The 60,687-nt window shown below is 36.7% G+C and overlaps 6 protein-coding genes across 10 annotated transcripts; 4 read left to right on the forward strand and 2 right to left on the reverse strand.

Moving 5' to 3' along the window:
• Nucleotides 1–2,148: 2,148 nt before the first annotated feature.
• On the forward strand, nucleotides 2,149–6,459 carry LOC120632712 (conserved oligomeric Golgi complex subunit 5). The gene is made up of 2 exons (XM_039902688.1): nucleotides 2,149–4,325; nucleotides 6,193–6,459. Exons 1-2 carry the CDS (start codon nucleotides 2,276–2,278, stop codon nucleotides 6,381–6,383), a joined length of 2,241 nt encoding a protein of 746 aa, XP_039758622.1. The 5' UTR covers nucleotides 2,149–2,275; the 3' UTR covers nucleotides 6,384–6,459.
• Nucleotides 6,460–6,783: 324 nt separating this feature from the next.
• On the reverse strand, nucleotides 6,784–26,077 carry LOC120632531 (lon protease homolog, mitochondrial). Of its 2 annotated transcripts, none has more exons than XM_039902355.1 (16): nucleotides 25,769–26,077; nucleotides 24,679–24,882; nucleotides 23,865–24,126; nucleotides 22,835–23,069; nucleotides 21,547–21,676; nucleotides 21,029–21,169; nucleotides 20,040–20,203; nucleotides 18,825–19,054; nucleotides 17,359–17,551; nucleotides 16,042–16,229; nucleotides 15,330–15,505; nucleotides 14,149–14,314; nucleotides 12,682–12,868; nucleotides 11,623–11,812; nucleotides 10,390–10,539; nucleotides 6,784–6,904 (listed from the first exon to the last, which is right to left on the reverse strand). In XM_039902355.1, exons 1-16 carry the CDS (start codon nucleotides 25,976–25,978, stop codon nucleotides 6,863–6,865), a joined length of 2,868 nt encoding a protein of 955 aa, XP_039758289.1. In that variant the 5' UTR covers nucleotides 25,979–26,077; the 3' UTR covers nucleotides 6,784–6,862. The 2 variants fall into 2 exon arrangements, with proteins under 2 accessions (XP_039758289.1, XP_039758288.1); XM_039902354.1 differs by having other exon boundaries at nucleotides 22,835–23,123.
• A 342-nt stretch (nucleotides 26,078–26,419) lies between these two features.
• Nucleotides 26,420–34,710, forward strand: LOC120632532 (probable tRNA (guanine(26)-N(2))-dimethyltransferase). 4 transcript variants are annotated; one of them, XM_039902358.1, is made up of 10 exons: nucleotides 26,420–26,453; nucleotides 26,644–26,892; nucleotides 27,808–27,995; nucleotides 28,640–28,868; nucleotides 29,520–29,668; nucleotides 31,805–31,973; nucleotides 32,874–33,094; nucleotides 33,604–33,741; nucleotides 33,848–34,015; nucleotides 34,536–34,710. In XM_039902358.1, exons 2-10 carry the CDS (start codon nucleotides 26,650–26,652, stop codon nucleotides 34,684–34,686), a joined length of 1,656 nt encoding a protein of 551 aa, XP_039758292.1. In that variant the 5' UTR covers nucleotides 26,420–26,453; nucleotides 26,644–26,649; the 3' UTR covers nucleotides 34,687–34,710. The 4 variants fall into 4 exon arrangements, with proteins under 4 accessions (XP_039758292.1, XP_039758291.1, XP_039758290.1 ...); XM_039902357.1 differs by having other exon boundaries at nucleotides 26,431–26,553; XM_039902356.1 differs by lacking the exon at nucleotides 26,420–26,453 and adding an exon at nucleotides 26,464–26,553 and having other exon boundaries at nucleotides 26,638–26,892.
• Nucleotides 34,711–36,558: 1,848 nt separating this feature from the next.
• Nucleotides 36,559–58,232, forward strand: LOC120632918 (glycosylated lysosomal membrane protein B-like). Its single transcript, XM_039902957.1, has 7 exons — nucleotides 36,559–36,911; nucleotides 46,088–46,333; nucleotides 49,005–49,193; nucleotides 50,741–50,971; nucleotides 52,921–53,054; nucleotides 54,444–54,581; nucleotides 55,559–58,232. The coding sequence occupies exons 1-7, from the start codon at nucleotides 36,849–36,851 to the stop codon at nucleotides 55,740–55,742; spliced, it is 1,185 nt and encodes a 394-aa protein (XP_039758891.1). The 5' UTR covers nucleotides 36,559–36,848; the 3' UTR covers nucleotides 55,743–58,232.
• On the forward strand, nucleotides 40,604–41,795 carry LOC120632919. The gene is made up of 2 exons (XM_039902958.1): nucleotides 40,604–40,865; nucleotides 41,142–41,795. Exons 1-2 carry the CDS (start codon nucleotides 40,853–40,855, stop codon nucleotides 41,540–41,542), a joined length of 414 nt encoding a protein of 137 aa, XP_039758892.1. The 5' UTR covers nucleotides 40,604–40,852; the 3' UTR covers nucleotides 41,543–41,795.
• LOC120632917 (piggyBac transposable element-derived protein 4-like) lies at nucleotides 41,943–45,435 on the reverse strand. The gene is made up of 2 exons (XM_039902955.1): nucleotides 44,311–45,435; nucleotides 41,943–43,606 (listed from the first exon to the last, which is right to left on the reverse strand). Exon 2 carries the CDS (start codon nucleotides 43,592–43,594, stop codon nucleotides 42,170–42,172), a length of 1,425 nt encoding a protein of 474 aa, XP_039758889.1. The 5' UTR covers nucleotides 43,595–43,606; nucleotides 44,311–45,435; the 3' UTR covers nucleotides 41,943–42,169.
• Nucleotides 58,233–60,687: the final 2,455 nt, after the last annotated feature.

The following is a 60,687-nucleotide window of genomic DNA, read 5'->3' on the forward strand; positions in this document are numbered from 1 at the left end:
TTTATTCTAATTATTTTTATCTACTACAAGGTATTTTTACATAATTTTAAAATACGTATTTCATATTAAACAGAATATGTACAATGAATTCAAACGAAGTTTTATACAAACATTTAATTTCTGATTTTGACAGTTTTCTTTAGTTTTAAGTTCAATAGTTTTGTGTACCTTAGTTTAGAATTTTAGATGATATGTGTAATATTAATTTTAATTAAAAAAATGATTTAATTGAAAGCTGCTAACGCGTCAGCCAGAAAACTTTTGCCATGATATATTTAGACGGTTATTATTGTTTATTTTTATAATTTTTCACTATGTATTTTACATAACCTATGTAATTAATAATTATTATTAATTTTGTATTTGCTTTACGTTGAGAAGTCCTTTTAACAAACAGAGTTTGATAATGCACAATTTGTTGAAATAGTAGATAATATTTATAAAATATATATCTGTAAAAAAGCACTTTCATCTGTGCTAATTGAATTAAATAAAATTGGCAAAAAAAAAAACTTTCTTTTTCTGGTAGCCTACATTTAGGTACCTATCTTTTATAGAAATCAATCTGATGGCTCTGTTGGAAATGTTATGTCGGCTACATAAAAAAACTAGACAGCTTCAAAACGAATGCTTCAACCTGGGATATGCCAATTTTGTTCAGATTATTAGTCCACAATAGATTTGGCACGGCACTACGGAGTATATAATATACTCAAATAACATGTTGTAAAGGGCAAGGTTGTTCTACAAAATATTATCTAGATAGTAAAATGAATCTTTGTAAGGATAAATTATCTATGCCTTGGAATGAAAATTGAATATCACCGAATAATTTCTAAATCCTTTTGGAAATAAGATTCGTTATTATGGCTTATTTTTGAAATGGTCGTTCTACGGACTTTTTTGATCTATGTAGTACGTACTATGAAGTCAGCCAGACATGCTTTACAAATACCATTATATAATGTTGAAATAATATTACTGAATAAAAAATGCTTACTATACTTAGTATGGAACTCTGAAACTTCCAATTACTAAAATTGGAAGTTTCAGAGTTTATCGATTACAAAAAAAAACAAATCCTTTTTTAAATTTAGTAGTATACATACGAGTAAAAGCAAACAGCAAAGCCATCACATTAAAAATAGAGGTAACTTTTCAAGTTACATTGGTTTGGAGATCGTTATTAGCGCCCAAAAGTTAAAAAAAATTATTATGTCTCATGAAAGGGATCCATTAGAACATCCGCTGTTTTAATAACCTATGTTATATTTGCGAGAGAAGCTTGTCGGTAACATAAACCGCAGGTATATTATCAAAATTAAGCTTAATTTGCTATACTCCGCGAAAAGCAGGAGAATCTGTGTGGTGTAATTTATAATTTCTTCAATCCTTATACTCCACACCAAACAGATCTTCGGCAATATACCGCACGTTTCGCTCCGAAACCGGAGCATCCTCAGGAGATGTTGACTTAACAATGAATAATTGTAATTGTAAACAATTATTCATTGTAAAGACAACATCTCCTCCGAAGATCTGTTTGGTGTGGAGTATAAGGATTGAAGAAATTATAAATTACACCACACCGATTCTCCTGCTTTTCGCGGAGTATAGCAAATTAAGCTTAATTTTGATAATATATCATGGATTTCCGCAAAGTAACGCCTGCTTCTATCCAATATAAACCGCGGGTATAAATCAAGAAGTGGCAAGCGATAGTCTACTATTTTTTATCACATCTGACACACAGTTGATCAAAACTAATCTCAATTGAAGCCCGCACTCTCTTTTTATTAATTTAATTCAGTTAGTCCATGGATGGACTCTTTCGGCGCGTTAGAAAAAGACGAGTTAATTTTCGCGAATAAAACGATTCAACACAGGGTGAAAACAACAAAAAAAGAGAATTATATTATTATATTGTTTAAAGTGTTATTTATTTTAATGGTTCTACTTCTATTTATATACTACTAATTACTTTAATTTACCCAAACAAAAATCTCTTAAAAATGATTTAAATACTTTTAGCTTTGATGGGTAAATGTTTATAGAAGTATGGTAATCCTGCAAAAAGCCTTGAAGCCAGAAAATATAAAAAATACTGTCATATGTCACATTCCCTTGACAAGTTACATTATATGAGTTGATGACGGCGATTTGAGATTTCTTGTTTTTGTAATGTTCTTTTTTCCAATACAATCGATTTTGCAGAAGAAACATTAATGATTTCGGTAATCTTTTAAATTTAGTAATTTATGTTCAATATTAAAAGATGGATTCAAAAGATGTTTGCATTGAAATCGAGAACGATGAATTTTATAGTAAGTTCTTGGTGGAATCCGTGAAACCGCTTGTCGGCGAAAACATATCCGTGACCGAACAGGTAAACAAGCTCACCCAAGGGATCGAGAAGCTCTCCAAAAGTCTTGAATCTCAAGTCCTGGCCAAACACAATGATTTACTGTCTCAGGCAAGTAATATTTCCGATTTAGAGGCAATGCTGGAATCTGTTCGTTCTCAAGTCCAAGGGCTGCTCCGCGGCGCTGAAAAACTCAAAGATCGTGTACATAAACCCTACGACGAGCTAAAAAACCAAACTATGATGCTGGAGAGAGTGCAAACAACTTGTAACCTCCTTAGACACTCATCTAAAATACTCGCGTTGTGGAATAAACTTAATTCAGTCAAAGATAACCCTACAAAGGAAGCTATGATACTTTTCGAGTTAAATGAACTTATAAGCGACTATGATTTCAAAGGAATAACTTTACTTGACGATGTGTTAACACAAGTCGAACAACAGCGGAAACAATTATTAAAAAACTCCACAGATCTATTACAATCTAGCTTATTGAATGGTGATAAGGTAAAACTTCTACAGTGTTTCAAAGTGTTTCACAATCTCCAGTGTACAGAAGAACAAATCAAATGCACAGTTGACAGCATTTTAAAGGATTTGAGAAAGGAAATAAATACTGCACTCAATGTAGAAATGGTGTCCATAGAAGTTAAGAAATCGAGTTCTGGACGAATTGCTCCTGGTAAAGCAAATATAATGAATGCTCAAGATTTTAAGATCAAACTCTGGGACAATATTGATAAACTGTTCAAAAATGAAATGTACAATAGTTGCATGAAAATAGTCATGCTTCAAAATGTTGTGAACGAATTGCATGCCATAGGCAATTTTAGGAATATAGCAAAAAGATTCTGGGATGAATTATCACTAATCTTCAGCAATGAACTGGAAAAAAGTCCATCAACAGTGAGTCAATCTGTCGAAATAGATTTCCCAAAACTATTAAAATGTTTTAATGATTTGCTATCACGCTTAAAATGTAAGAATTTAGAAATGAACCGTTCCTCATTAACCAAATGGGAGAATTCATTTTTGTCAAAGTCTTTGGCCAAGCTTCTAGAACCTGTAAGAAGTATGTGGCATTTGAACCAAGTGCCGACAATGGATCAAGTAGACAATGCTATTAGGGTTATTGCTGAAGCTCTAAGTATTTCATTGGCAGATAAAAACTTGAGTATAAGCTTAGCTTATAGTGTGGCAAAGAGCATTAAGCAGATGAACGTAGAAGCTGAACAGCGTTTATGTATGGACAGTGATGTAGCACAGATTATAGAAGCACCAACCAGCTCGCAGCAGAAGAATGCAGATCTGTGCAATGCACTATACTACTTCACATCACAAATAAAAAGAGTTCTCGCAAACATGAACTCAATGCTACCTCCGGAAAGCATACAAATAGTTCAGAACAGTTTGAAAGACATATCTAGCTTACCTGTCCTTAATCTCTTCGCAGAATCAATAAAGAATTCCCTATACCTTATTTTAATGACAATGCATGATGAACCAGATCTAATAAGAGCTGAAGACCCAAATAGTAAAGTAATATCTTGTTCTCCCTATATGAAAGAGTTACAACAGTTTGTATCAAGGTGCAAAGATATATATTTGTCATTATTTAACGAGAAACAGGCATTGAATGAATGCTGTATAGACATATCAAAGTCTTGTATAGAAAGATTTATGCAGCATGTTTGTAATGTCCGTCCTATCAGTGTATACGGAAGGGCGAAACTTCAAGCTGATTGCAAACATTTGGAAACTTCTTTTGCCCCTTTAGTAAATGATATAACAGAATTAGGTGACCATTATCGTCAGCTGAAAGCGTTAACTTTACTTTTGGAGAAGAAGCCACAGGATATTGCAAAAAGTCAACACGAAGGAGCATTGTTACCTTATTCTTTAGTCATGATGTACCTCTTTTCTTATGGAGGTCAGCAGTTGTTGGCACCCCACGTATGTGCAGGTTTGTATAGCATTTTTATTTTTAACTTCTAAGGCAATAAGATGTTTACCTGTAAAATAAGACCATCATCATTAATACTTAATGTAACAAATTTTTAAATAATGCTACTTTATCGATATAATTCTGTCTGAGCGGCCACGGTCATGTGACATAGATGTTTGTTGCTTTACAAAAATTTACCACTTCTCTCTGCTAGGGAATACTCTCTTGCTAAAAACCACTTGCAGCAGATTTGATTAATCAGTCATTTATATGGGTTACCTTTCATGTAATAGATTTGGAGACTGTTGACAGAAGTGAGCAGAATCAAATTGCTAAACGAACAAATATATTTATCAACTTCACCTCTATTGAATATATTCAGAGGCACTAATGAGGTGGGAGGGGCTTAGATAGATAAGAAAGCGTAGGGGGTAGGGGTACGAAAGGTATAATTTGGCTAATTTTTCACTTAACAATTATTCATTGTAAAGTCAACATCTTCTGAGAATGCTCCGGTTTAGAAGCGAAACGTGCGTAGAGGGTACATTGCCGAGGATCTGTTTGGTGTGGAGTATACGGATTGAAGTAATTATAAATTACACCATACAGATTCTGCTGCTGTTCGCGGAGTATAGCAAATTAAGCTTAATTTTCATAATATTTTATGGATTTCCGCAAAGCAAGGCCTGCTTTTATCCAATTGACAGAAGTGAGTACTAAATTGTTCAATGTATCAGTATAACACTTAATTTCTCGGTTCATTGGTCGGTAACTTGTCAGAGCCGCCTCCTGACAGACCTGATCAGAGAATGATCAGAAATTATAAATTCCCAAATTGCTGACCTTGACCAGACTGACTAAAATTCCCAAATAGCCCCGCCGCTATTTGAACCTGTTACCTAAACTCATAAGACAACAACGCTCACCAATCCTCTAGGGAGGTTGTATGCATTTTATCCTATATAACCTCTTATTGCGACTGAGGAGCGAAAGCAGTGATAGCGCGTTGGGTAGACGACATCACTTGCCGGGGGCCGAGTTCGAATCCCAGCAGGCACCCCTAACTTTTCTAATTTACGAGCGTTTTAAGTAATTAACATTTCACTTGCTTCAACGGTGAAGGAAAACATCGTGAGGAAACCTGCATGCCTGAGAGATCCACATAATGATCTCAAAGGTGTGTGTGGAGTCCACCAATCCGCACTGGGATAGCGTGGTGGACTACGGCCTTAAGTCTTTCTCATTGTGGGCGGAGACCCGTGCTCTGTAGTGGGCCGGTAAAGGGGTGATGTCAAGATGATGATGTACCTCTTACTCTACATACTTACAAAGTTGAAAAAAGGACAAAAAAATTGTCCTTTTTTCAAACAGCAACATTTACATTTACAAAATAAGTATTAAAGGGGGATACAGTAAATGCGGGCAAGAGCTATTTGAATAAAATTATAAATATGACGGCGGCGGCAAGTAATCTGTAAACAACACGTGCAACCGCTCTCGCCACCTGGCGCATTGTTCATTATCCCCACTCACCTACTACTCAAGTCGTTATGATCCGTATATAAAGACCGAAACTACAGTGTCGAGGGAATCTTGGCTCTGGCGTAGCACGGTGCACATGATGTACCCTGCTAATAGCTTATCCTAGACCCTTTGGATAATTAATTTGTGGAAAACGAATTAATTATTATTCTCAACTATAAATTAGAATTAGTAGCCACAATTTATAGTTGATAACCATCTCGCATAATTACTATCTTGATTGAAGTAGTGGTTAGTTATTATTAACTAAGACTATTTTCCTGACTTATCCGCTTCTTTTATTTATCATGTCCGACCCCCCCCTGCAGACAAATATGATTTTTAATCCATCGTCACTTTTCAGGTTGGAACATCCAAAAATTGATACAGTGGCTCGACAGTCACAAATCTGAACGGGACAGACTGGAGTTTGTCGCAGGTGCTTTACAGCGATACCAGAACCATGTGCGTCAGAACCAAATAACATGTTACGATGAGGTTTACCCCGTGCTGTTGCAGCTACTTGATGAGGGCAGGAAGTCTTTGAAGAAGTAGTTTACATTTGACATAGTAAATTATTATTTATTCTTGTTTGTAATTATATATAGAACATTCCATGTGTAAATAAAATGTATAGGATAGAATAGCCTTTTATTACACAGTTTGAGTACTGAAAATACCTGCAATTTAGTGGTTAAAACAAAATCCCCTCAAAGTGAGTGTAGCTTGTGTTATGGGTACTAAGATAGTTGATGAACTAAATACTTATTAAAATACAGATAAATGCCCAGACACTGAAAACATTTATGTTCATCACGCAAACATTTTCCAGTTGTGGGAATCGAACCCACGGCGTTGGACTCGGAAAGCAGGGTCGTCGCCCACTGCGCCAATCGGCCGCCAATAATGGATTGATAAGGATGAAGTATTCCTAGACTATTGAATAAAACATCTATTAATTGTGCTATTATTTGTATTTATTAAAATAAAATTTGTTGAAACACAACTTAAACCTTGTCTTGAAGTCGCCAATCCTAGTTGAGCGAAGCGCTTTTGACGCCAACGAAGTCTCCAAACTATCGAAAAAAATTTAGTTTTAGTGCACTTATCCATTCTTATCTATTAGGTTCGTAAAATATTAAATAGTGTGTGTTTTTTTTTTAACGATAACGCTGTACACATATTATTGCTTATTTTAATAGTACTAGACAGAATTTGTAATTCCAACACATAATTTGTGTGTGTGTCTTATGAATAAATAAATAAATAATGCACAGTTTTTTTCCCAACTCTATGCAAAAAATTTAGTTGATTGGTTGATTAGTTAAGGCGTAAGGAAGGACAAACAAAATAAAAAACACACTCGCATTTATAATGTTAGTAAAGATGGGCGGGACCCATGGTAAGACCGCCTTTTGTATCATATTTTTTAAATTTCCTCTTGTTGTGTCCATTGTTTTAATTTCTTTTTGTGGTATACCAAATAAAATAGAAAATAAATAAGACCGTTGGCAATTGGACTCCCAAGGTTCTGGTCACAGGGCGCAGAAGAGTGTCGAGCTAAGGAATCCCCACAAAATACCGTCGCAGTGGTAAGTGCATTGGTGTTATAAGTCCGAGGTGACGGATTCAATTCCATGCGGGTGCAAAATAGGAATTAACAACTTCTCAACTTTTTACGGATATACTGGTCAGGACATACGGATTTAATATGACTGACATATCTCTAACTTGTCAGCTGTTACCATCTTAAGACAACAATCCAGGACTAACTTGTAGTGGCTTAAAAATAGGTATAGATATGAATAAAAAATTAAAAACTGCTTTCAATATTGTGTATTTACATTTACATATTAAAAATAATAATATGTAAATGTAGATGTAATAAGGATAAATATTTTTCAAAATCAAATTATTAAGCACTATTCCACATAATCTTTAGGGAAAAAGTGTTTTTTTTTTTGTTACAACTTAAAATTATCTTTAATTTCTGTTAAATTTAATTCTAAGTTGTGTATACATACTTTGGGGGTTGTAGCTTAGAACAAAACTTGTTATTACTTATATTTAGATCTACTTTTAGTTTACCTGTAGTAGTACCTATTTTGTGTACCCTAATAATAATAAACAATAATCCGCCATTTTATGGCGGCGGCCATCTTGGACCGATTTTCATAAAACATCGAGCTAAAAACATTCCAGACTAATTCACCTTTCAAACAAATCATAATCAGTGCATCCGTTCGGGAAATACGATGCCACAGACACAAACACGCACACAGACACGACAAACTGAAACACTCCGTAGTTTTTGCGTCGGGGGTTGAAAACAAAAACATGGCGTGTCACTTAAATGCGACACTTGACTCTTCGAAAGAAGAAGACGAAACATTGCGTAACTTTGCAGTCGCTTTCCAAATTTAGCAAACAATCTTTATTTTACTTTCAGTGTAAAGTATGTTTTAAAATAATAAAAACACCTACATAAAGATAAAATCTCATTTTATTGTGTTGATCCTATTTATTTTATTGCACGCGCTTGTTTTTGATATTTTTAAACATACTAAAAAAGAGGTTTACGTTATAGGACAAGTGACCAAAAATGGAAAGTAATATATACACAATCAGATGCAGGTTGGCTTTAACCGCAGGCAACGCAATTAGCAACTAAAGTAAGGTTAAAATTAAAACTAAAATGATATACTTATAAAACAATTGTTTAATAATAATAAAATAATCATACAAATACCATACCAAAAATATAATAACAAACAATTATATAACTACGGGAATCTAGGGCAGTTTAAAACTATAATAAAGCTCATCTCATACAGTAACACCTACTTTTATTACTCAACAGACTAATAATTTTATTTTATTATTTTTATTATTATTCTTTATGACAATAAAGCATTTTTTCATTTTCATTTTTTTTTAATTAATAGATAGTTTAGGCTTTCAAAGTAGCTGTTTTTAATACTAGGTATTTTATCCTTGGGTCTATTTGGAAACCGGGAAAATAATTCACACGAACGATATCGCAAGGGTATGTCAATGGTTTAATAAATCATTGTACATGTTCTCAGAAAAATCATTTTTTTTTTAAATTTATATTTCTTTAGCGGCGTTAGGAAAAAAATCATGGGAGTGAAACACGATGTAACGAAATGCGCGCGCACATGGTTACTCGATTTTAATAATATATAAAGGTAGTCGCGAAACCGAGTGAGAGGGGAATATATCGTCCGCCAGCTCACTTTTAACAATGCGCGCGCACACAAAAACAAAACCCGTCACCCTGAAGGTAGATAGTCGACATTTTAGAAAAAATCGAAAATGCACACTTTCAATTGTCACAGTCTGGGGGTCATTCCGGTGATTGTACAAAAATCTCAAATTTTAATGTTCAGTGAAACTTGGTGGTCCGATAAAGAGATAAGTAGATAATGCGTTACAATAAAACTTTCAATGTATTAAATTTCCTTTTTTCTATTGCTAATGTCGTTTGCTCTACAAACGTAGAATAGGCTTAAGAGATTTTTTTTTTAAAGATTTTTATCTTGTTACGCCAAAGAAGTATAACTTCTAACGCGTGTACATAAGTACACACACTTTTTTTAAGTAAAGAAAGTAGTCTTCTTTATTTTTAGTCAATAACTTTCCTACTTATGTCTAAATAAGGAGAATAACAAACTATAATACAAGTAGGTACAAATGCAATATACAGACTATAATACATCTATAGAAAAAAAATGTTCAATTCACACTGACACACTCTGCAAGAACCACACAATGCAAATTACAGTACTTAAAAAAGTTCCAAAACACTCGCTCCCACGGACTTCGTTGAGTATCGTGCAAATGACATCATTCACATTTTCAGCATGACTTTACTCGTTGCGTATGGCTCTCGTGGAAGTATGATATATATGTAAGGACGTAAGAACATTTTTCCGTACGCAAGTTTGTGTTATGAATTTTCCAAAAAAAATACTTACGTCCATAAAACTAAATACCAACTCATTACACAGTCTAAATCTACAAAACGTTTACATCTACAAGTCAGAGTTCATAACATAAGATATTGACTCAACACCTATTCGACTCAAATTAAAGCATTGATATGACAAAAAAAAAAAACAAAATTCATTTTTTTCAAAGCCTTGTATAAGCACTTTTGATACGTCAAGTCCGTTTGTAGTGACTCTACCACCTATTCGGAGAAGAGGTCTGCACTAAACTCAGTAGTTTTCAAACATTAACATTTTACAATTATTATTCCGTTTGGCGAGAGAGAAAATAAAAAGGCGTTACTTATTTCGGCATTGTCTTGATCGTCATTAGTGAAAACGGGCATAAGCGAACAAGCGAATTTCACGAAATCATATGCTTGTTCCCTCGCGGGAGTCGCCTCTGGTTGAACAGACCTTTCAACCTTCAGAAAGATCGAAGACGCATCTGTGAGCGCTAGATTTAGTCTATGGTATTGTAAAGTATATAATAATTTTTACTCTGTGGTATTGTTTTTAGTCTGTGATCTACAATAACATGCTCAATTGACCTGGTCGTGATCGAACGCGATCTTGAACACGTCCTCATATTCGTTGACGAAGTGCACATCGATGCCTTCACGGATGAAGGACGGCAAGTCGTCGAAGTCTCTTCTGTTCTCTTCTGGAAGGATCACGCAGGTCACACCCACACGTTTCGCCTGCAAATGAAAAAATATTATATAGACCACACCATTCAGCAGTGTTAAAGATATTCGGAATTCTCAGCCTCCCATCAAAGCCTCAATGGGCAAAAGCCTGTCTACAGTTTTAAGAACATACACATTCTAATGTTCTAAGCGTTCACCATAAAATGTGAAAATGGGAAAACTTTTGTGAGCTAGCACCATTCCGCGGGTGCTGAGACGTGCGCGGGGCGTTTCTACTGTTTGGATACAACGCATTGCATACAATAATGGCTGAATGAGGATTCTGTATGTTCTTAATTCAATGGCCCTGTCATTGGATACCTATTATTATTATTCCACTTACCCATCTTTCGTCGAAAATGAACATAAGAGTGTGTTAGGAAATAAGGAATTACAGCACTTTATCTATGATAAACTCGATGATTATGTTAAATATATTACAAACCGTAGTTTGTATACTCATTGATAGTATATTCACAGTGTTTGAAAATAAAATAATGTCCTTTACTAGGCTGTCAAAGAAAAGTATATTATCTATGGCGGTCCGAGTGAGAACAGATTATGGAGGGTAGAGGTAAGGAGGATCATCTGTGTATATGAAAAAGTGTCGTCAAAATGTATTAAATTAGGATGGCGCCACATTTGCATCAAGGTAACTCTTAAAAGAAGCGCCAAACCAAATATTGTTAGAGTAGGCTTGAAAAATTAACATGGAAGTAAGGTTATATTTACCACAATATTTTGTACAACGTAAGTTGTTGAAATTCTCAATAATTAACTACTTTAGTCGATAATGACATTAAATTTTTTAACTCGGCATACTTCAATTCATCTACGATTGCTACATTCATACCATACCCTGTGCATCCACCAGCGCCATTATGGAGGATTTTTGAACTGTTATTTAGCGCATACAACTGGACACTTTTTCAACTTTTCTCCCATATAAGATGACTCTCCTTACCTCTACCCTCCATAGAACAGATGGATCCAGGGCGGGAAAGAAAAGTTAGCACGGATTTGAATTAATTAATAGAGAAAAGGGGATTAATTAAGTATGTAAAATAAAGGAAAATTAAAACTCGGTCGTCTCACCGCGATGATCTTCTCTTTGATCCCCCCCACGGGCAGCACGCGGCCCGTCAGCGACACCTCGCCCGTCATGGCCAGCTGCGCGCGCACCGGGCGCCGCAACGCCAGCGACAGCAGCGCGCTCGTCACCGTGACGCCGGCCGACGGGCCGTCCTTGGGCGTGGCGCCCTCCGGCACGTGCAGGTGCAAGTGGCTGCGGCAACAAATAACCGCCTCACCATCATCCCATCACCCCATCACCCGCCCACCACAGAGCACGGGTCCCCCGCCCACAATGAGAAGGGGTCAAGGCCGTAGTCCACCACTCTGGCCCAGTGGGTATTGGTAGACGAGAACATTATGTACAACTCTCAGGCTCTTAGGTTAACTCACGATGTTTTCCTTCACCGGTGAACCGAGCGATATTTTAATTACTTTTTAGACAGCCAGTTGGCGACCCTGTCTACTGAGTCCGAGGCCGTAAGTTCGATTCCCACAACTGGTGAATGTTTATGTGATGAACATGAATGTTTTTCAGAGTCTGGGTGTTTATATATATATTATAAGTATTTATGTGTATGATTTTCATAAAAAAAAATATTAATCTGCTATCTTAGTACCATACCCATAACACAAGCTACGCTTACGTCATCATTATAAGTATCTGTGGTGTATAATAAAGGATTTACATACACACAATATTAATAAATCTATGTGTGAGTGCGTGTGGTTGTGTGTGAATATATGTGTATGTGTGTGTTAATATATGTAGCTCGACAATATTAATTTATTCATGTATATATATTTTGACAACCTTCTTCGAGATACATCGAAATTGTTGTACTGGCCAAATACATGCAAACCGAATGTAATTAAAAATGATACGTATGAACGAACGACAGTCGCAATGACCTTGAGCTCGTGCATTTTACTCATTTGGTTTCGGCGGAAAATATCAGCGCCCAGGTTTACATTTATAGTTTTAAAAACATTAAAAGTATTTTATTGATCTAGAAGTGAGTAAAGTAAAATTGCAAAACAAATAAAAGTGTTTTGCTTCTTTATTGTATACATAAAGCTTACCTCGTGTTCAGGAAGTTGTTCTCAGGACTGTAATCTGAGAGGAAGTTCCTAGCGACTGTCAGGGCTATGCGGGCGGACTCCTTCATGACGTCACCGAGGTGCCCTGTCAGCTCCATGGAGCCGGCTGTTAGCTTCTCGTCTTTGAACGTGTTGCGGAGAGCCGTTTCAATATACAGTGTACTACCACCTGCGAAAAATAATCTGTTTACTTCTGCAAAGTGATCCACAAGAGAACAAAAGTCACTGACATAGTCCACTGATATGTTAATAATTGAAACTACTGGCCAGTGGCGTGCATGCACTGTATGCAAAGGGTATGCAGTTGATATAAAATGAAGGAAATCTCCAGTACGAGTTATATAAAACTTAAGGGCAGGCATTGTCAATCAATCAATCCTAACCGTATTCGGTCACAGCGACTGTTTCGGATTCCGGCTGAGAGCGCCGCTGGTGAGCCCTTGGATGACTCTCATAACCTGATTTTGTGCTAAACGTGCGGCTGCATTCGCTACACGTCAACACACCCGCAATGTAGTTATATGATAAGGCCGCTGGTTGTCGGGCCTTTAGCTCATCGCGTTTAGCATCAAGCGCCTTAAGTCGCCTCAACTCAAACTTCGTCACGTTCGTGTTTACTAAGCGCCGCCAATGTGTGCGGTCTTTCGTAAAGGTCTCCCATCTTGCCGGAACTATGGAACATTGCTTCATTTGACGCTTCAGCACATCTTTATACCGCAGACGCTGGCCGCCTTGTTTCCGCTTGCCGTCTTGCAGTTCGGAGTAGAAGATGCGATTTGCAACTCTCTCGTCAGACATCCGTGAGACATGCCCACACCACCGCAGCTGCCGCTGGCCCATTTAACGGCCCATTGGCCCAGTTTGCAGCGACCATGCTTTCTGAGTCAAAGGCCGATTCCCACTACTGGAAAATGTTTGTGTGATGAACATGAAAGTTTTTCAGTGTCTGGGTGTTTATATGTATATTATAAGTATTTTATGTATATTATTTATAAAAATATTCATCAGTCATCTTAGTACCGATAACACAAGCTACGCTTACTTTGGGGCTAAGTGGCGATGTGTGTATTTTCGTAGTATATTTATTTTTTATTATTAATTAAGAGTTAATAAATTGTTAAGTCAGGACAATTATATTTGTGTAAAGTGTTAGTCAAGTCTTAAGAATTGTTCATTGTAAAGTCAACATCTTAGGATGCTCCAGTTTCGGAGCGAAACGTGCGTAGATGATACGTTGACGAAGATCTGTTTGGTCTGGAGTATAAGGATTGAAGAAATTATAAATTATACTATCTATCTCTTTCTTGTAATGAGGCCCGCTTCAGCGGATGCACTTCGACCCTCCAGGATCTTTTGTGCTCAAATTAATAAATTATACTATACAGGTTATCCTGCTTCTCGCGGAGTACAGCAAGTTGAGCTTAATTTTCTTAATGAAATGAAACTCACCCATCGCCGTCCACGCCAACCCCATAACCACTCCTGGAGGGGTGATATCGTACATGCGGTCGTGTTTAAACGTGGGTTTCCCCACCAGTTCCGATAAATTGCTATCGTTTATGACCATCTTATCGGCTTCTTGCTTCACGATTTTATAGGCAACTTTTCGTGCGATCTGTGAAAAATGGAAAATTGAAATTTGACGGCCGATTCGCGCAGTTTGCAGCGACCCTGCTTTCTGAGCCCAGGGGTTTCAAAGCCCGTGGGTTCGATTCCCACTACTGGAAAATGTTTGTGCGATGAGCATGAATGTATTTCAGTGTATGGGTGTTTATATGTATATTGCTATTTATTTATGTATATTATTCAAAAAAAATATATGAATTTTAACACAAACTACGCTTGCTTTGGGGCTAGATGGCGATGTGTGTTTCTCCGTATTATATTTATTTTATTTGTTTTGCAAAAGCAAAGCCGGGACCGCTAGTTCACATCTATTATGGTTTTAGCCTCATTCAGATTCATCGACATGTTTTTTTTTTAATATTCCGCAGGGAAATGCGTTGACGCACAGTACTATTTCGGAAGTATAGAAACATTCGCGGCTTCCGAAAGAGGGTCTGTGGGACTCCTGGTATACCCAGACTACCGCCCACTTTCACCCCGCGGATACTGCCCTACAGTTTCTTTTAAAGTGCAACATCTTGTTTACATATTATCCCTATCCCTACTAATATTATAAATGTTTGTTTGTTACGCTTTCACCCAAAAACTACTATACCGATCCTCATGAAACTTTGTACACATATTCTTGGAAGTGTTAGAAGTAATATAGGATACTTTTTATCCCGACATTAAGCTCGGTTCCTTTGGGAGACGGGATGAAAGTGTTTGACGATTTTACACCATAACTCCGACAAATAATAACCGATTTAAATAATTATTTTTGTACTATAGAGGTTATAATATGTGTTTAATTTTGCCAAAACTTTGTGTAGATCTGATGAATGAGGTTGCAGATAGAGGACAGAACTCCTCAGCGGACAAGAGCAAACCACTCATTTAAGGCTTAGCGATACTGAAAACTTTAAATTTTTTAGAACTACAACTAAATTGAAAAACAAAATCAAACGCAGACGAAGTCGCTGGCAACAGCTAGTAGTATAATATTTAAGGTAATTTCCATGTACCTTTTCGATGTGCTTCTGCAGATTTCTAACACCGCTCTCTCTGCAGTAGGACTTGATGAGGGTGTGCAGACTTTCCGGAGTGAGTTCCATTTGCTCCTGGCTGAGGCCGCAGTTCTTCTGTGCGGTCGGCACTAAGTACTGTTGGGCGATCGCTAACTTCTCCTCAGCTACGTAACCTGAGTTGGCAAGGGTAATATTATTGGATTACTTTAATACGGAATTACATGATATATTATGAATGAAGCTTAATTTGCTATCGTCCGCTAAAAGCAGGAGAATCTGTATGGTGTAATTTAAAATTTCTTCAATCCTTATACACCACACCAAACAGGTCCTCAACAATGTACCCTCTACGCACGTTTCGCCCCGACACCGGAGCATCCTCAGGGGACGGGGACTACACAATAAAAATTGTTAAGGGTATTGATACTGATTTAAAAAAAAACGCATACGTTCGGTCAATATAATCGCTAGTATTTAGCTTTTTTTCAACAAGCAATTCAATTCTGCCCGAATCCTATATTCGGGCAGAATTGAATTGCTTGTTGAAAAAAAGCTTTGGTCTTTGTTATACTTAAGAACTTTTGGGTAATAATATTACCTTTATTATATTTTATATTTTACAGCTACGATATGATACTTTAAGGAAACTTGAATTTTACCATCTTTACAAAAACTTTTAATTAAAATCAAACAAATCCCACCGACTCACCAGACATATCTATGAGTTCCATCCTATCCCGCAGCGGTTCCGGGATTAAATCTACCACGTTGGCGGTGCAGATGAACAATACCCGGGATAAATCGACAGCTACGTCCAGGTAGTGGTCCAGGAAGTTTGCGTTCTGTTCCGGGTCCAGGAGTTCTAGCAGGGCTGATGAGGGATCTCCGTGGACGCCTCTAAATAATATTAATTTGATTATAAAGATTTCAATTGTATCGCAAACATAATTAATATTTATTTAAACGTTGTAACGTGTACAGTACCGGTTTCAATTTACATACATTGGTTATATTTATATATATATATATACTAAAGAGATGCCTACCATTGCCAGACCGGGTGATCAGTCCTCTGTCAGGACTATTCCACCCTATTCCCCATGTTTGAGACACAGGGTTACTGATGTCCCGGCAGCCTGAAACCTACCAGTCTCTTTTGTGAACCTCACGATATCCCCTATAAAGAGGTTTGCCGGGTTTCTTACATACATTGGTTAGTAGTTTGACATATTTTCCTTTCTTATGTAATCGTTCAACTAAGTACAGTACGATTCATACGTCAATGCGCCCCTGAAGTTTGCGCACGACGCTAACATCACGCAGACGCATTTAAGTTTGAATCGTACTGTATATTTTGGTGAACGATTAGATAACGTTCAAAACACCTTAGTTAACCAGAAAAAGCCGTGATTTATTAAAATACATTATGTGTTAAATTACTTGTCTGTCTTAAATATTTTTAAACCACGACGCAAAAACATTTGACGGGGCTGTCTGTGTGTGTGTGTGGGACTTGAATATGTCTGACAGAGTGTTCTTAGCTAAGTTTGATGTAAATCGGTGAATGACGGCTATCGCCATAAAATGGGAGATTACATATGTTTTCGCAACTCCCTTAGTATGATCATCAAATGAAAGGGCTAGACTAGTACAATGCTATACTCTATAACAAAATTCAAATCAACGATGGCCGCCACCACAAAATGGCTAAATACATTTTATTTTCACAACTCCCTCAATATGGGTTTAGGGAAGTTTTGACTATTAGAATAATGTACACTTATATTGAAAGTAGAGGGTCTTTCTAATTTTTAATTTATATAATATATAATCGAGTATTTTGTTTGTTGTGTACAAGAATAAATATTAATTCATTCATTAATTTACCTGAACAGGGAAGTGTTTGTAAAAGTTTTTTTTTTAATTCCACTAAAATTTAGCCCTTGACTGCAATCTCACCAAGCGAAGATGCAGTCTGAGATGGAAGCGAGCCAACCTGTTAGGGAGTACGGTGAAGCGAACTCACTTGCCGATCTTGTCGACTTCGTCGATGAGTACGAGCGGATTCTCGGTGCCGGTTTTCTTGAGGCACTGCACCAGTTTGCCGGGCATGGCGCCCACGTACGTGCGGCGGTGACCTTTGATCTCCGCCACGTCCGTCATACCGCCCACGGAGAACCTGAAGTACTGTCTGTTCAGCGCTCGAGCTATTGAGCGTGCTGAAACATAATGGAATAACATTTTTTTCTTCAGCATCACTTTCATAAGTTCTTTTTCACTTTCAGGAACCACTAACTTTTCAAAGCTATGTGCGTTTTATGCAATTGAAATAACACTTGCTTCAACTGTGAAGGAAAACATCGTGAGCAAAACTGCATGCCTTAGAGTTCTCTAGAATGTTCTCAAAGGCGTTCACCAATCCGCACTGGGGAAGCGTGGTTCACTACGGCCTAAACCCGTCTCATGTGTGGGAGACCCGCGCCTCGCAGTGGGCCGATAATGGGTTATTAAGATAGTTAGATAGATAGATAAACAAGAAATAAAGAAACAATAAAAATATATATATAAGATGCGCAAAGGTGGTCTTATCGCTTTAAGCGATCTCCTCCAGAAAACCCTTTATGGTAGAGAATTAGGTGAGATAATGATGACTAGCGGTCGCCCTCGTTAATTATGTCATTTTTTGCGGGAACCGTTGGTTTTCTGCAGAAATAAGCAGATCTGTTTAAAATTCTAAACGACGACGATGATAGCCCGATCGTAACCCGATACGTGGGAAAGCCATGTTTTATATTATTTAGAAATTCTGAATTTGCATCAGTTTGTCGTGCGACAAACGCTGGAGACAACTCCCAGGAATTAACCATTCTCGAGTGCTAATAAAGCCATTCAACAGAAGGGCAGCATCTGAGGCATTAGCCCTCAGTAGAAAAAAACCTATGCATCCTAGTGCCAGCGGTCTCGGGGCACTGTGGGCTTAACAGGCACATTTCTTCCAGAAAAGAAACTGCTGCTGTTCTTGGCGGCGACCAATGCTTGCTAGGAGATCAAGACAACGGCGTCACAATAGATCATAGCGATTTCGCAGTTTGCAGCGACCCTGCTTTCTAAGCCCAAGGCCGTGGGTCCGATTCCCACTACTGGAAAATGATTGTGATGAGCATAAATGTTTTTCAGTGCCTGGGTGTTTATATGTATTTTCTAAGTATTTATGTATATAATTCATAAAAATAAGTATTCATCAGGCATCTTAGTACCTATAACTAAAGCTACGCTTACTTTGGGTCTAGATGGTGATATATGTACTGTCGTAGTATATTTATTTATTATTTTATTATTTATAGCCGGTCGACAAGATACCGGGGACCAGGCAAACCTGAGCCGCAAGCAGAAGAAGAAAGACTCCTCAGAGTCCCAGAGAGTTTCAGGCCGTCCTAAGCTTTCTTCGTCCACCGAGAGAGTTTAATCATAAAATAATTTCAAAAACCTCACCTATACTAGTCTTGCCGACACCCGGAGGTCCGTGGAAGCATAGGATCTTGCCCTGCGTACTGCCCTTAAGTTGGGACACCGCTATAAACTCCAGGATCCTCTTCTTGATGTCTTCCATTCCGTAGTGATCCTCATCCAGGATAACTTGTGCGTCTTCCAGTTTCAGGTTCTCCTCGGATGTCACTCCCCAGGGGAGCGAGGTTAGCCAGTCGAGGTAACAACGGGTAACGCTGGGAAAATACAAGCATTTCAAATGTTTGAAGTATGTTTTAAGAATCCATTCGTTGTACCTACCTATCTGCACAGTTAAAATCATCCCTACTAATATTATAAATGACAATGTAAGTTTGTTTGTTACGCTTTCACGCAAAAACTACTTAACCGATCCTCATGAAACTTTGTACACATATTCTTGGAATTAGTTAGAAGTAATATAGGATACTTCTTATCCCGACATTAAGCTCGGTTCCTTTGGGAGAGGGGATGAAAGTGTTTGACGATTTTACACCATAACTCCGACAAATTATAACCAATTTAAATAATTATTTTTGTACTATCGAGGTTATAATATGAGTTTAATGTTGCCCAAATCTTTGTGTAGATCTGAATGTGGTTGCAGATAGAGGACAGAACTCCTCAGCGGACAGCAGACCCCTCATTCAAGGCTTAGCAATACTGAATACTTTAATTTTTTTGAGACTTACAACTAAATTGAATGCATGAAATCAAAAAACAAAATCAAACGCAGACGAAGTCGCGGGCAGCAGCTAGTAAGTAATAAAGTGCTTTCTAACAACATTGTTTACTATTTATTGACGTCACAAGACAGTTAACAGAGATACAGTCAATCAATGGCGTTTTTGTTCTCGTGAACTTTTACGCCTATTTTTATTTTATGATTTATAGAAAATGTATACACGTTATTTTATAGTTTTGTGAAGTCAAGTCAAAGTCAAAAATATCTTAATTCAGGTAGGCCCACAGGTGGCACTTTTTATGCGTACATGAGAATTACACGGTAGGAAGATGATGGCGATAACCATATTCGTAAACTTAAAACTAATGGTACGAGGGTTCCAATAGAAGATAATGAAAAGTCGAGTCAAATACTCTGTTACAAAGAATCCAAAACTTAATCCTAATATCGTAAAATAAAAGCTCGTTTGATTTCAAGCTTGATTTTTTTCCATCACTGTTATATGTATCATGACTTACTTGAACTCGGAACTGTGGCTCTCGAGGAAGTTTATTTTGTTCAGTTCTTCGTCAATAACGGTTTGCACGGCCGCCGGTACCTGTTTGTCGGCGAGACGCTCCCGGAACTTATCGCCTATCGCGTCTTTGTCGTCCTTTTCAAGACCTAGCTCTTTTTTTATCACCTAGAAAGAGAAAGAATCATAAATTAGTATCTTAATGACATAGGAGACCGACACGCGCATAGTACCTACGCTACGCGACGCGTACCTTATAAAGTGACAGTAGTCACAGGATTTTAATTTTGCATGTGTATCTGATTTCTTGTAGTAAAAACAATGGCAGTCGTTTACTTAAAAACCATTAGGTTTTCGGTTTAACAGATAAGTCTCAGAGACATAATGTTCCTGTGAAATCTGTGAAGTATTATTTCGGTTTTCATAAGTAATTTTTCCTCACCCACACTCGCTTTTCTCTTGATGAATAGAAACATTTTTAACATCGAGTCCTTCCATCCATCACAAAAAGAGTGATAGAAGCCATCGCGGAAAGAGAATCGAATGCAAGATGGAACAATTCAACCCAATACAGGCAATCGAAATTGTTTCTCAAGTCATTCGACAAGAAGAAGACTAAACAACTAATGTCACAGAGCAGAACCAATATAGCACTGGTAGCAGGCATAACCACAGGACATTGCCTGTTAAATAGACACCTAACGGTAATGAGAATTGCAGAAGATCGATCCTGTCCATAGTGTGGCGAGATGGAAACCAGTTTTCATTTCATAGCTGAGTGCCCCATGTACGCGATGGTATGGGAACTACAAGGTAAGGAAACCGCCGGGACACCAGTAAACCTGTGTCTCAAACATGGGGTTGAAATAGTCCTTACACAGGACTGATCACCCGTCTGGCAATGGCAGGCGTCCCCTAAATAATAATAATAACATCGAGTCCTTTTGTAAAAAGATTTATGGTTGAGCAATAAAGAGAAAAAAGAAATAAAACCTTTAGCTGCTCGTGTAGTATGTACTTTCGGTGCTGTTGCTTGACCTTTTCCTCCACTTCTTTGCCGATTTTCTGCTGCAGTTTGGACAGCTCGTACTCTTTCTTCAGCAGAGACAGTGACATCATCAGGCGCTTTGGTATCTGTGGAATCATTGATGATCTTGTCGTTAAGTAGTGCCATCTAGTAGGAAGCATTGCAGTTTCGAGCTAAGTAGATCGAAACTAAAATTTTTCCTACTAGATGGCGCTAATTTCGATTAAAGACTAATTTAAACAGTATAAACTAATTTCGGCATCGGCGGTAGGGGAGCCATAGCTTAGTGGTTAAAGCGGTCAGGCTGCGATTGTAAGAGAGTCACAGGTTCAAATCCTGTCGTATCCGAAATTTTTTATAAGCATTTTAAATTTATACATTGCTCTAACCAGGTTGCTTCTTAAATAGTTTTAAATGACAATGTAAGATGATGATAAAAAAAAGAACAGCCAGCAAGTGGTAATAATGAAGGTCAACAACTTACATCCATCTCCTCAAGCACGGCCTGCAGTTCAGCGGGCTCCGCGCCCGTCAGCGCCGCGCCCAGGTCGCTGAGGTACACCGGGTTGTCCACCACGCGCTGGCCCTGCGCCAGCATGTGGTGCAAGGATTCCCTGCAAACAAACAAACACACATATGCTATTGTCGTAATATACACACACGCACGCACTTTGAAAACACTTTTGACGCACGCACTTTGAAAACACTTTTGACGCACGCACTTTGAACGCACGCACTTTGAACGCACTTTTGACTTAAGTGCGAATAGTAGGCCCAACAATGCATAGCCGGACTTACCGCTATGCACGTATTTGCAGCTGAACAGATCTGCTTGAAATTTTCCCTAAATCATCTTAAATCTTGAGGTTGGGCATTGAATGCTACAGACTCCTTAGTTTTCTTTCAGGGCACGGGTCTTGAAATGAGAAGGGTTTAAGACCGTAGTCCACAACTGGTGGTTCCCGCAGGATTTTAAAAAACCGAAAAAAAAACTGTGAGTTAATGTCAATGCCACTAATAAAATTCAATTGATTGTTATACAAACATACTCATTTAAAGACTGCACAACTGACAAAGAAACACAAATTAACCATTTCTATATTTAAACGACATAGCCACAGTAAATATATATAAAGCGGTATGGAATCTACGAACATAGTGTTTTGTTTTCCTTATCCTAAGGTTGCTGGAAGAGATCGCCACTAAGCGATAAGGCCGCCTTTTGTATACTGCTTCTTTCTGTGTTTTTTTCATCCTTCTGTATTTTTTGTGTGCAAATAAAGAGTATAAATAAATAAAATAATAATACGTTCAAAACGGCACACTCACACAGTTGGAGGCACCGACGAGGCCCTAAAGCTAATATCACAGGATTTTAATCTAGGGTAAGCTTTTGGGCCTTATCTGTGTGTGCATCGGTTTCGTACTTTTGTTCGTAGTTTCGAAATTGCTTTAAAAAAAAATATATATTATATGCATATAAAAATTTTCGGAACCGACAGAATTTGAACGTGTTTTGTGCCACGCTCCATTCCGAATCAAATTTGGAACACATGTAGCTTGCACTCTATATATTACAATAATTCACTTCTTCCTTGATAAAATATTCCCATCTATAAATTTTACATGCTACACGAGTTGGCAATATTCATGATGTCTATTTATTTTTAAACTAAACCACACGGTTCCCACGGTATTTATAAAAAAACCCGTAATAAACGACGACGCGGGCATCAGCTAGTTACTAACTAAAACAGTCATACATAACTCACCTATACAAAGGATTCATATTAATAATATCCCGTATGGTCTTGATAACTTCTTGAGTCAACGCTTTCACCTCCTCATTCTGCTGGAACTTCTCATGCTGCATATTCTCAACTTTGACCATCATAACCTGGTCCGGTAATGTTTTTTTTGTCTCCTTCTCGCCGGTGGCCTCCTCCGTTTCGTTATTCTTCCGTCTCGTGTTGCGGTATTTCCTTCTTCGTCGTTCGGCATCTGATTCTTCGCGGGTAACGTTAAATTCCACGTTAAACACGGGAAACTTGAGCTTCATTTCTGAAATGAAACAATCATTTCAGAATTGAAGCTGCAAGATTTATGTAGAACGAAAAATGCAGTACTTGTTTTAGATACTACTATTCATATTGTAAATAATACTATACTTGATGTAGAGTTAGCTATAGCAAAATTGAACTTGTGAACCTAAGTATAGAACTCATATTCGTTCACACTTCTACAAACAGTGGTTTGTTTGTAAAATAAAAATCAGTAAACATTGCGCAATAAAAAAAAAGACTTAAAACAAAAATATTATACATACTAAAAAGTAAAGAATAAATGTTTTATACAAAATTTTTTAGTTTAAAAATAACTAGGTATAAATATTATTATATAATAGACTTAAAAGCGTACGCTGATGCTATAAAATATATTTTGCTCTTTGTCTTTCAAAGTGGTGACCTCCCTAGCTGCTATAGCGAAAAATATACAAAGTATTTAGTGATTTTAGTGTTTTACTTGGCACCAACTATAAAATATTGTAGAAAACATTTATATTTTTACCTATCCGCATTTGGTTTTTTTTTTTGTAAAACAATATCTTTATTAAATTAGTACGTGAAGCAATCCTAATTTAATTCAGTACAGCAATAGATGGTATTCTAGAGATGGACAAAGAGTGCTTTAAATTTGAATTAGTAACAGTACAACACACACATACATCTTAGTAGGTATACTAAGATATATGTGGGCGAGGCTTTATTGTTGTGATACAAAAGTTACAGAATACATATTTACCTGCAGGCCCAGTTTCAATCTCATCCTCAACAAACTGCCCAGTAATCTTAATTCTCCGGTGCGCCATCACAACTAATCTCAACCTGTAATCCATATCCTGCATTTCATGTATTTGTGCGAACACACCAACGTCATGCAAGTCGTCCAAACTCGATACTATATCAGATTTCTCATCTTCCTTTTTACGGAGAAAAATGCCTACATATGGCTGGTTTAATTTTACTTTTCGTCTTATAAGATCTATTAAAGCTGGATTCGATATCTGCAACAATATGCATAAGAAGTAGTTAAAAGTTATTTAATTATTTTTAAAACATTCTGTGTTTAATAACTACTACAAATGTTTAATCAGATGGTTATGTTTCCCTCCAATTATATAGTTAAGAGTCGAGTACATATAAAAGACAAAAAAAAACAGTGTCGAAAGCGTCTCATTAAAATAAAGTCATGCCATGCTCTATGAGCATGGCAATAGAGAGTATGGCTAATACTCTGTCCTCGTCCAGCTGGAGTTGTACCAAGTTACTAAGGGAATTAACAGAAACTTGGCAGCAGCATCCTCTGTTCTGCTACTGCCATCTACTGTGATCACCAATCCTGCTGCCCAGGGTTGGGGACCTTGGGCTGTTATAGGCTATTGATGAAGATAATGAAGAATATTGTTATGAGGTTACAGTTGCATAAATAGTGCATAGAAGAAAAATAGGTAGTATAATTGAAAAGCAGCAATAATAGTACCTAGGCTTGAAATTAACTTGAATTTTTTAGTTCAGTATACTCTACAAATTCAGTAATGTTTTACTGTAGACCTCACCTCTATAAGCTTGATGAACCTGGGGAACACAGGATTTCTGTTAATAGCAATCACGGGTACTTGCGGCCACACCTCCGGCACAGCAACTGTGGCTGGCAACTGACTTGAAAACAGTGGTGTCTCATCCTTAACATCTACTCCCTCTGGATCTGCCTCCTCCGGATTATTCTTATTGCCAGTTGAGTAAAGTCTACTGGGATAACGCTGTAATGGAAAGTTTACCCCCTTTTTATGAGATTATAGACAACCTAGACAAAATATACAAAATCTTTGGAACATAGTTTTCAGTACATTGATGAAACAAATTTTGGTGAAAACAACATGCGTTAACTTCAAACTGAAATTCTAGGGTTCTGTATGCTTCTCTATGGGTTCAAGAAGGAAGTGAACAACTTAACTGTGTAAAAAAGGAATTTTTGAAAACAAAAAACAACTACTTCTCATTTCAATGCACTTCTTGCAGTAGCACTTGGTTTCTTACCAGGGTATGAATACAGCAAGAAAATTGCATAAAACAACAAAAATCCTCCTTTTTTTTCCAGTTATATATCAATTTTAGGGTAGTGCTTTTGTGCATGTATGAAGTGCACGCCACTGACTTCTTGTCAGTCTAACAAACCCATCTCGCTCAATTTAGTATAAATTTTTTATGTAATAGGTATTAGGTAACATTATCAAATGTATAAATTTAAAATGCGTATAAAATTTTCAGACCCATCAGGATTTTTAACCCACATCACTCCAGCAATCACATCATATATACTTTTCCAACTAAGCCACAATTCTCGTAAATATAGCAACTGTTGCATTATCTAGTGGAAAAAATTGCAGTTTTGATCTAGTTTCGAAGATCCATAATAGAATAATACACTTGAAACAGGAGATTAAAAACTGGTAACAAAAACAAAATTTTAGTATGCATTTTACATTTTAATAAATTTGATATTTCCTCCAATTGTATATAAAAACACTAAAAATCATGTATGTACCTTATATAAAATTTAAAAAAAAAACTAATACATTCAGTGAATTACCAGATAAGTCAAAGTTCGAGATTAACCACTAGTTAGGACTGTGTACATAGACCTACCTGATTAATAAGAGAAAAAACACCATCATAGGCACAAACTCTGGAGTTATGGGCACTGTATCTGTTAAAACTATTCAATAGGCGGTTTCCCAGCGGCTTTCTATGCAAATGTGATGCAATTTTTGATACATTCCTAGTCACTTGTGAAGAGGATCTCAAACTTGGGTTGAAGAGCACCGTATTTCTCACAAACGCATTTGCTGCGTGCATTTTTGCTTTTATATCTAGTTATTGCAGAACCGAAACAGCTTTCATTTAAAAAATAATAATTTTATATTTATTTCAGAATAAAAGGTTATTTTTCCAGATTTTTCAAAAGTTTGTTCCGTCTTTTAAAATATTGATTGTCACTGTCACTATGACATTTGATAACGAAGTGATTACGGTCACCAACTGATAAATGAAACGAAGAATTTAGTTATATTAAATGCGCAATAAAATGGTCTTTCCAATTTTACAAACTTTCTCTATTAAAATTTTTAAAGCTTTGGTAGAGAAAATTTCTATGAGTTGTTGAGGAACAAGCTACAATTTTAAAATAATTTTTATTTCTTCTCTACGTACTTGTGGTTACTGATTAATTTATAAACGGTATGCAGATATGTCAAGTTTTTTGTGTCAGCTGTTATTTATTGACTGTGCAGTGTTACTGTCACTAAAATGTGGTCAATTCCGTCAATGCAATGTAAGTTATTTATATTCCATTTTGTTTGTTTTGAACAAACTGAATTTCGAGCTACAACATTTGTATGAAGTACTTTCGCTCTTTTTTAAGATATAGTCCAGTGAGTATCATAAAAATATTAATTTAGAACTTATTTAGCAAAAATGTGACTCTTGCGTTACTCTTTTTCAATTATCATTATGAGTTTCAGAAAATTATGAAAATGGAAACTTCTTCGACTGCAACGAGTCAAAAGTGTATTAAGGAAGGGCAGGCGGAGATACGCCTTGCATCAGAAAAAGTTTTCTACAACCCAGTACAAGAATTCAATAGAGATTTAAGCATAGCAGTGTTGAGTGTTTTTACTAAGGATTATATTGAAGAAAAGCTCGCGAGGGCTGCGAAAAGTGTTAAGAAATCAGAAGATATTGTTGAAGATGTGACCGGAAATAACTCTGAGGTTTGTTTTTTATGTTTTATTCATCACCTTAGTATTAATTTATGTCCCACATGAGAAAAAATTAGAGCTTGAAACACCACAATACCATGGTTAGCCGACTAAGACAGCCCAGAAGTTTAATGGGATTTTGAAGTGAAAAGAATTTATGGAATTTAAATACTCATCATCATCATCATCATCCTATAACAGATTGTATCTGTTACATTTCCCTTATATTAATATAATTATTAGGTTTTTTGTTTCCTAGTTACTTAAGGGATGATGGGGCTGGCATATCCGTGTTGGATAAAAGTCCCAAATACCAGCTGGCTTCCACAGTGCTCCAACAAAGAATTACGGGCTTAAACAATATTAAATGGAATGGCAGCCCGCACTGGTAAGCACAGTGTTGGTCGTCCCCCAACAAGGTGGACAGAACACATTGAATGCATTGCAGGTAGCTGCTGGATCCAAGCGGCACAGAACCGTGGAATTTGGAACTCCCTACAAAAGATCTATGTCCAGCAGTGGACGTCTATCGGTTGATATGATGATGATGATATAATAATAGGTATTGTTTTTGACTCGTGTGAAAGGCCACAGACTTACTTACACTTACATTTTTTGGCATTATATAAATGTTTTAATATAAAGTGAAATAAAATATTATCTTTATTCTTTGCCCTAAAAGATTATTTAAAAACTTTATTTTAAAAAGATTTTACTATTACAAAAGTTTACACAGAAATGACAATTTAAAATGTTTATGTTGTTTGATTTTGTTTTTGATTTTATTCCAGTTGTACTTATTGCATTCAAAAGTAAATAAATAAATGTATAACAATCAAAATACCAAGTATTGTCATAAGTTAAGAATTTTCTTGAGCAAGAAAACTTCCTTTATTATTTGCTTAACATCTAATTTAATTTTTACAGATTCCTGTAACAGTCCTTGAAGCCCTATCCGCAACAGGTCTCAGGAGTGTACGTTATGCGAAAGAAGTGCCAAATGTTACGAAAATAATAGCCAATGACCTATCTGAGCAAGCTGTGGAGACCATCAGGTCGAATATTGTACACAATGGTGTAGAGGGACTTATAGAAACTAGCCATGATGATGCTTGGTATGTTCTTTCATCATAATCAACCCATTTCTGGCCCTCTACATGGCACGGGTCTACCACACTGGCCAAGCGCGGATTGGTGGGCTTCACACGCTGTTGAGAACATTATGGAGAACTCTCAGGCATGCAGGTTTCCTCACGATGGTTTCCTTCACTGTTAAAGCTCTTAGCAAGTGATATTTAAATTGCTTAAATTAAAAACGCACATAACTCCGAAAAGTCAGCAGTCCGAGCCGGGACTTGAACTTGGTCTCCACGTAACGAAAGCCGTAGTCTTACCCACTATCACCGCTTTTATATATATTACTAGCTGTCCCGGCGAACTTCGTACCGCGCGTATATTTTTTTTATACATTTTCCAGTAAATCTCGCCTTTAATGGACCAAGAGAACAATTTTTATTTATTATACATTGATGTCTTCATAACTACAACTTTGATAGCTCATGTCTCTGAGACCTGACACTTAATATCATTTTGATCTCTTGTAATAATACTTACTGCACTGATGCCAGTTATGAATTCATGTGGTTTTAAGACACTATTTTGAACGATAAAAAAATGGCGGAGGAGTTATTAAACCTGAATCTTTAAAGCTATCATAATAAGAAGTACCTATATAGATTAAATTGTAATATTTTTGCAGCATGGTAATGTACAAACATAAGTTACCAAGCAAAAGGTTTGCAGCCATCGACCTCGACCCGTACGGCTGTCCGTCTATCTTCCTCGATTCTGCAGTTCAGAGTGTGCAGGACGGAGGCCTGTTGCTTGTCACGGCGACTGACATGGCGGTTTTGGCGGGAAACTCGCCCGAGACATGCTACTGTAAATATGGTGCCGTCAGTCTGAAGACTAAATCTTGCCATGAAATGGTAAGCCAACTTGAAATAGGCTGTTTTTGACTGTTATATATATATATATAATATATATATATATATATTATAATATGGAATAAAAAAAAAAAATATATATATTATATATATTTTTTTTTTTTATTCCCGTTAGAAAGCAATGATGAGGTCAGTGGCGTGCACTTCATACATGCACAAAAGCACTGCCTACCCTTCATTTATTGTATAACTCATAAATGCGAAGGATTTTTCCATTTTATGCCATCAAGGAAGATGTCTTATGGCTTTATGCATACCCTGGTCAAAAACCCTGTGCACGCCGCTGGATGAGGTCTAGGTTGGAGCATGCTTGCCTAGAAGAAGCCTATTCACTCTAGCCTGGTAGGTACCCAACTACCTCCTCTTTTAAAAGATTCCACACTTTAGTTAAGTAATAATATTTATTCATAATATTACATATTACTTTATTTACATTTTACATTTTATTTACATTACATACTTTATTTTATTTACATTTGTATCTCTGTAAATTTTCTCTGTGGTGTACAATAAAAGTGTATTCATTCATTCATACTGTAAAGGGTTAAATAAGAACTACCAGAAAGCTTTTAGCCTGTAGTTAGCCGCTAATTGGTCGGTCGTATTGTGAATATATATAATTATTTATTTCAGGCACTCAGAATCCTACTGCAATGTATAGAGCAACACGCAAACCGGTACAGTCGGTACATAGTGCCCCTACTGAGTATATCCGCAGACTTTTATATACGAGTCTTCGTCAAAATTTACTCTGGGGCCATACACTGTAAGAAAACTACCAGGTGAGTTTTATAAATTTAAAATGCATATAAAAATTTCCGGAACCGACAGGATTTGAAACTGCGACTCTCTGGCAATCGCGGCCTGAGCGCTTTATCCAATTAAGCTACGGCTCTCCTACCGTCGATGCCGAAATTAGTATATACCTTTTACATCAGTCTTATAGTGACTGTAGACGTCATCTAGTACGAAACGTTGCAGTTTCGATCTACTTTTTCAAAGGCAACTTAACTCTCTGAGGCACGGACCTAACCTAACCTAACCAAAACACAAATCATAGAGCGTTTGTGATCACCTTACTCGTAAAATAATAATTACCGACTGACGTGACCACTGCTGACCCGTGCAACTTCGTCTGCACCAAATCGGTTATCACCGGAAAACACGAATAAAATGACATTTTCTTAAAATTAATTCTAGCTAGATCGATTTATGGCCCCCGAAACACCCTGTATGCTAAATTTCATGAAAATCGTTGGAGCCGATTTCTGAGATTCCAATTACATATATATATATATACTAGCTGTTGCCCGCGACTTCGTCTGCGTTTGATTTTGTTTTTAAAGTATTCAGTATCGCTAAGCCTTAAATGAGTATAGTAGTATATATATATAACATGTGACTGTCAATTAATTATAGACAAAAAATTTGCAATAAAATAAAATTGCGACTTTACTTAAAGATCTAAGCTATCCTATCTCTTAAGTTGGACCAGACTGCTCACGGTGTGCCAATTTAATTTAAAATCGGTTCAGTAGTTTAGGAGTCCATCGCGGACAAACATCGTGACAGGAGATTTATATATATTAAGATATAAGAATTGCTCGTTTAAAGATATAAGATAAGTACTTTGCATAGAAGCTGGCGTAACTTTGCAGAATTCCATGATATATTATTAAAGATATAAGATAAGTACTTTGCATAGAAGCTGGCGTAACTTTGCAGAATTCCATGATATATTATGAAAATTTAATCTTAATTTACTGTACTCCGCTAAAAGCAGGAGAATCTGTATGGTGTAATTTATAATTTCTTCAATATTTATACTCCACACCAAACAGATCTTTAGCAATGTATTCTATACGCACGTTTAGCTCTGACATCTTTGTTAAGTGAGTTTAACAATTATTAATCATCAGTCAATCATCAAGACAACAATTTAAGGAGAGCACTGTCGTCTGTAATACAGGTTTTTACCTAAATCAGGGACAGTAGATTTTAAATTGCATTACATACATTTATTACATACTTACCAATATAAGATGTTAGGTACGCATTTGTATAATTATTATAATAACTTTATTTTACTTTACTTTACTTGTACATGTAAGATACCTATGATAAATAAATAAAATAAATATATTGGTAGTACTAAGTAGAATAAGGTGAAATGTAATTTATAAAATTGTTAATAAAGGCTATCATTAATTTAAAAAAAAAAACAATTATTAAAGCTGTAGTCAACGTCTCCCGTGTAGATCTTAGTATCGAAACAGGGACCTATGGTAAATACTTAGTAAAAATAAATAAATAAGACTTTATTTATTCCATCTAAATTTACTCAAATTTAAAAAAAAATTCAGTCTTTACTGATTGTCTTTATTGATTGTCTTTCTTGATTGATTGATTTTTAAATAAATTCTTGAGTCAGTGAGTCTATTAGTCTTTCTGTTAGATAGATCACATATCTTTCCACACTTTTCTGTCTCGAGAAACATTCATCCACTCCGTCCCAGGGATATAGATTATATTGTCAGCCCATCTTTTCTTAGGTCTGCCCAAATTCCTTTTACTACCTGGTCCTACATTTTGTTAGAATTGTGGTTCATCTACCATCTTTGCACCTGGAGATGTGACCAGCCCATCGCCATTGCAATTTAGGAGCTTGGTGCAGAGTATCTGCTAGCTTTGAATGAATGAATGAATGAATATACTTCTATTGCACACCACAAAAAGTACATTAAAAAAAAAGAAAAATATAACAAAACAACGTATACAATTTGGCGGTATAGCTTTGTTCTATTTTCAATTTCTGTACCATACCTTATGTATCTTTCTTAGTTTGAAGATGCTTTCTGATGGCACGTTGCTAAACGAATAATAACATGCAGTGCATAAATTATTTTTTTTAATTCCAGCAAATTATCTATGGCGTTCCACTGCGTGGGCTGCGACAACATTACCCTGCAGCCACTGGGCGGGTTCAAACCGAATCCCACGGAGAAGAACCCACAACAGATGAAAGCCTTTTTACCACCTGCCCCTGCCGTTGGAGAACATTGCGTGCATTGTAATCAGAGGCACCATGTGAGACCATTTTTTTAATGGCATTAATAAAACGTGGCATTATTTTTATAGTAAAAACAACTATAACCTCCTGATGATGGGCGGAAAACCTTCGCCTATACACGTAGCGCGTGCAAGAACACATCCGACAAAGTGCTAATGACATAAATTAAACCTAGTTATTACTTTGGGATTGTAAGCAAATTGTATTCGAAATTTATTGCATTTTTATAACATCGTAATATTATATTTATAAGTTTAAAATACTGAATATAGCTGAATATGTAGATCATGAATAATTACGCTTACGCATCTATGTTTTTTGTGCCATATTCAAGCAAAGAAATTAAATAAATAACCTGAGGCGTAAGTGGACACTCCTGGTGGGGTTTCATCGGTACCATGCTCCTATTGGTCTTAGCGTGAAGATATATAGCCTACAGTCTTCCTCGATAAATGGGCTATCCAACGCTGAAAGATTTTTTAAATCATCGCTCGCGTTTAAGTAAACAAACAAACAAACTCTTCAGCTTTATATATTAGTATAACATAAGACTAACTAACTATGGGCCTCATAAGAAGGCTCAGAGTCACTCAGCGGGCGATGGAGAGAGCTATGCTCGGGGTATCTCTACGCGATCAAATCAGAAATGTGGAGATCCGTAGAAGAACCAGAGTTACTGACATAGCTCAACGAGTCGCGAAGCTGAAGTGGCAATGGGCGGAGCACATAGTTCGGAGAAAGGATGGACGTGTGGGTCCCAAGGTGCTGGAATGGCAGCCCCGCACTGCGCAGCGTTGGTCGACCCCCAACGAAGTAGAAAGACGATGACGTGGAATTTGGAACACCCTACAATAGATATCCAGCTTTGCATGTCTGTTGGTTCATATGATGATAAGATAAGATCTGATTTCCAACAGCTAGGTGGTCCAATATGGTCAGATCCGATCCACGACGATGTTTTCGTGACCCGCGTCCTCAGCCACGTGCAGGGCAACCCCGGCCTGTTCGGCACGGCCAAGCGCATCCAGGGCGTCCTGGCGATGGTCCGGGAGGAGTTGCCAGACGTTCCGCTGTACTACACACTGGACAAACTGTTCGGGAGGGTGCACTTGGAAACCATGCCCATGTTAACCTTGAGGTACGGGCTACAACTGTGATGTATGTAAACTTATTATGCACCACACGACTTCTTCCGCGTATAAGTCGATCATGAAAAATAGACATGTGCTGTCGCGGACTTTTTTTTAAGAATTTTTAAAGGTGAATAACTTTGTAATCTATGATTTTATCGAAGCTTTGAACGGTGAAGGAAAACATCGCGAAGAAACCTGCATGCCTGAGAGTTCTATATAATGCTGTCAAAAGTGTGTGGAGTCTATCAATCCGCACTGGGCCAGCGTGGTGGACAACGGTCCACCACCCACCCCCCCCGTGAACCCCTTCTCATTGTGGGAGGAGACCCGTGCCCTGCTGTGGGCAGTGGGAATGATATGATGATGTTGATGATAATGAAAGTATGGAAATCGGCTTAACATTTAAAGGAATTACGAAATTGCATCACCTCGCATTTTCTATTACCTCAGCACCTATTTGCATCTGAAGAAGTTAAAATGTGTACCATAAACTTAATGTATGTTTTTGTGTTAGGTCTGCGATCCTTAACGCGGGGTACAAAGTGTCCTACTCACACGCTGCTAAGCTGTCAATAAAGACCGCTGCGCCGGCGCAGGTCATATGGGACATCATACGCACGTGGGAAAAGACGCACCCCATCAAACCTGCCAAGTAAGAAACCATAGCTCAAATAATACTAGTCTAATGCATTTTTTATTTAAAAAATCCTTTATGATTACCTTCTATTAAAAAAAATTATTACATTTTTCTATTGCAGATTAGAATCGGATCCTGTCGCAAAGCACATACTGTCGCAAGACATCAGAAGTGGGATCGACCTGAGCGAGCGTCCGGATGCTAACCCCATAAGTCGCCGCGACGGTCAACTGCGCTTTCAGTTCAACCCGACACGGCACTGGGGACCCGGATCTAGAGCTGCTGTTAAGTATGACTATCATCACCCACATCTTCTATCAGAAGTGGGATCATTGAAAACCGGTTGGCGCAGAGGACAGCGACCCCGATTTCTGCATCTAAGGCCGTGGGTTCGATTCCCATAACTGGAAAAGTGTTTGTGTAATGAACATGAATGTTTTACAGCGTCTGGGTGTTAATCTGTATATTATAAGTATTTATGTGTTTTTTATATTCATACAAATATTCATCAGCTATCTTAGTACCCATAAAACAAGCTACGCTTACTTTGTGGCTAGATTGCGATTTGTGTATTGTCGTAGTATATTTATATTTATTGTAGACGAGCGGCTAAGCTGTTCAATATTCTAGATTATAACGGCGTAACGCAAAAAGTAACATTCTTCATCTACTTTAAACTTAAAGACAGACTTGTTGTTGATGTTTTGGGCACATTTTTAACATTATTGCAAGACTAAATGCGTGCGTACTAAATGTTCATACAAATTACTTGCATTCATTTGACTAAAACGAAATCATTATTATTTCAGTATCGGCGAAGAGAAGATCTCGAAGGCGATACGTAATCAAAATAAATACAGCAACAAAGATAAAACCGCTGAAAAACGAGGACACTCACCGTCCAATCAAGACGATTCACACAAAAAATCCAATGTTAATTTTGAACAAACTGTTATGTGAATAAAATTAAATGCGATAATTAAGGCTTTTCTTTCATATTTCCACAATGAGTAGGGCTTTGGTGGACACCACGCTGGCCCAGTGCGGATTGGTGGACTCCACACGCCTTTTTTTTTTATAACACAACCAAAAAAAAAGTTTACAAAAAGGGGACTTAATGCAAAAGTATTTTTTACCAGTGAGAGGGTGTGGCCAAAAATTGTAGGAACTAAAAAGAAAAAAAAAATTATTACCTTTGAGAACATTATAAAGAACTGTCAGGCATGCAGGTTTCCTCACCATGGTTTCCTTCACGGTGGAAGCAAGTGATATTTTAATTATTTATAAAGAGCACATAACTAAGAAAAGGTCCCCGAAAGCAAAGCCAAGGTCTTCCAGTATATTATATGTATAATGTATGGTCCTAACCACAGCTACGGCTATCACCGCTTCACCTGGGCTATCAACCTTTCAAAATCCATCGTGGGAACAGGAATCAATATAAAGTCGCAATCGCAATAGCAATCGGAATAAATATCAAGCCGCAATCGGAATCAATACCAAGTCTCAACCGCAATTGCAATCAGAATCGATATCAAGTCGCCATTGCAATCGTAATCGTAATCGTTATCGATATTAAAATCGATATCGTAGTCGCAATCACAATAGCAATTGGAATCAATATCAAATCGCTATTGCAATCGAAATCAATATCAAGTCGCAATCGCAATTGCTATCGTAATCGTTATCGATATTAAAATCGATCTCGTAGTCGCGATCACAATTGCAATCGAAATCAATATCAAATCGCATTCGAAATCAATATCAAGTCGCAATTGAAATCGTAATCTTTATCGATATTAAAATCAATACCTAGAATTGATATCGTAGTCTCAATCAAAACTGCAATTTGAATCAATATCAAGTCGCAATCGCTATCGATATTAAAATCGATACCTAGAATCAATATCCAGTCGCAATTGCTATTGCAATCGGAATCTATATCAAGTCTCAATTGCAATCGATATCAATATCAAGTCGCAATCGCAATTGCAAGTGGGCCGGTAATGGGTTGATATCACAGGTTGATATGATGATGATGATTTCATATTTCCTATTGCCTCGAATCTATTTTATGTACCGATGCGATGGCTGTAAGGAATATTACCAGTAAATAAGTAACAGTATGCCAATTCCAGTAAGTAAAGATTTTATTTGGTATCAAAGTTTTTGGGTGGGTCGACTCTGACGTTGCTCGGACGTAATCGTAGTCTTATCTGCTTTGGCAATTCCTAACTCCTAAAGGAAATTCGGTGCTGCAGAAAGGATTGTACGCGACTTTGATTATAGACAATATCAAATAAACGCCAGCCTAACTGAACCTATTTACAACATAGCGTTGATGGTCTCCACTAGGTTCTAGAAGTATTAATTCAATAATGCCAGTGGTAACAAATGGAATTAGGAATATTCTTTTTTCAGCAACCATTTCCGTAATAGAACGCTTATTATAGTGTGTATTTGGAACTTATTTATTTAGTAAAATAGCTGTGACATAGTAACATATTAAATTAATGCCTGCAAATATAAATGGGAGAACATAAGTCCGAATATAATATTATAGATTGCACGATATCACATTCCTCACACATATTGAGCTCTAAATATATTTATTCGAATATATTTACTCAGATTTGCAAGTTTAAACCAATTCATGAAAAAGGCATTTTGGAAAACCTTCCAAAAATAATATCCGGCCGAATGTATTTACACAGCATCTGACATGGTGCCCAAGTTAATCATCTGTCACATAAATTTCAGAACGATTCCGATTCTCTCAATTCCCTTCCCTACCAAAATTAGAAGACTAAGAAACGTATTGACATCCTCATAGAAAGCATTTTTTTAATCTGTCGTATTTTACTAGTTGACGCATTGTGCAGTCGAATGATGGGTTGTAAAATTTTATTTTGTATTTTAAGGAAATAAATGCAATTAATCAGCTTGTTCCCGATACGCGTTATCGCCTACCGACATTTATTCGCACACAAAGCTGCCTCGCAGGTGCTGAGTTTTACGGCGGTTTTATCGTGTAATTTGTATTGTTAAAGTTATCGATTAGTGAACTCGACCCCAGTAATCTCATTGTTTTTAATACAATAAATCTTCCTGCAACAATAATAATGAAGTTACAGACATTATTGATTATGGCTCTACTTTCGTTGGCTGTTGCACATGATAGGAAGGTAAGATTGTGATTTTTGCTTTGATTTGCACAGCTTTATCCAATCACCTCCCATTTTCATCGGCCTACGTTCTATATTTATGGTCAATACAGATCAATATTTCGTACAAAGCTAATTGAATTATTATTATAATATGTTTTTTTTATAGTAATCTCCTCACTAAATAATAACATGAAATATTAACCAGAATCATCAAATTATGTACAAATAAAAATGCAGTTTTTTTTGCAATATGTAGATATTAATTCTGGGCAGATTCTTAGATAGTTATATATAGATTCTTATATTTTTTTTTTTTTTTTTTTTATTAACGATAGGCCAGCGTTTGACGACAATCATGCCCGTTAGAAAGCAATGATGAGGTCTAGGTTGGAGCACGCTTGCCTAGAAAAAGCCTATTCACTCTAGCCTTGAAGGTACTTAAATTATACGTGGCAGGAAACACAGTTACCGGGAGGGCAACATCTTAGCGGCACGTATCAGAAACGTGGATAAAAAACGTTTCGTGCGTGTTGATGGGATATCAACCACATAAGGATGCCACCGCTCTCGGTGTCTCGCTGTTCTGTGGTAAAACGGGGAAGGGGGAACAAGATTGTGAAGTTCCTGAGCACACTCACCGAAGTATATCCGGTAAAAAACCGATAAACAGGCAACATTGCGTCGGTGCTGGAGACTATGTAGTTTCGCCTGCGTTAACGAATTGTCGCCTATAATTCTCCTGGCGCGACGATCCACCGAATCCAAAGCTTCAAGTTGGTACTTGGCAGAGCCACCCCACAGGTGACTACAGTACTCCATGCAGGTTCGCACTTGAGCCTGGTACAGTGCGAGGCGTTGACCTGGCGTGAAGTACCGCCTAACCTTATTGAGGATACCAAGTTTTTTAGCTGCCACTTTGGCTTTGGACTCGATGCATTTGCCAAAATTGAGATTGGATGAGATGTTGACACCCAAGAGCTCAATATGGTCGCTAATTGGTACGGATACACCCCGGAAAGTGGGAGCCAAGGTGAAAGGGCTCTTTTTTGCGGAAAATAAACACGACTGCGTCTTGGCAGCATTGAACTTAACCAAATTGGCGTCACCCCAATCAGACACCTCTTTTAGAGTCAAGTTAATACGCTCCACCAAGGACTCTCTATGCTCAAGGATATCATTAGCACTGGCCCTAGGGCTGGACAAGTACCTCTCCGTAACGGTGCTGTCATCAGCGTACCCAAAAAGATTGGGATTCAAAAGATCGTTGATGTGTAGCAGAAAGAGAGTAGCGGAGAGGACAGATCCCTGAGGAACACCGGCATTGACAGCCATGAGGTCAGAAGAGTGGCCATCAACAACCACTCGAAAAGACCGTTCCCTCAAAAAATCAGATATCCAGCTGCAAAGGCCAGCAGGTATTCCGTAAGCAGAAAGCTTACTGAGAAGGCCGCCGTGCCAGACCCGATCAAAAGCCTTGGAGATATCCAGAGAGACAGCAAGTGCCTCACCGTGTTTCTCAATGGCTTCGCCCCATGTATGAGTGGCATACACTAGAAGATCACCAGTAGACCGGTTCTTTCGGAAACCATACTGTCGGTCTGATATAAGATCGTTTCCTTCTAGGTATGAGAGGAGCTTGTTATTGAGTACACGTTCCATAGTTTTACAGAGTATGGACGTGATGGCAATAGGTCTGTAATTGGCCGGGTCCGCACGACTACCTTTCTTGGGTACTGGCTGCACATTCGCAATCTTCCAAGATTTTGGGACTTGAGCAGAATTTAGAGAGAGTCGAAACAAGCGTGTCAGCACAGGAGACAACTCAGGAGCACAGTTCCGCAGGACAACTGCAGATATTATTATTCTTTTATATTGTATCTATTTTCTAGAATCAATCAATCAATGAAACATTTTTTATTTTCTTGAATATGGTACATGTAACATGTTTACATAGGTGTTAATTAAATTTTATAAGTGTCACATATCCTGCCAAGATTGGCATGCAAAAATTATTTCTTAATGATTATATAAATTCTCTACATTAAATAACAAGTCACATTTAAATAAATTAATTAAAAGTAACCAACACAAAAAAAAAGGAAGTGAAAATAACAGATTAAATAAAAATATTATACTTAATAAATAAAATAAATTCATGAATGTCTATAATTATAATAATTTTCCATTTAGGTAGTCATTGATATGATAATAAAGTTTATCCTAAAGTTTATCAAATAACACTGATTTGAAATGTGCAACAGGTAAAAGTTTCAGCGCATCTGGCAAGTGGTTGTAAATATTTATATTTATATTTTGTTCTATTCTGTTCTGCTCTATTCTATTCTATTCTCTTCTATTCTATTCTAGTCTGTTCATTCTATTTTGGTCTGTTCTATTCTATTCTGTTCTGCTCTGTTTTGTTAGATTATATTCTGTTCTGTTTTGGTCTGTTCTGTTCTGCTCTGGCTTGTTCTATTATATTCTGTTCTATTCTGTTCTGTTCTGTTCTTTTCTTTTCTATTGTTTTACGTTCTATTCTGTTCTCCTCTAGTCTATTCTGTTCCCCTATACCCCACAAATACCTATTGTTCTATTTAGTTTTTTATATAATAACAATTACCTATGTACATTACAAATGCTTACATTTGTGACATGTTTACGAAAGAAATGTTACTTTTGTTTAATATTGTTGGTATTCTGTTCTTTTCTATTCTGTTCTCTTCTTTTATATTCAGTTTTAATCAGTTCTGTTCTGTTCTGACCTGTCCTGTCCTGCCCGTCCTGGCCTGTCCTGTCCTGCACTGTCCTGCCCTTCCTATTCTATTCTATGAGTTTATGATTTAATACATTTGGTTAATGTGATATTAGGTTTTTGATACTAAAGCTAAAATAATTACAAGCTGTTATCAGAAAATATCCTACAAAAGTCAGGAATCTCTGGCTTAAATTATTATTTACTTTAGAAACTTACAAACGTAGTTATGCAAAATTGCTCTGTTAGATCTACATTTTTAAAATTTCAAGTTTTGTATATGTTTATTAGTTATCAAATGGCATTGTTTCTTTATATTTTCGCGCTTTTTCGATCATATATCGAAACTTGTTTTTTGTATTTAACAACACTTTGTACGGGAGCTATGGTGATACGCTCGACCGTAACAATAGGAAGATCTTCATCCGAGCGGGTGATCAAATTCAAATTCATTTATTTCAAGTAGGCCTACTTTATAAGCACTTTTGAAACGTCAAGTATGTATGTTTGTGTGACTCTACCACCGGTTCGGAAAGCAGATTCTACCGAGAAGAGCCGGCAAGAGGATCGTGCTCCGGGACCGAGGTCCGAACATTCATTTTTGGAAGTTGTATAATATAGGCATTCTTCGTGAACACTTCGCAAACACGATGCAGGATTTTTGTGGCGCCATGTAGTTCTGTAATGTGGAGACCGCCACAACTTAAGCTTTACGACGGCAGTACAAAGCTGTTTGATGCGAGATAAATTATTTTAACATTGTGCTTTATTTTGTTTTGACAAAACTTGATTCAAATTGTAAATTGAATTAATATTGAATCGAGTTAAATACATTAAATTGTGTTTATATGATTCTTGTTCTTAAAGCTAAGAACATACACGACTTCTAATAACTTATAAGTTCTTATTAATCAAAAATGTAACCACAGAGTGCATATCCCAATTATTGTGGCCTTAACCGATTCAATGCGGTGGACTATTTGACAAACTTTCATGCCTGGCTACGAACAAATGTTTCGTGGCTCCTCTGGGGCGCCCAACGCCAGGCACTTTGATGGCTCCCCTAAGGCGCCTTCCGCCATGTATTGTAATGTATCGCTTTTTTTGTTGTTTCCACTTGCTGTAAGTTTAGTCGCCAACCAAAATCGAACGTAAGCGGTTTTATTGTTCGTTTAGTGTATAAAAAAGTGATTATCTACGTGTATTAATGGAAATGGAAGGTAAGTGACTCATTTATGTAAGGTGTTGTAAACCTTTTTGTAGTTTTCATTGAATTTATAAAACTATACTTATTTCTTTTCTAGTCTGTCGACAAAATTTAAATTCATGATAGATTTTTTATTTAATTACATTTATTTACATAAATTTAAAAGATTTACAATTCAGTTTACGCACTTTTTATTTTAAACAAAAAGTAGTTACAGAAAAATTCGTCGTAATGCTCACAGCAAGTTTTTTTTTTGCTTGATATAAACATATATTCTTTTTTGTTCTAGAATTACCAAAAAAAAGAAAATATATCCCAGAATCACAACTGGAAACGCAATGTGACACTGACTACGAGTTTGTCGAACAGGCTTATTTAGAACAAAATTCCCAGACTTATGATGACTGGGAACCTGGTCAAGAAAATGAAGATGAAATAAATTCTGCGGCGGAAGGTACAAAAAAACCTACGAAAGATTGTGCAACGTACACAGAAATATCCACCAAAGATATTTCAACGTTTACTGAAAATATAATGGTAGAAGATAAAGAACAATTTACGAGTACAACCGTCGTGGATATTCACGCCTGTAAATATTTTGGGAAATTCGTATCTAACGAGTTACTACGTTTTAGTATTAATGAGAGATATATTATAATGCAAAAAATTATAGAAACGCTAAAAAAATAATTTTATTAATAAACCATAAGTTTTAAATGAAAAGAGTTTTAGATGAAGAGAGAGAGGCGAGTTAAATGAAAAGCATCGGTTTTACATAATATTAAGGTTTATTTATTAACATTGTGCAATAATATTACATAATTGTACTTATTTATAAGGTAGATTTTTACTATAATCATTAAAAAGACTGATTTAGTAATTACTAATGAGAATTGTTTGTTATAAGTATTTAAAAATCTTCAATTAAACAAATTATAACATATAGTGTGTGTATTAATTGAAATCATGAAATACCTGCAAGCTAAAAATATCATAAATATTAAAAATTTCTAATACATTTGTTAATATTTATGATATTCTCGGAAGCATGGGGTGAGACATAACCCTGGGAATTCTGGGCAATCAGAACAACCATACATAACCAAGTTTCTTTTTTTAGTTTTGCTATAGCATACTCTGCATCGCTTTCTCATTGTCCTTCCACCACTCTTAGTAAAAGTACTAGGTAAATGTATTTTTCTTTCAACAAGGGATCGTTGTGGCACGGTTGGTGGCTTTAATAAATTTTCTAATACACTTTTTCTAAAATCATATAATTCTATATTCGATTTGCTTATTTCTCGATATAAAAGAAAGCTATTCACCAAACATATTTGGATTAAATGGATTATAACTTTTTTTATACCAACGTAAGGTTTTGTGTTTGCAGGAATAATAACTTAAAAGCTGGTCGTGCCTATCAATTGCTCTCATGTATTTATTGTACTGAATTAGTACATCAGGCTTATACTTTATAGTGCGTATTCGGCGACTATTAGTCCCTTTGTAAATGCTTTTATGCTGCGAGCTCAAAAGCAGCACTTCGCGTTTATCCTGCCATTTGGTAACAACAATTTTTTTGGAATTGTGAACAATACAAGATTCACCGGTGTTTAATTTTATATTAATTAAAGTGGGATTACCAGCGCGCTTTGCTCGTAGTGTACCTGTTACGTACGTGTTTTTATCTAAAAGCTCCTCTGCTAAACCAACGCTGCTATAATAATTATCAATATAAAGTGAATGGCCTTTATTTAAATATTTTTCTATTAACAACATTACTACTTTTTTTACATGATTTTTTCCACCTACCAATTGATCCCCAGAACCAGCATATAAATGAATTTTTATTACTAGGCCATTCATGTCAGCTAACATATATAATTTAATTCCATAACGATGGACTTTCCCTTTTAAATACTGGCGGAAAGAAAGACGTCCTTTCCACAAAATCAAGGATTCATCTATTGCAACATTATTGGATGGGTAATAAGTTGTGGACATTGTTTCGTTGAACATATCTATTAACGACTTTACTTTAAAAATACTTTCCGGCCTCATTTCATCTTGGACATTTAATGCTCTTAATATTAAATAAAACCTGTCCCTAGCCATAAATGAATGTGGGCTTAGGCGCATTAAATAATGTCGAGACCAATATTCGGCCATTCTATTAACTTTCACGGTACCCATAAATAAAATTATGCCAATAAATACCGTGAACTCCTCAAGACTTATCTCCTTCCATTTTGTAAAACGAGCTTGTGCGGTGCGTGCTGCAATCTTCAATTCATTGCCGCACTTGTTTGTACAGTTTAAAATTAAATCAATGATACGACTATTGAAAAATAAAAAGAAAAAATCTATCGGTGTTTTTCCACTCATGTTATGAGGCGGTAATAAACCAGGTGTGCCCGTAAAAGGAATCTCGGCCATATTCGAGGGGTTTCCATTGAACCAATCGGTAGTAGGGGCTTCCTCAGTTGTATTTTCAACGTCCTGTTCTAACTGATCTTCAGCACAAACGGCTTCTTCATCTTCTGTGTTTTCATTTACCAAATCTTCCAGAAAGTTATCCACATCCTGTGCCAAAATCCCATACAATTCTGCATCACTTATAATAGCATCAATGCATGGCATGTCTGATAAGTTTATATGGCTGGGAGACATCATTCCGGATAACTCCATAGATATGAGATCCCAATTTGACGGGCCAGGTTCAGGGGATGGAGGAGTAGCCATTTTGGTTAGCAACTGAAAAAAATAGTAGAATAAGTTATCTAGCAGTCAACACACTTTATTTTATACGTTATAAAGGTGTTGTAACACAGACGAACACACACACAAACACACACACACTCTCTCACACAGATATACATTCTCACATTCACTGTCATACACAAGCACACACACATACACACTCACACAGTGTTTGTACATGTGAGTGTGTATGAGTGTAAGTGTTTATCTGTTTCGTCGAATGTTATGTATTTAAGCGCTTATGTGTGTGTATGTGGTGTTTGTGTGTCTATGTATGAGTCTGGGGGTGTTTGTCTGTTCATTTGTTTCAAGAGAACACCTTACATAGGGTACCTATCTTTCCGCTTAACGTAGAATTTTAAGTGTTTTACCTCTTACTTAACATTGTGTAGTTAAAGACAGAATAATAAACGAACAATTTAGAAAATTTTGTATTTTTTTTAGTTCTGAACACTGGTCACGAAATGGGATTTTTTCCAAAAACCATAAAATGTTCAATAACTCAAGACTGATTTATTTTGGCATATGAGTGTTCCTACAAAAGTTGTAGCACGAGACCTGTGCTACATGCCCTATCTAGGTTTTCCTCTAACATGGAATCACTCTGTCCCTCATGTTAAATTTCAAAAAGCTCATGTTAAATTTCAATGATTGAAAAGACTAGAAAAGAAAAAAAGAACATTGTTAAAAAAACTCACCTTGTAAAGTCAAGAATCAAAACAGAGTCCAAATTACTAGCCGGGGTAGTCACTGAAGCAAAATCTCGAAGTCCAGATACACAGTCCACAGTTGTTAAAAGGCAAACTAAGAGACTTCAGAAGCGAGCATTAAACGGTCACAACGTGCTTACGTCTGATCACCATAAATAGCAAAACAGAAGTAAACGAAAAAACATCATCGATAGTTAAGTAATTTGCGCGTGAGAAACCTTGTTAAGTGATTTATGGCACCGACTTCTTTTGTTTTTAGTTAAATAACATCTTTCCCTAGCCCATCAATAAAAAGGGTCGGTCGGCACGGCATATTAACAATAAGCAGTAGGGCAATAAAAAGCTTAAAAATCTTTAAAACATCTTTGATATGACTGCATAGCATAACAACAAAAGATAGTGCTTTTCTGAGAATCGTTTTTGTTGTTGTTTCTCACCAAAAATAAACTAAGTACATTGTCTTGATACCTAAGGAATGCAATTACTAGTCCGGTTAAATTTGGACATACTTCGAGAAACTACCTAGTTATTACCATAAACTTGCAAAAGAGCATATCCACAAAGCAAAAAAAGTGAAAACAGATATTTTTTAAATATTTAACTGTCATGATTAGTGCTATTCGTTTGTAACCCTTAATATTAAATAACATTTAAATAACGCTTAAAATGGTTTACCATCCCCGAAGAGTGTGAAATCACGCTACACCTTAAAGCGATTTCTCTGGAAAGGATCTACGTGATAAATAAAGACACTAATATTTTTAGAACACTGAAATATGTACTATTGATAAATTTAAATTAGTCAGTTTTTTGGTTTCAAATATTGGCTCCTCTGGGGTGCCACCCGCCATGCACAAAAGTTACCTTTCATAATTATTGTTTCTATTGAAAAGGTTTACAACATCTGAAATGTCTTTTTTCACGCTATATCTTGAAACTAATACTAGTATCGTAATCTACGTGACAAATAAGGAAACTTTCATTTAGGGCTAGCCTCTGAATAAAGCTTTTTTAGCGGAGTTTTACAGGAAAACATTTTGGCTCCTCTCGGGCGCCACCCGCCATACACAAAAGATACACATGGCGCCTCTGCGGAGCCATCCGCATTGAATCGGTTAAGGTCTATACTTCCTTAATCTTTAAAGGGAAGTGATCAGTCCAAACATTCGGGGTAATTAATATACCTGCTGATGATTAAAATTCACATATGTAGTTGTAGTGGAGCTTTTAATGCCAGAGCTCATCTACAAGAATACTACTGCCATGCTTATTTCTGCCATTAAGCAGCATTGATGTGTTCCACCCTTAACAGCATGGCTGGTGGTTTAATTACAGACACATTATGCACATATGCCTCGAGTTGATTGACACAGGGTGGCTATTTGTAGGACTTGCTCCTTGCATGCCCTGCAAGGTGTCGCCCAGTTCTTAAGTATTGGTTTTCAATTTACATCAGGTGGGCCATCGGGACGGTCGACTGACGCAGTGGGCAGCGACCCTGCCTTCTGAGTCGAAGGCCGTGGGTACGATTCTCACAACTGGAAAATGTTTGTGTGATGAACAATGAACATGAAAGTTTATCTGTGTCTGGGTGTTTATAAAAATATTCATCAGTCATCTTAGTACCCATAACACAAGCTACGCTTACTTTGGGGCTAGATGGCGATGTGTGTATTGTCGTAGTATATTTGTTATTTATTTATCTGCTAGCTCCGCAAATAAAACTACAAAAAAATATATATATTATAATTTTTTTTATTTCCAGATAAGTTCCGTAATCAACCCAGGATGTCCACAATGTTCAGACAATACGACACTTGTTTATGTCAAGTGCGAGGGAGCCTCGGATACTATACATCAAATATGGGACTTCACAAGAGGCATTCCAACAGTGATATTCGCTGTTGCAGGCTTAAATTCAACACTGACGATTACTTGGGTACTTGAGGATCCAAAAACATTTGAACTGTCTGAAGCACCTTCATATAGCTTTGCTGTAGCACTGGATAAAGTGAGTATCTTTCTTTGATATTTAATATTTAATGTTTTTTAGTCATTGTCACTACTTTTCTATGGTCATGCTAATGCTGTGTTCATTGCATTTTTATTTAACAGTTCAAAATTCAAAATTCATTTATTTCAAGTAGGCCTTATATAAGCACTTTTTAAACGTCAAGTCCGTCTGTTTGTCGTTAGGCAGATTCTACCGAGAAGAAGCTGGCAGGAAACTCAGCAGTTGCACTTTTCCAACATCAACAATTTACATTTCTTCTAGCCAATTAAAAAGAAAACATATTTTTCTAATTTTAACACTTCATCATATCAACCCATTACCGGCCCAGTATAGGGCATGGGTCTCCAAAAATGAAAAGGGCTATATAGGCAATAGTCCACCACATTGGCCTAGTGTGGATTGGTGGACTCCACACGCCTTTGAGAACATTATAGAGAAGTTTCAGGCATGCAGTTTCCTACACGATGTTTCCTACACTGTTGAAGGTAGTGAAGATTGTGATATTTTAATTGATTGTGCCTTCAAAATCCACTGTAGAGTCACTACAAACAAACATACTTGTCATTTCAAAAGTGTCTATATCAGGCCGTCTAGAAATAAATGAATTTTGATTAAAATGCACATAGTTTAGAAACGTGCTTGCTGGGATTCAAACTCTGTCTCCCGATCTTTGAAAATGAAGTCATCACCACACAATAATTATCTGTATGCCAGTTTAAATGTTGACTTATTTGCTGTAACATTCTTGTAAAAAAAGATCCACTTGATTGCACCGACATTTAATATCTTGTTGACACAATTGGTTTGATGTCTGCTTTCTTTGACACCTCCACAAATATTCTACCATGTCTTTAAAATATTTACGAACGAATTTTACCTTAGGATTACAATTATATTGCATTCTAGAAGAGTCTAAACATTCATTGTTTTAATCTTTACGAATTCATTCGGTGCTCACAATATTAAACCCATGCACCATCATACCCGAACCATTAACTTCTTTGGGCGGTTTATCGCTTCGCCTCGCGAAAATTCATAAATTATGAAGTCCCAAATGTCTATAGACTAACTAGAAAGAAAGAAAGAAAAAAATAATATTTTTTACATTGCGTCACACATTACAATATTGACCACACCACGTATGTTATGTGTGGCACAACCTAGAAAAAAGGTGCCAGCTCAGCATTGTGCTGCATGCGCCAGTGGGAGCATACAGCGCTGATTTTCGGTTGGCACCTTGTACCAGGTGACACCACGGAAATGCGTAGCCATTTACTGACCACATTTTAATATTTTAATTTAATAATAAACTAAGCAAAAGTTATATAAGTAACGAAAAACAATCGAAAAAAAAACAAAATTAAAAAACAGAACTAAATTAATTTCTTCTACCAAAATACACTAGTCCTGAAAACTTTACACTTCTTTTATTGGCAGTAGTTTATATAGTTATTGCTATATCACTGATTTTAAAACAATTCTATGAATCATTTCAACGAACACATTGCATTTATATACATTTTAGACTTTATCAATCTGATATAGAGTTGTGAATTCCAAATATAACTGTGATTGAAATGTAGGTGAAAGATATCATAATATTATTATAATGTATTTACATACAAAACATGGCCATCTTAAACGCAATTATCTAAGTATTTGTTCTAGAAATACCTACCTACGTAATAGTTATTATGAGTTAGTTCTTCAAAACACAAAGCTATTATGTATTTAGTTGCTTGGACTATTTTGCATTCTGATACTACCAAATATGTTCTAAGATGGTTCCTCTCAGAGGTTTTTTTAGCAATAATCATGCGCCTGATCTCCTTCCGGTCGTATCGGAGCTGCCATAACATTTGATTATGAGGGTGAGGGAATACCCGTTTATAACGGTGAAGGAAAACATCGTGAGGAAACCTGCATGCGTGAGAGTTCACCATAACTATTATTGGAGACTGTGCCTTGTAGCGGGCCGGATAAATAGATTAAACTTTTTTTTTGTTTTTTTTCTTTAGCCAATGTCAGGTGTCCCACTCAAACCTTACTATAGTAGTTTTTGACCATGGTATGCATAAAGGCGGAATGTGGCATGAAATGGAAAAAGTCCTTCTTCTTTATGAGACATACAACAATTTTAAGGCAGTTCTTTCGTGAAATGAATTGCACGCCACTGCTTACTTCAGGTTCTTCGGTTTTTTGAGACGGTTTGCGTGCGCATAGTAAAAATTTACTCCCACCATTTTTCCCTAACACGCCAAAAGAAGTATAACTTGAAAAAAAAACAACCGGCAAGTTTGTCGTAGACTTCTTCGTAGATCAAGGCGCGTTTGGAACCTTCGTAGCTTTATTTTTAAGTTGACGAATTTAGCTATCGCCATCAACTCACTTCTATGCCATATTTTACATGTAATGTACGCATCAATAATGCCATCTCTGGGCCTACTTGAATAAAGAAATATTTGACCAAACTCGTATTTTATAGATACATTAAATCGTTTTAAAAAAAAAGCAAAAAGAAAATTATAATGCAATAGTTGATTATAAATAAAATTGAATGAAATTTGTATGAACTAATTTTTCTTGCAATATTTTATGCCTTGCTCGAGGTTTCATTGTTTAATAAATGGGTTGTTATACTGATGATGATGATGATTAAATGTTCCAGCTGTACGAATACAATGATTTGGATGACAACGGCCACTACGACCCGAAGCTGCCCCACCACATCTACGACCTTGACCACTTGACGTGGCATCGTAACGAGAGCAACATCACAGACAAGGAAGCCATGGTGCGCCTATATGCCAACCTGTACAATGAGAACACTGCAGACTTCGGCACTATATGGATTAAGGTAAAATATGTCTTCTGTTGCAGAATAAACCTAAATCGCTAGGTGGCGGTTTAAGTTGCATTCACTTCTCGACCGTTAGGCATAGTCTTAAGAGCAATAAGTTATTAAAACTACTCAAAAAAATCTTCCGTTACTACTTCTGGTCCCGAGACCTTCACTCTATACTCAGAACAACGATTTCTAAATCATATAAACGAAAGATCGCCATATAGAGACTATTGTTCTCCATTATTGTTAATAGATGGCGCTGTCTCGATTCCATACAAATCGTAGTTAACTTGAACGAAATTGAGCGATCGAATAGGTAGAAAATCTACATTATTGGCTCTCTGGGCCTGCCCCCTTCGTGGGCAATCGCGAGCTCGAGACCTTCCGTTTCGGGTCCAGCGACTTTGTCATAACCTTTCAATGAATGAATGGATATACTTGTACTGTACACCAGCAAACTTACATCAAAATATGTGTGAGCCGTCACGGTTTTTTTATATGAGTTATATGCATGAAATTATTTTATTTTATGTGGTATAGTGCAAAGATAAATTATAACCATCATAACATGATTTTTGATATTATTTCCACTTGTGCGCCGATGCTCTGAAAGCTGTTTATTTATTTATTGTAACAAAAATGTAACATCTTTTATAGGTTTTTCGCACTAAAGTCTTGTGGACTAGTCAGGCCACATTCTTCTTATATAACAAATTAGTTACTTAAATTCTAAAATAAAACGAAACAACAGTCATCGTGGGGATTACTGCGTAAGCAAATTTTGTATAATGCATAAGTCTTGGTGCATTGAGTGTAACTACGCAGTGTCTCACAGCCGGCGACGTTAACGGGTCGCGCACTTTTTAAATATATACGTCGCAATTAGTATTTTATTTCACTTCAACTGGTCACCCTCTCCAAATCTCTAGTTCAGTTTACATTATTTCATTTCAACTGGTCACCCTCTCCAAATCTCTAGTTCAGTTTACATTAGTAGAGAAGAGCCTTTTGAAGGGTCAGTGAAAATAAACAAAACTTTTGTCTTTTAGTATTTTAATTATAATATTTCCTTTTTTTTTTTTTTTCTTAATATCAAACTCTTTGTCATTTCGTCTTTCCACCTTCCCATCAACTCCCCGACTGCCCCGTCATCCACGTCGATGTCTTTTTTGTCGGTCAAATCACCCCACCGCCACCGCGGGTGATTGGTCGATGTTTTTCTGCATCGCTGGTTTCATTAATATCAGCCAACTAAACATCTAATAATCTTATAAATATTCTTGACGTAGTTATAATCAATAAAAGTAACAAGTTTTACATTCTTAAATTAGTAATAAAACATTTTTTAATAATAATAATAATTTATGTGGGATGACGGTGATTTAAAATCTGTATTTAACCGAACCTAACACTTTACAGTTAACATGGTCGCAATGTAGGGGATAAATTGTAATACTTTCCACGGGGAGATAATTGTCTCCTGCCCATGCTAGCCGTGCAGCCCTGGTCCCATGGGTACTACCCCCCCCACCCCCCTACATCAGCAGTTCCCGTTCCAGCTGGACCTGCTGCCGTACAAAGACTACGCGGCGGAGCTCCCGCACCTCATCCACACGGCCAACTCCACGCTGTTCGACGTGAGCCTCGCCAACCTGTCGCGCTCGTGCGGCTACAACGCGTCCCGGTACGCACTGCGCCTGTTGCTGGCGAGCACGGACGCCGCGTCGCAGACCATGCACCTCACCGTGCGGAAGAGCCTCGACGACGAACACACGCCCGGCGTGTTCGAGGTGAGTTCCCCGCGGGACCGAGTGGCAGTGGTATATTTGTGGGGTTGAGTATAAGCTTTTAAACGGATGACGGCCGATTGGCGCAGTTTGCAGCAAAGTCAAAAATATCTTTATTCAAGTAGGCCCATCGGTGGCACTTTTGATGCGTACATAAGAATAACACGGTAGTGAGATGATGGCGATAACCACATTCGTAAACATAAAACTAAAGCTACGAGGGTTCCAAACGCGTCCTGGTCTAAGAAGAAGCCAACAACAAACTTGTCATTTTAAATTATTAGAAGAGCAACCTGGTTAGAGCAATAATTTACACCCAAGCTTTTTTATCGTTTACGTAGTTCTTTATACTATAATAGGACTTTTCTATAAGCTTACGTTTAATACAAATTTTAAATTTTGTAAGAGACATCTCCAAGATGTCAATTGGTAGTTTATTGTAGAATTGTATGCAATTTCCTTTAAACGAATTATGAATTTTATGTAACCTAGTATATTTCACTGTAAGTTTATTCTTACTTCTAATGTTTAAATTATTGCAGTCACATTTTTTCGACCAGCGACCTTGCTTACTGAGCCGAAAGCCGTGGGTTCGATTCCCACAACTGGAAAATGTTTGTGTGATGAGCATGAATGTTCGTCAGTGTCTGAGTGTTTATATGTATATTATTCATAAAGATATTCATCAGTCATCTAAGTACCCATACATACACAAGCTACGCTTACTTGGGGGCTAGTTGGCGATGTGTGTATTGTCGTAGTATATTTATTTATTTAATATGATTCCTAAGGTAATTAACTTGGTAGGTCCAAAATAATTTGGACCTACCAATGCATAAGTTTAAAGAATATGTAAAAACACATTTATTACAGCGAGGTTACTTTACAATTGAAATGTAGATGAATTTCTTAATGACAAGGTTGCTTGGAAGCATCCGGCTCCGCTTTTATCTCTCACAAAATAGAAAAATGAATGTGAAATGATCAATATTTTAATGAATAATACAGATAAATACTTATATTATACAGATTAAGATTTACGTATTTATCGATATTCATTGTATAGACATAATTATATTAATTATTAGTATGTATATATAATATTGTGTAGACGTTTATTATATATACATCGTATTTATGTATATATTTTTAAATATATTTATCTGCACCACGGTTGCCTGGAAGAGATCGCTATATAGCGATAAGGCCGCCTAATTGTATACATTGTGTAAATTAGTTATTTTATCATTTTTCCTGTAGTTTTGTGGTTTACAATAAAAGTGTATTCACTCTTAAACACCCAGACACTGAAAAACATTCATGTTCATCACACCAACATTTTCCAGCTGCGGGAATCGAACCCACGGCCTTGGACTCCGAAAGCAGGGTCGATGCCAACTACGCCAGGCGACTGTCTAACTTTGAATCTAATTAGCAGATTCATCCGTTCGTATTAACTGATATACGTTACGCCAAGCATATATCTTCTTCTATCTATATATACAAAAGATAAAGTGTGTGGGTATGTTCCGTATAGGCTTCGAAACGGCTGGACCGATTTCAATGAAACTTTCAGGGAATCTCCGGATCGACCTGGCGAGTAATCCTGTAAAGTTTGGTGACGATCGAAGCACTCCTATTTTTGAACTGTCAAATACAGCTTTTATTTACTATGATGATATTCTATTTTTGGGTGTACGTGGGTGTAGATAATGATCTTCACCCGCTCGAGAAGAGAATAGAAGAGAATGAATACGGAGAGAAATAAATGATTTAATATATGACTTAAATTAAAAATTTAATGATGTAAGTTTATTGTTTAAATAAAATAAAGCAAAATCTAACCCGGCGAAGTGTGCTGGGTACGCTAGTATTATATATACTTTAAAATGCCTAGGTTTCTGCAAAAAGCATTAAAATAAACCTTATCGATAATGAACTTTATCACGCAGGTAATAGAGATCAAAACGCCAGCGCTGTATGATGAGGAAGTAGGTGGCTATTTGCAGTTCAGACCTGTGGGCTATGTTCAACCTGAGCGCGGCGTTGCCAGCTCGACCGTCGCGCATTTTTCGTACTTCAATAGGTGAGACCTTTACACTGAAATTTCAATCTTATCACATACTACATACAGATGAAAACGCCTACGCTATCACAAAATTGGCGGGAATCTGTAGTTCAGGCCTGTGGGCTATGTTCAACCTGAGCGCGGCGTTGCCAGCTCGACCGTCGCGCGTTTGTCGTACTTCAATAGGTTAGACCTTTACACTGAAATTTCAATCTTATCACATACTACATAGAGATGAAAACGCCTACGCTATCACAAAATTGGCGGGAATCTGTAGTTCAGGTCCGTGGGCTATGTTCAACCTGAGCGCGGCGTTGCCAGCTCGACCGTCGCGCGTTTGTCGTACTTCAATAGGTTAGACCTTTACACTGAAATTTCAATCTTATCACATACTACATAGAGATGAAAACGCCTACGCTATCACAAAATTGGCGGGAATCTGTAGTTCAGGTCCGTGGGCTATGTTCAACCTGAGCGCGGCGTTGCCAGCTCGACCGTCGCCTGTCTTTCAACAGGCTTCATAGTCTTTCGGTAACAACTAACCTACCTACCTAGTTTTTGGTTTTTATTGTTGTCATACATATACATAAACATACAAGACCAAATTAATATAAGAGAATGCACGGGTCTCCTCCTACAATGAGAAGGGGTTAAGGCCGTAGTCCACCACGCTGACCCAGTGCGGATTGGTGGACTCCACACACCTTTGAGAATATTATGTAGAACTCTCAGGCATGCAGGTTTCATCACGATGGTTTCCTTCACCGTTGAAGCAAGTAATATTTCAATTGCTTAAAAACGGACATAACTTACAAAAGGTAGAAGTGCGTGCTGGGATTCGAACCCAGCCCCCGAAAGTGAAGTCGAGGTCCTACAGAATGCGCTATCACCGCTAAAAGAAAGTGGATAATTGCAAGAAAGAAAAAACCCAAAGTAGGAACAAAAGGACTAGAACCCAGAGCTGAAAACTGAAAGGCATAACAATAATTCATAAACTATATAAATATAAAGTCTACATCTCCCGACTTCGTTTCAAATAAATTAATTTTGATTTTTTTTTAGAACTAGAACTAAATAGAATGCCACATAAAAAAATAAAATCAAACACAGACAGCTAGTATTTTTATAAATTAGTGTTACATTAATTCCTTTCGAAGGAAGCCAGGATTACACTCCATTACACAGGACAGCTGTTATTAACCGTAAACAAGCCATAGTGTTGCATTTGGGGAAGAATTAACGCAAATCTACAGTCCACTGTTCGTTTAAGTCACCCAAATGCTGGTGTAATTGTTTGCCCCGAATCCGCGTCAGCACCAGTCTTTGTGTTTCTTTATTCGTCCTTTATTTTCCTAAATGTTTAGTGGTGTACATATGAAGAGTTTAAATGAAATATTTTGTTTCCAGGACAAATCTTGCCAGTAACAGTACACTGAAGAGATTCTACGACGAGTACGCCAAAGCGAAACTGCTCGTGCAGACCATGGTGGTGTCGTTTGGTGAAGGCGGCGATGGGTACTACGCACAGCACAACTACACTGCGTGGTGAGTTATGTTTCTTATTAATAACTGTAATAATTGACGGTCCTGCTTGGAAGCATCCAGCTCCGCTTTCATCTGTCACAAGATAGAATGTTAAATTGTAAAATGTAAATTGTTTATGTTGGAAAAGAGCAACTGCTGAGTGTCTTGCCGGCTTCTTCTCGGTAGAATCTGCCTTCTGAACCGGTGGTTATTGAATTGGCATATTTGTTCAATTTTTTCTCATTATTTTTTCGCTTCTTCACTTCTACGCTCTACTCCGGTTGTTCGATATTTATTATATCTGTAGATTTTGCAATACTATGGTTCCTATATCCGCCCTTCCCCCCACTCTCCTCTCCGCACACTCGTCACTAACGAATGGCGGAGAGCAACTGCTGAGTTTCTTGCCGGCTTCTTCTCGGTAGAATCTGCCTTCCGAACCGGTGGTAGAGTCACTACAAACAGACAGACTTGACGTTTCAACAGTGCTTATATTGGGCCTACTTGAAATAAATGAAACTGAATTTTGACTCTTCTAGCAGATGGCAGACCTGATGCTAAGTCGAACGACCATCGCCCATAAACAGAGCATTCAAGTAAAACGTCCTATAAAGTGCCGCCCGTGTTCATTAACCTTAAGCGTAGGTGTCAAGTGGCTGTATTTACAAGTGGAAATAATAATAATAATAATAATAAACGGGGGTGAACTTCTTCTATTCCATGTTCCCGTGATTTATGCATATCTGCCCGTGATAGTTCTGCTGACATGAAACACAACAATGCCTGTAGAAAAAGACAAGATTGTAGAACTTTCCTGGACGTGCTCTGTTACAAAAAGTTCTAGTGCTACATCATGAGGGATCTATGTAGAATCAGTGTTCCGAACCGGCGGTAGAGTCACTACTAACAGATAGACAGACTTGACGTTCCAAAAGTGACACGAAACACAACCAATTTATTTATTTAATAAATAAGGATATGGTGATGCGCGTGCGCAGGTCGTTCGCGGCGGGCTACGGGCTGCCGCCGGCGGAGAGCGTCTCGTGGTTCGTGGTGCTGGTCCTATCGCTGGGGCTGGGCGTGCCCGTGATGATGACGAGTTTGTGCGTGGCGTTCGCGATGGTGAGGCGCCGCGGACAGCCCGCCAGCCGGATCCGCTTCGATAACGAGGACGACGACTAGGCATTCACCCCGCGCGGTCCATGGAAATCCTGGTAACGACACACTAGAATTCCCCTTTTGAAAATTTGAGCATTATTTTTACAGCCTTCTTCGAGATATGTCGCAATAGGCGTAATTATTTATTATTTTGAAACACTACCTTATGATGTTCGGAAGTATCTACTATGTCACACACTATATCCAAACTACTATATGCAAATTATAACTTATTTTAGGGGAAATAAAATGCAAATTACATTTGAAATAAAAAATATTTCCCACGAAAACGCTCTTAACGTCGTAGGTAAATTAGAGCTTAACTAAGTCCTTGTTGCATAGCTACAGATTATTAAATTAGGTATTGACATCAAAAACTTAGCCACTGCCAGTATGAAATCCCGAAATACTTGTTATACGCAGAGATTTTCGAAGTTAAAGCGGTACAAAATTATGTTTATATAGACGTGACGTCATAACTTCGAATTCGGCGCTTTATCTGTCATGGCGGTCGCTAGATATCGCAATTTATTTTTTGAATATCTCACTTCGAATATAAATCATGGTCAAGATTAGATAAATTAAATATTTTCGCGATTCTTTGATACTGTCAGTATTCCTATGGCCACGTGCGAGCAGCGGTCGTGGTTTAGCGGCCAAACAATTTATATATATCTGCCATATAATTTAAAAATGGAACGATCTTTTACTCCGGCTTTAATTTAACATGGCAACAAGGAAGGTAACCTTAACAAAGGTTTTATTTAAATTTCAAAGTGGCTTGCATATTCAAAACTGTTTATTGAAAAAAAAAATTAACATTAACGCGGGCAAAATTAATGTTGTTCGTTATAGATTTTGAAAAGTAATTGTATTCGATAAAATCAGTTCAAGTGAATACATAAGAAAAGTGCTATACAAGCCTTGGCCACAACGTAGACACACATTACAGTTTAATAGCTATTTTAGAGCGTAAGAGGCAATGTAATTTAAGAATCAAAATAAAGCCGCTAACTGTTACAAATGTTGTGTTAAAATTATGCTCAGAGTCTCGTGCGCGGTGCAAGTTTCCATGTACACAACATTTTAGTGTCTTGTTATTGAGAATTCTATGTTATACCAGATCTGTAGTACCGGGCGGTAATACCAGATCGGTTCAATATGCAGTTAATACCAAGTCGGTTAAACCCAGTGGAAAACGAGACCGGTGGAACCCAATGGTTATACAAGATTGATTAAATCGCCTAAACCGGGTAGTATTACCCCTAACGGTAATACCAGTTACGTTCCACCAGCATCCTAAGTATAAGTTAAACTAACGCCATATCCACGTTAGCGTCAATCTGTCTGTCTGACTGCCAAAAGTGATACGGTAAAAGAAATGGCCGGTAGAAGTAGTTGATTTTCCAGTCGACTTCCAAAAGTAGGTATAATTTTGAAGTGTTTTAAAAAAATCTCGATTCTAAATTGAGATGAAAGCGACATAATTCAACGAATATAAAAGCTTAGAAGATTTTACTTCTTGGTTTTTCCATCAGAGGACTAGTAAAATATTTTAAAATTATCGTTCGGTTTGCTCTCGAAGACAACGATCTCAAATGAAATGAAATTGAAATGAAATGAAATGACATTTATTCGCTGAATATGAGCTTACATAGGGTCTTATTATAATATAACATTCCTCCATATTCTACTATTAAGCATGCGAAATGTAAAATGTACTCAATGGATCTATAGTTCATCCGCTGAAACAGTTTGCAGTACACCCGCAGTTTATATTGGTGTGTCGCGATTCAGATTACTAACAGAAGTAATTCTGGTTTCCCGTAAAAAAATTATACAAGTAGAGCATTTCTCTACGCATCAGAGTTCGTCCGGCAAAGTACTACTATTTAGTCTTTGAAGTAGCCGACGCCCTCCTTTCGGCATGGACTCGCGGTTAGTTTCAAACCAACTGTTACAGCGAATGAACTATATATTATCACGTTAAGCTATGAATGTATATTTTATCCCGTGTCTCTTCGTCTGCACGTTTTTTTTTTCTGAAAACCAAATAAGGTTATGTCACTCGCCGGTCCATATTCTATCACAATGCAATATATCAAGACAGTCGGTTGTCTTCTCATATACTCATCAGAGAAACAAATGCGGCGTTATCGATCACTCCGATCGTTTACTCTAGCGGTACTTAATACGATCTTTCAAATGTTTATAAAATATTGTAATGTTTTTATCACTAGTGCAGCAAAGTATCGCATTTCCAATGTTGTCTAGATGTAATAGATGTGTATTTTAAAATATTCGTATATAAATGTTAATTATTAAATATCTAGTAAAGACCTAAGATTAACTACATAAATAAAAGCGGGACGCGACGAGATAAAACTTAGAAGTAACCGCTTGCGAGAGAAAAGGATTCAGTGATTGCCCCATTCTTCTACACGCATAGATAAGGAAGAGATAAATTGATAATTATTATAATATTTGATAAATAATAATTGGTATATGTGTCCTGTTAGCCCTTATATTATGTAACACGTTTCATTGCATTTCACAGTCGACGTAGTTAGCTGCATGCAGCCTATATTAAAAACATAATAAAAGAAATATTTCGCATTTAAAAAATAACACATTATGTATTGTGAACGTTTAATTTGATCAAATCCAGAATATATTTTCATGCCTTCTAAAAACTCTTTGTTGGTATTAAAAAATAATCAACTACCCGGTTAAAGAAATGATCCATCTTTATACATATATAACTTGCACTTTACAGTGAGGTAAAAACTTAAATTAATCATAAATTAAACACAAGTGTGGTAATGTTAAATAAAACATGCGCATAAAAAAAACAATAATTATTTGTTAATTATATAGGTTTTTTTCCGTTGCGGCACCGTATTCGTCGGTTTCTCATTTCTTTCTTGACTGTCTTATTATGTAAAATTTCTTTTCATGTTTTTTATTATGAAGTACATAGGTTTTAAATATTGATTTTATTTTATTTATTAGGGACAACATACAGTCGTGCACGAAAATAACTAAAACCAGAGCTAAAAAGAAAATAAAACTAGCACAAAACCCACATCATTCTCCACGAATGACTAAACTTATATTAAAAAATAGGGCTACACAAAAATTTAAGTTGTAACAAACCACGTAATTCATCACTTATAATGCAAACTACTTCTTGCGATTTTTTTTATATAGTGCTTCGAAAAAGTAGATCGAAACTGCACTAGATGACAGATGTGAAGGCATATACTAATTTCGGCATCGACGATAGGAAAGCCTATATTGGAGAAAGCGCTCAGGCCGCGATTGCCAGAGAGTCGCAGGTTCAAATCCTGTCGGTTCCGAAAAAAAAAATTATATTTCCTCCAAGTGTAGGTAAAAACACTAATAAAAATTATAATTTTTAAATTTTTTTATATTTCAAATATCATAAATAATACCAAATAAAATACACTTACATTTTCTTTAAGTGTAAAAAATATTTAATCAAAAAGTTGCACGAAGAGATTGTTTACATTAAAAGACAGGCAAGACAGAATACGGTCTGTGTATATTGGCTATATTATTTTAAGTTAAAAACAGTATTTTTGAAAATTGTTATTTAATACTTATAACACTCGTGTTAACAAATTTTTTCTGTGAAGTCTCACAGTGAATACCAACGCAGATTGAGTTTTTGTTATCAAATGATTACTATCTGCAGATAATAAGAAATTGCACAAACGACGAAACGAGAAATTGTGGCGATATTCTTTGGTATAATCTTCACCATTAAAGCACATCGTGTGGAAGATGTCGTGATATCTCATTCGTACGTACGTATACTGTTTAAAAAAAAATCAAAATCTTTTATTTCAAATGGGCCTAATATAAGCACTTTTGAAACGTCAAGTCTGTCTGTTTGTAGTGACTCTACCACCGGTTCGGAAGGCAGATTCTACCGAAAAGACGCCGGCAATAAACTCAGCAGTTGCAACTATGCGAAAGAGATGGCACGACATCGTCAAAAATCTTTTCGTTAATGAATTTAACACATATCTCTAAACTACATTGACAGGTCTTTAATATTAGTGCCATCCTTTTCACTATGTTCTTTGTGGAAAAGGACAACACTAGACCCGCTTATTTTGTTAAGTATAGAGAGATATGTACGAAGTAGAGCCATGTCGTTCTACATATAAATAAAACGTCTGATAAAATTTACCTAATGCTCCTACAATATAACGGAAACAAAATCTGTGTCAAAAACAAAAGTGTGTTGCTATTAAGTTTTCTATAAATGTATGACTTTAAAACCAGTAACGAAAACATTTTTGCTATGCTCAAGCGCTCTGGGAGACTTCGTAAAATTGTTTGTATATACGAGTATAAATTTTAATGAATATTGTGAAAATACGTAACGACGCCTTTGAAATGGCAAACAATGTCAATAGAAAAATTAATTAGTTTTTATTGTTATATATTTTATTATAAGAATTTCTAAATGCTTTAAGTAAATCTATGTAGCTAAATTAACATTAATTATTTATTTAATATCAATTTTCGCTGGCCTTTCCTTTTTTTCCAATAAAAAAAAAATTACAACGGTCCTGGACCTACGTGCGAAATGTATTTGTAGATAAAATATCGACACCTCTACATACTAGGCTAGGACATGTTTATTACGCCACATCGTGAAGACGTAACATTAGAATCACACTGAATAACTACAAAAGTTAAGTTGCCTTGAATTTAGATCTGAGCGTAATACAAGCATGTTGAGGAAGAAAATTGCAGAAATGTATTAATTACTATTTATTTACTATTTGAAGTTACAACGACAATTTAAAATGAATCTAATTTTGCTCGCATAAAATACGTAAACTGCTGCTTTTAATTACACGAAATTACACGGTAGTAGAAAAGAACGAACTCAAAACACGGTAAATTAGGTCCATTTTTCTCTGCAACCGAA

This window comes from Pararge aegeria, chromosome 20 (genome assembly GCF_905163445.1).
Source record: "Pararge aegeria chromosome 20, ilParAegt1.1, whole genome shotgun sequence".
Lineage (NCBI taxonomy): Eukaryota > Metazoa > Arthropoda > Insecta > Lepidoptera > Nymphalidae > Pararge > Pararge aegeria.

Excerpts from the sequence above, each read along its gene's own strand:
- LOC120632712 (XM_039902688.1), top strand. The coding sequence starts at position 2,276 with ATGGATTCAAAAGATGTTTGCATTGAAATCGAGAACGATGAATTTTAT. Across the intron at positions 4,326-6,192 it reads GGCACCCCACGTATGTGCAG|GTTGGAACATCCAAAAATTG; the intron begins GTTTGTATAGCA and ends GTCACTTTTCAG.
- LOC120632531 (XM_039902354.1), bottom strand. The coding sequence starts at position 25,978 with ATGCACGCAGCAAATGCGTTTGTGAGAAATACGGTGCTCTTCAACCCA. Across the intron at positions 24,883-25,768 it reads TTTTTTCTCTTATTAATCAG|CGTTATCCCAGTAGACTTTA; the intron begins GTAGGTCTATGT and ends TTTCCATTACAG. Across the intron at positions 16,230-17,358 it reads GAAGTCGACAAGATCGGCAA|AGGCGTCCACGGAGATCCCT; the intron begins GTGAGTTCGCTT and ends AATATTATTTAG.
- LOC120632532 (XM_039902356.1), top strand. The coding sequence starts at position 26,518 with ATGAAGTACTTTCGCTCTTTTTTAAGATATAGTCCA. Across the intron at positions 26,893-27,807 it reads TGACCGGAAATAACTCTGAG|ATTCCTGTAACAGTCCTTGA; the intron begins GTTTGTTTTTTA and ends TAATTTTTACAG. Across the intron at positions 28,869-29,519 it reads CTAAATCTTGCCATGAAATG|GCACTCAGAATCCTACTGCA; the intron begins GTAAGCCAACTT and ends TATTTATTTCAG.
- LOC120632918 (XM_039902957.1), top strand. The coding sequence starts at position 36,849 with ATGAAGTTACAGACATTATTGATTATGGCTCTACTTTCGTTGGCTGTT. Across the intron at positions 49,194-50,740 it reads TCGGCACTATATGGATTAAG|CTGGACCTGCTGCCGTACAA; the intron begins GTAAAATATGTC and ends TTCCCGTTCCAG. Across the intron at positions 53,055-54,443 it reads CATTTTTCGTACTTCAATAG|GACAAATCTTGCCAGTAACA; the intron begins GTGAGACCTTTA and ends TTTTGTTTCCAG.
- LOC120632917 (XM_039902955.1), bottom strand. The coding sequence starts at position 43,594 with ATGGCTACTCCTCCATCCCCTGAACCTGGCCCGTCAAATTGGGATCTC.